Raw genomic sequence first — 72089 nt, 5'->3', positions numbered from 1 at the left:
AATATTTCGAATAATATTATAGGTAAAGTGAAAAAATTAAATTTAAGATCTTTAGCAAACTTTTAATGTCTGAATTTTGATAAAATTAAATTTTGGGATGAAAAAAAAAACATTTTAGTTTTAAAAAATATTAGGGATGTTTTTTTTCATTTTTCTTAAAGTTCTTTATTGACCTTTGGGGTGGAAAATTTACATTCTTTGCAAAGGTTTAGAATATTGTAGGTACTGTCCTATAATTAAAAATTTTAGGGTCTACGATTTTTTTTATAGTTTGACTTTAAAATAAAGAGATTTAGGATTTTAAAATAAAATATTTTCAAAAAATATCAAGGTGTAAAGAATAATTTTTAAATGTATACAATTTGGACTTTGAATGAAATCAAAAAGGAAATATGGTCTGACGAGGTAAATTGGAGCTTCGCTCCAATTTACCTCGCCCCACTTCGCGGGGATTTGTTGCGCTTCGCGCAAATTTTAGATAGAAAAAATATTGATGGAGTATAAGTAAGGGATGGTCACGTTATTTTGGAAACTCGGGGACTTTCAAGAGCGATTTTCAAGTCAATTTTGAAACCAAAAATTCGAAATTTGCTTGCATTCTTGTTAAATGGCCAAATATTGATAAGAATTCAGTATTTTCAATTTAGAAAATAAATTTTTGTGCTCAAAAAAATTATTTGAAATTCTCACATTTTGGCCATTTTGTTCCTGTAGAGTTTCCAAAATAACGTGACCATCCCTTAGATTAGGGGAACTTATCAATCCCAAAAAAATTGCAAAGAGAAGGCGCCAAATTCAAAAAATTCGCTAAAAGTATTACAACCGTTTGAAAAGTAATACAGTCTAAAAAAAAAAGTGATACAGCCTCCAATAAAAGTAATACAGCTAAAGAAAAGCAATACAACCGTTTGGAAAGTAATACAGGTAAAAAAAGAAGTAATACAGCCGTTTTATAAGTAATACAGTCAAAGAAAAAGCGATAGAACCTCAAATAAAAGCAATACAGCTAAAAAAAAAGTAATACAGCCGATAAGAACAGTAATACAGCCGTTTGGTGTCAGTAGTCTCTGTACCAAATTTCATCGCGATCGAACCAACCGTTTAGAAATATATAGCTGAACAGGAGGAACGAAATCCTTTCTTTATTGTATAGATGGAGAGCTCTCATCAATCCCAAAAGAAAGATTTGCAAAGAGAAGAAATCAATTTCATACAACACTTTAGGCGCCAAATTCAAAAATTCGCAAAAACTGCATGAAATCTATATGGGGGCTACCTGAAGGGGAGCTTTGGGGGGGGGGGAATGAATACGGCCATCTGAAACCGCCTAATATAAGGAGCCTCTGTGCCAAATTTCATCGCGATCGGTCAAACGGTCTAGATTTGTATAGCTGTACAGACACGAAGATTACCAACAAACAGACCTTTCTTTATTATATAGATAATAGAAGATAAGGAGACTTTTAGTGTCAGAAAAAAATCTTCAAGGGCTCGACCCGAAATTTAATGTCTTAAAATCATTAAGAAATTTTCAAATGTAGTATAAAGGAAATTAGAAAACAAAAAAAAGTTTATTATTATTTTTTTTAATTTAATTTAAAGCACAAGAGAATTTAAGGGGTCCTAATTTAGTTCTTCGGGGTTTTAACAAAATTTGAAAAGTCTAAATTTGAAAATTTCAAAAAATGACGAAACATTTGTAAAATTCATGTAAAGTAAACATTTATATTTTTTTTTCAGTTTAGGAATCTTTGCAAAAGGTTGATTTTTTTAAAGTCTTTTTAATTGGTTTTATTTGATTAATTCTATTATTGATTTTCTTCGTTTTCTCTCGTCTAATATTCGGCTTTATTCAGCGACCAAGAAACACTTGAAATCTTTCAATTTTGTACTGAAATTTCAAGAAATTTTGGATTCTTGGTTGCTAAAAGAGGCCCATTAGCTGAAATCTTTGAAAATATCCAAATATTGAAAGAAAGAAAGGAAAAACAAATTGAAATATTGCAGAAATGAAATGTTGAAAAAAAATGAAATTTTGAAAAGAAAATGAAAATTACCAGAGAGAAAGCAAAATATTGAAAATGTTTGAAATATTGGTAATTTTGGCAAAGGTATTTGAAACATTTGCAATTATTTTTAATTTGTGAATCTTCCCTCATTATTCTTTATTTCTTTTCTCACATTTTTGTCCTTTTATGTCACATAAGGGTTAATTTTCTTCTCATTTCTCATGATAATTAACATAAAAATGATTTCTGTAGGTCCAAAGCTGTACAAGCAGCCAACAGCCAAATCAAATCGTGGCATAATTCTCAATGCCGTGGAGTATTGTGTATTTCCGGGGACGGTAAATCGGGATGCAAAGCAAAAGTTGCTGGAGAAGATTGCACGTTCCGAGGCGAAGCACTTTCTTATTCTCTTCAGAGATGCCGGATGCCAATTTCGTGCACTCTACAGCTTCTACCCTGAGAGTGATAGCATAATTAAATTGTGCGGTACGGGACCTAGTCAAGTGGATGATGTCATGTTCGATAAGTTTTACAAGTGAGTCGCTTTCTTATTCTTTTTTTTTTTTAAAGAATTTTTTTTTTATTAAATTGAAAAATTCTGAAAATATTTCAGATACAATTCGGGAAGCAAAAGTTTCTCACAAATCCATACGAAACATTTAACTGTAACAATAGACGCTTTCACGATCCACAATGCCCTGTGGATGGGTAAGAAGGTGAATTTGCTGAACAAGAAGGACATGGTTCTTGTTGTCTAGAAGCACAGCTACACTGTGTCCTCATTGAATGCGCACCATGAAGAAGAAGAAGTAAAGAAGGAAAAAAAAAACAGAACTGAGAGTGAAGTTTAAAGCTTTTTTTCTGCAAATTTAAACGTGGTAAGTTTCTCAGAGAAACGGTGTCGTTTCTTCTTTTCTTTTTAACTCGATCACCCAAAATAAAACAAAGAAGGAAGAAGTTAAAATTCTTCTTATTCTAATGTTTTTATTGGATTTAAAAAAATAAAAATAAAAATATTATAACATTAAAATGTTGAATGTGCGAGAGATTGAATGAAAAACATTTTTTTTCTTATTTTTCTTTCAACTCTTCTCTCAATTCTTTTTTAAAATTTCTTTTAAAGACAAAAATAGAAAGAAAAAAAAAATAAATAGAGAGAGAAGAGTAACGTCCTAAAGATTTTATTTTGTAAAGAAAACTTCTTTTCAAAGAGAAAGAAAATCATGAGAAATGGGGAGCATAGAAAGAGATATTTTTTGCAATATTTAGAAGAAAATAATAAAAAAATCTTACATAGAAAAATGAGCCAAGAAATAAATCGTAGAAAGAATAATGTTAAAAACTTTTACAAAAAAAAATTCTCGAGTTAAAAATTATTCAAGAAAAAAAAAAGAAAAATTAAATGAGAAACATTTTTTCTACCTTTTTTTAGCAATTAATTCCAATTTTTATTTTTATTGTTGTACTATTTTCTTCGTCCTTTCCCTCAAATTAATCTCTCTAATAATTTATATTATTGCATTATTTTATTATTCTGCCTTTTTTTTTTTAAATAAATAAAATTAAATAAAAAGAGAAAACATAAAATTAAAAAGAAATCAACACCCCCTTCTAATATTTTTTTTATAAATATTAAAAAAAAAACTATTATATTTTTACTTACAAAGTAAAAGAAAAGAACAAAAAAACGTGTAATTAATTTTACTCTTCTTGACAATGAATATATTATTTTTAAAAATATTTTTTTTTTGTAATTTATAGTCCCCATTATGGTTTAAATTCCCTTCTCTCATCCGCAAAATTTAATACAAAAAAAATTGGATTTGATGAAGAAAGAAAACAAAAATTATTTTTTAAGTGGAGGAATTGCTAATAATTTGAAAAACTAATTTTATGGAGACAGAGAAAAAATTAAAAGTCCTATTAAAAATAATCGATAAAAGCCAAACTTTTGTTCCAACTGCCTTTTTTTCTATAAGAAAAAAATAATTAAAAAGAACTAAAAAAATATGAAATTTTCAATTAAGTGTTGTGAGAGAAAACAACAAATTAAAAAAAATTGAAAAAATACGATAGAAAATCAAAAAAAGACAGAAAATTGTAAAAAAAATCATTCGCAGAGTCGCTTTTCTCGTGATATTTTAATTAATACTTCCCTTTTTTTGGACGTTTTTTTTTATTAATTAATTTTTTGGTTTTTCCAAAATATATTTTTAACGTTTTTTGATAAAAATTCGAGGAATGAAATTAAAGAAAAATTCAAAGCATTTTTTAAGAAATCAATTTTGAAGAAGAATTTTTATTCTTTGCATGGGATAAATTTACCAAAATAGGAAATCTTAAGAAATGTTTTAAGGTTGGAATTAAAAATTTCAGGATCAGACGAGAAAATTTCAAAGTTTCAATTTCAGAAAAGAAATTTTCATGAGTAATTTTGAATTTTAAAACTTTGGAAATATTTAAGATTCTGTAGCTTCTGTCTTAAGGTTTTAAAGATAATTTAGGGATTTTTTGTTGTTGGTTAAGGATAAATCTTTCCGATTGCGTCAGCCAAGGGACGGTAGGTCAACCCAAATGCATCCTTTCAATTTTAGGGCCAAAGCTTTCGACGCTTCTGTGCGTCTTCCTCAGTGGCTGGAATTTTTATTAATTAACATCTCTTGTAAATTTTCTTTCTTATTACAATGGGCCTAATTCAGCTACCAAGAAACCCTTGAAATCTTTAAATTTTGTACTGAAATTTTAAGATTTCAAGCAAATTTCAAGGATTTCTTGGTCGCTGAATAAGGCCCAATATTTCATTTATTTCAATTTTTCCAATTTTTCAAAATTTTCTAACTTTGGTGGGAATTGTCGAACGTCGATAATTTTGGGACTTAAGAAATTTTCTAGGGTCCCTAATTAGACAAATTTAAAACTCAAAAAGGAATTCAGAATTTTCAATTGAATCTTTCAGTGTCTCCAAAGTTTGTTGGGTAGGTATGAAATTTTCAACTTTTAGGCCCCAAAGAAAAATTCTATGGTTTGAGTTTAGAATTTTCCAGAGTTTGATCATTAAATAAATTAAAATCTTACAAACATTAAAAGTCTGAAAAATTCTAAAGTCTGAATTTAAAATTTATGAATTCTTACAATCCGTTAAAGTCTTTAAAAGAATTTAAAATTTTACAGTTCAAACCATTTATAGAAGTTTTGAAACGTTTGAGTTCCTTAATTCAAAATTTAAGAAACTTTCTCTAAATTAAACCAATCCAAGATCTCAAAGGTTTCAATTGGGATAAAATTAATCTTTTGAATTTTTAAATTTCACAAGTTGAAGGTGAATCTTTAGGTCCTAATTTATTTTCTTTCAAGCTCTTCATTAGGACCTTCCCTTCCTTGAAAATGATTTTTTTAAAATCTACAATGAAAAATTTCAAAGAAATCTTCAGAAATGTTTTGAATTTTTCAAAAATTTTAATTCTCGAATATTTTTTTTCTCAGTGTAATGTAGGTAAAATCCAAAATTATTCCTTTTTTTTTGTATGTGCTTCGCATTGTCAAAAGAAAATGCTTTATGAAAAAAAAAGAAAAAATTTGCAAAATTAACTATATAAAGTCGATTAATAAGGAGTTGTTCGCGACATTTTTTTTGCATTAAAAACGTTGAAAAAAAAATTTTTAAAATGTAAATAAGAAAACAAATTAAATGCGGTTAGGAAAATCATTTGGGGTTCTAAGAAGTAACAAGAAAATTGAAGAAAAGTGAAACTGAAGGAAAAAATCCACTTCAAAAGTAATCCATAAAAAAAAACTAATTTACTGTGAATAATAAAATTAATAAAAAGAAAATAAAATTAAAAGTTGTTTTATTTTTTTCTCGCTTAAAAAAAACTCAAAGGAGAGCTTTTCTCTTTATTCAAATGTATATAATTGAAAAGGAGGTTGTTTTGGGGGGTGTTTGGTGGGGCCTCATTCGGGAACTTTCCACGCGAGTTGTTTGCCCATCTCGTACAGGAGCTTGATTGCGGACGCCAGCTTGTCCTCCTCCTTCAGTTTAACGTACTCCTTGTAGAGCTGAAGCGCCGCTCGAGCATCCTCCACACTGTCGTGAGTCTCCGATTGGATTTTAATGCCCAAAAAGTGCCACGCGAGGAAGCGCAGTGACACCATACGCTGATGCGGCAGGTGAAACAGGTGAACTGTGTCGATCACCTGCTCCGGTGGGACGATCATGTTGATTACCCTAATACGGAAAATTTAGAAGTTTAATTAAGAAAAAAAAATATTCAATTTTAAGGAACGTTTAAAGGTCTAAATAACCCTTTTAAACATTCCTTAAAAATCCCTAAAATTGTAGAGTTTAAAGAATTTTTTTCTTTATTTATTTTGTCTTTAAAAAATTAGCTTTGACAGAATTAATAAAAAAAAAATAAATAAAAAAAACTTCTTTGGATATAGAAAATATTTCTGAGTCTGATAGGACCTAAATAGGGGTCTAAACTAAAAATTTTAGGCTCTAAATTAAAAAAAGGATCTGAACGAATTTTTAGGATCTAGAAGAATTTTAAGGCTTCTAGAGTATTTTCTAGAATTCGTCTAAATTAGAAAAGAAAAAACTTGAAAAACTATCAATATCTATCTACTACAACTGCTACTAAAAGATGCTTTCTTCAAATCTCAATATCAAGATCTAAAGAAGAATATTGTTGTCTAATAATATTTCAAGGTCTAAGAACAATTTTTGGGGTCTCAATTTCAAAGTTTTTTGTATTTTGAAAAGTATTTTATAATTTTCCTTTTTTTTAATTTTATAGAAATGAAAAATAATTTAAAAATTCAATTGTAAATTTTCGTAAATATTTAAAGGTCTAAATTCATAAAAGTGTCTAAAGGAAAAAAAATATTCAGGACCTCTTTAGGGTCCGAAAAAAGTATTTAAAAAAATAATTTAGAAAATGAAATTAAAAATTTTCGACAATAATTTACTTTTTTGAGGTCTAAAGGAAAAATATTTAGGATTTTTATTTATCATTAAGGTGTCTAAAAGAAAAAAATAATAAAGGTCTCAATTTGCTATTTTAGGGTTTGATGAGAAAATATGTATTTAAGGTCTCAGTTTGACATTTTAACGTTCGAATATTCCTGGTTCTAATTTTAAATTTTGGAATCTGAAGACGTTTCTGAATTTTTTTTAAATTTTCTAATTTGAAAAGGAAAAATCTAAAATATTATTCATTGTAAAATTTTTTATAAATTAATTTTCAAATATATTTAAGGGTCTCAATTTATCTTTCTGCGGTTTGAAAGAAAAATATTTAAGGGTCTCAATTTATCATTTTGGATTTTTAATTTTTTAAGTTTCATAAAATATCATTATAAAAATATTTTCTGTAGAATCTTTTAATAATTATTTTTAAGAAATATATTTGGGTCTGAATCTAACACTTTAGGGTCCTAAAGAAAGCCATCATCTTTGCAAAGAGCACCAAAAACTCACCTAAAATCATTCCTCAGGCCATGTCCAACGAAGATGACGCCAATGTCAACGAGATAGCGTAGTTTTTGGTAGGAACTCTTGAGCGTTGTGAGATTTTTATTACTGAAATTCGCATCAAGATCCCCGGGTTTGATCCCCGAGAACTTTGTCAGGTAATCCACAACTTGTTCCTGCGTCGAGATGTAGTCATCAATGAAGGGCACCCCCTCGTATTCCCCCTGCCCCCTGATACACGTAATCCGTGCCACACTCATATGACTCGGCTTTATTGTTGCCATCTTCCCGTCGGGACGCATTTCATTCTCCTCCAGATTCAGCGTGACGAATTCCGCATCCATCGCCACGAGATCCCCACGTGTGGGCATCTCCGACGGTGCCAGGGGACGAAAGTCACATGGTTCGAGCATTAGTTGTCGCGCATAGAGATCTGTGGTGAATGGATTGAAGTCCGGCGTTCCTTTGGGCAGCCCCCCATTGTCGTGTTGTGCAGCAGCCTCAGTGGCGGCATCGCGTGTTGTGTAGAACAGTACGCACGGCACTTTCCAGTCAAGCGTAAACCAGACGGCTTCCTGCATTGATACCGGTGTTATGCTGAAGTCATTGAAGACATACCAATTCCCTGAACCATCTTCCGACGGCACAGCATGGCAGGAATCCGGGACTTTGACAATTGAGACGAGATTCTTGCACGTCCCATCGTCTATTTGACACACAACAGCCGATAAATCGTACATTATGGGCTTTTCAGCATCTTCCGGAGTCTTCTGCTCCGGTGAACGTCTTCCCAGATCACCGTCAATGGTCAGATTGGAGTCTGCATCAATTGTCAGGGAGAATTTAAGTGGGAACCACGTATTGCTCTTGGGAGGATTTGTTGATGTTGTTGCCTGAAAAATCATTGTCTTTGCAGTTAAATCCTCTCTTAAGCCCCCAAAAGTATAATGCGGCGAAGTTCTCTTATCTAATCGTCTGATCCTAAGTGATCTGAAGTCCGAAAGTTATTCTATACAGATAAACTTCGGACCGCAAGGCTAGATACTGAAACTTCAATTTGCCACATCGCAGGAGAACCTTCTAGTTCATCCTGTCAAAAAGTTAGATCAGGCGTTGATTAGCCTTATTAGCCAATCAACACTCTTCTTCAAATTATCAACCAATAAGAGAACAACTCCTTCTTCTTCTTATTAATTTAAGCTTCAACAAAGGGAATTACTGCTAGTTGATTGGCTAACTGAACTAAGATGTCTCCATCTTTTTTCAACAAAAAGATGGAGCCTGAGTGCAAACTTCCTTTAAACAGCTTAATATTAAAGAAAACAAACCTGTGATGTTGGAGACTTCCTATCTGGATGTGTGAAATGACAATCAATGCGGGAACAGTTCAAACCATAACGGCACGGCTTCATACTCGCAACAGGAGCATTTTCCGTGTGTCCCGTTTGAGGAGTTCTACTTGTAATCCGCTTGAGGTACTGCAGTTCCTTTTCATTGTCAAGCCCACAGTTTATAGCCAAAATTTTAGGGAGTTTCGTTACACGCACATACTGATTTGTCGGCGTAAACTTCTTACACTGTTCACACCAGACTGGAATGGTCTTCTCACCGCTCAGTGAATTCCTCAGAATTCGAGCAAATGTGATGTTCTCATCGTGATTTTGAGCACCATACAGGAGGCTACAGACAAGCAGAATGTTCGTCTTTGACCGCTCATCGCTGCACTTGAGGCAACGCGATGTACAGGTTTGCTTTGTACCGAACAATCTACTAATCTCCGTCTCTTCATCTTCACGCTTCGGTGTTGATTCGGATAAGTCTTCTGTCTCGTCTTTTGATTCGATAAATTGGAATTTTTCCTCATTAACCGGCGGGGCGATTTCCTGGAGTTTCGGGAAGTTCTCTTCGTAGGAACTTAGTTTCTTCGGAGACGATGTCGTTGAGCAGTCTTCAACAACAATGAAAGATTTTTCGTTTAAACTTTTTACAAAAAAAAAAGAACTAAACTAAATCAAAAACTTAATCTTACCTCCAAAAGGATGGGGTATAGATCTTTTAGAAGTCTCCAGTAGTTCATAGTGTATTTGATGCAGGATGAATCGATTCCAGTTCTATCAAAAACGAAACAGTTAACTTAGTTTCCTGCTAACAGTCTCCTATGTCAAGGATCTAAGGATCCCAAACTTCTCAACATTCCTTACCTGAATTAAGCTAATGAGGTTGGGCTTCGCACTAGTTCTGTCCGACAAAATCAACCCCAAGGCAGCTGCTTCGGGTACAGTTCGGAAAGATCTGAGGAAGTTACTAGCCTGACAGGGAGCACCATTCGACGTAGCTAGCATGTGAAACAGGAAGCCCAGTTCACAGGCAAGGCAGAATTCTTTGGAGCACGTGTGTGCAAAGAGATTCTGTCGTAGTGGCTTTATAAAGTGCAGCACCTGTAGCATGGCATTGCAGTAGGCATTGGGTAGGTTTGCTTCTAACCCAGCAAACTCCGTCTGATTGTACTGATCAAAATCAAAGTCTTGTGTACCGAGTTTTGAGTATTTCACTTCAACCTATCGCAGAAATAATGAAAAAGTAAGATTCTTTCATTAGTTTTCTGGGTTTTTTGACAGGTTAGGTGACAAAAGTGACGCTCTCCTGTCCGCCATTTTGAAAAATTATTTTAACGAACTTCTAACTTATTTTAACCTTAGTTGTGGGAATATGTCGTTCCAGAGAACTTTGTGAGAGAATGATAATAGAAATATGAAATTTTAAGAAAAGATGGAGAATGGAGATTACCAAAACTCGAATTTACGCGGCAAAAACGTCCCATATTTTCAGGCCGCCATATTGAATCTTTTTTTATTGTTTCTGAGTTTTGAGTTTCTGAGTTCAATATCTCAGTTCCTGTGATAGATAGAGACATGCGGTTTTTTGCAAGAGATAGTTCTGTTGAAACCCTAGAACCTTTTCACGCTCCTACTTGCTCTGGGTGTCTGCAAAATGGCGTCCAACCGTAATTTTCACTTTATTCTTTGGTCTATATCTCCGGTTCTACAATAGCTACAGATTTGAAATTTGGGCATGTTATACACAAAGAAGAGAGGTTTTGAAAAATAATGAAACTTTTGAAAGTTTCGGAAAAGTTACCGAAATTTCTGAAAATTTTCCGAATTTCTGAAAAGTTAAAAAATAATGAAACTTAACACGTCGAAATGAAAATAGAGTTGTAGAGAGCAATTTTACCCTCAAATATCTCAGGTTCTGATTATCCGATTTTAGCAAATGTCACAAATTCTGAAAGCTACATTTATGTCCTTTCAAAAGAAAGAAAAAATTTGAAAATCAGTTTGTCCGTTCAATTTTAAAAATGAGTATTATAAACTTTAAGGACTAGAAAGATTTTCAGGAGCCATTTTGATTTTTTTAAAGGATATACGCAACTTTTATTCAAATTCAAAATTCGGGTTGAAAGGGTTAAGGCTTTACGGAATATTTTGAAGGTTTCTAACTTTCTGATCCTCCTCAATCTTCCCCAGAATTGATTAAAAAATAATAATTAGTAAACAGCGAACTTACCTTTCTGTACCTCTTGGGGATTATTTTGAGTCCTGCATCGGGTTTATTGCTTGTCACTGCTGTTGTCACTTGACTACTGGCCTGACTGCCATCCATGTAGTAGGGAATTTGATTTCTGCGCGTGTGCCGTGGGTTCAGGGCATACCCAATGGGGCCCTGCATCTTCATCGTGGCCAAAATTTCCGGATCAATTGGTTTGGGGCGTCTCCAGCGGTACTCCATGAGCTGCGGGGGCCAATCACTCAGCCACCTGTCGCCCGTTGTGAGTTCCGGAAGTGGAATTGAGGACAGGGGGAAGTTCTCATCTGTTATCGGGACCATTGGGAGGGGTTCAATGGGATCAGCAAACTCCGTACTGCGCGAGAAGGCATTGAATTGTGGCTCTGAGACACTCACGGAGCTGAAGAGATTAATGTGTCCACTCTGATCCCCAAATGCCATTGCCTGGCAGGAGGAGCTGATGTCAAAGGTGAGGCATTGACTGCCGGATGTGTTAACTTGGTACACGGAAACACGTGGCTCACTCAGCTCCACCGTGTCTACGAGCTGCAGCTGCCCAAGGGGTGAAACCACAGCGAGGCGTGAGCACTGCGACGGCAGGAAGCGCAGCAGTTGTGGATCAATGTGCACCTTAATGGGTGAGACGAGGCGCAGCATTCGGAGGTCGTAGACCATGAGAAGGCGATCAACGGACAAGGTGCCCGGGGTGCGTTCACTGAATCCACACGAGACGAGGTAGTTCCCTTCCACGTCAAAATCCGACAGGCTTCCGTAGTGCGGCCGGATTGTGTGCTCAACGGTGAGCGATGCAGGATCCCTGAGTGTTATCTGGCCAAAGGCATCACCAGTGCAGAGGAAACGATTGTGGAGGCGCAACACGACGCACCCATTCTCCCCAGCACTCGCCAGATTTGTCTCCTCACGCGCCTCAGCGTCGTACTCAATGAGAACATCCTGATTCCCGCCCAGGAGGAAGCGATTGGGACTCATCTGTACCATACACATCATATCCTGCATATTCTTCGATGTGTGCGTATACTTGGGTATCCCCCGGCGGATTTGGTGCCTCAAGCAGGTGCTGGTCAGGACTAAAATACCCGATTCTGTGGGATGTATCTGTCGCACAATGTCCGTTGCGTGCACCTGGAAGGACGTGTACTTCTGCATTGTACCCCCGTAGTAGGATGTCACGTGGCCCCCCTGATTCCCCATCCACAGGAGCTCTTCGTGGGTATCAAAGCACACCGTTGACACCCCAAAGCGATCCCCTCCGTCTGCCTGAACAAAGCTAATCGGGAGGTATTCTGCATCATTCTGGGGCACTGTGAATGGTTGAAATCCCGGAGGGTAATCTGAGGCGGCAGAGGTGCCCTCAAACACTGCAAAAAAGCAAAGAAAATCAGCAAGGAAATCCAAGAAAATCTCCCTCCAGGGAAATGTTTTGTTTTTTTTCGTGGAATTTATGGAATATTTCACGGAATTTCCTTACTTTGCATCGCTAAAATATCTTCCGGTGGATCTCCCCCATCTCCGGGCACGTACACATAATCCATTTTCTCGATGAATTTTCTATTTTTCCGGGAAATTAATGAACTAACAAAGATATTTTCTGCAGGTGAATTGTTTGTTTCTTCTTCTTTTCTTTTGTTTTGCTGTCAGAACATTCAGAATAAACACGAAGATTGCCGACAGTACGCGAAGTGCGCCCGAGAGCGAGCCGAAGTGGGAATTGTAGATTTGGCGGGAATATATATTTTCAGTACTTTCAATATATTGTAACGAAAAATCAGCATTTTGTGTTGTCAAAACTTAAAATTTGTTAATATCCCTGAAAATTAATTAGAAATTGTGTTAGAACGATAAATGCCCAAGGAAATGACGATAAGACCTTAAAATTATGAAAAATAATATTAAAGTTTATATTAAAATAAAACAATGGAGGAAATGAAGAAGGAAACTCAATACTCACTGCAGATGATTCTCTTTCACAAATCCCCGCATCTATGGTGCCACGAGAAAGACAATGGAAAAGACCATGAAGATGCTTCTTTTGTGTATCATCACGGTGAATATTTTGCAATCTGCCCCAAAAACTCCTCACGCGGGAAGTTCAGCCATTAGAACGATAGAAAAAAATAGATGTTTTACTTTACTGGTTGCTACTGATTTTTTTTTTTGCATTAAATTACACAAATCATGTGTTTTTCCACACTAATTTCCCCAGAAGGGTGAATGGCAAAATTATTTGCTTAACTGCATTTCACATTCAAATTAATTTTGGTATTACAGGCATTTAACCACTCCATCGCTAAAAAAATATGGCCGCCTGAGGCGTCGTTTTTACGCGTTGTGGTTTCATATTGAAAATTCGATGAATTTGAATATTTTATTGGTGATTTGCAAACTTTATGGGTGGTTTGGTAGCCTCTGGGGAAGATTAAATTTAAATTCAATGCAACTTTGATAATTTCGTTCACATCACCGTGAATATTTTTATTTAACCCTTTCGCGTTTTTTGGGTCATACGTAGACCCAAATGTGAAATATTTTATTTTCCCAAATTTTTAAGAATTTAATGAATTTTCCAAGCTAGAAATGCATCTTTACGCGACAGAGGCCAAAGAAGATGCTCTGACTAAGAAATGTCCTCTAAAAGCATCCACAGAATAAATATCCTGATAAAAAGAGCACATGTTTCAATGTTTCTGTTTCACATGGACTCGAAAGGATTAATCCCCTCTTTTAATTACGATATTTATTGTCTAGACGCATTATGAGGATGTTTTTCAGTTAGAACGTTTTCTTTTGCATCTTTTGTGTAAGTTTAATGCATTTATAACATGGAAAACAATAAAATTCATAAATAATTAGAAAAATGCAATGTTTCACGTTTGTATCAGCGTATGACCCAAAAAAACGCGAGAGTTAATAAAAAAAAAGCATTTTAACCCATTAGCTACCACGAAATAGATTTGTAAAAGAAGTTTTGTTCGTTAATTAATCTACTAATTGATCTATCTGTGTATGTTTTGTTAGAAGTAATTAGATTTTAATATTAAAGATTAAAAATAAAAAATGGATGGGTAAGATTCAAATGCTCAAAAAATAAAAGCTTTGTGTAAAAAACCGAAATGATCTTAACCCCTTTATGACGAATTGAGTCTTAAATTAAATTAAAAAATGGAAAATAACATTTTTTTTCGATATTATTCTACTAAATTAATTACTCTTCTTCATTCTCTTACATAAAATGCTGTAAATTTAATTAAATAAAACATATGAAGAAGTCAAAGAACATGATTTTATAGGGATAATGGGGACAAATCTCACCCCAATATTACACAATTTTTAATTAAATTTGTTTATAATTATATTTTACCTGGAATTAGAGGGGAATCCACCATAAAAAATTCCCATAAATTAAAATGAATTATTCATCCCCCAAATGGTGGCTACACATGCATTTTTATCGATACATCCCGTCAATTTTTGAATATTAATTTAATTCACTTTCCAAAACCACCGAATGCAGTGGTTAAAAGGCGAAGTTTGTTTTTGGTAGCATTTTCATGTGAAAATAAATTTATTCACTTTGGCTTTATTTTAGTGTGGGATTTGAATATATTTTGAGTGGCTTTTTTGGGGGATTTTAGCACATTGACAAAAGCTTTTGGGAGGTTTGCAATTTCGAATTTTATAAAAAAAATCAATCAAGTGAAATTGTTAAAAATCCCTTCCAATATTTTCAAGGGATTATCGCGGAATTCCCCTCACAGGGCACCTCCTAAAGTACATTTAAAATAGACATTATTGGAAATAGTTCTTCTCTTAATCAGGAATACTTTCTGGTGCATTTTTTCTTTGAATTAACCCTTTTGTGTCCATTGGATTATATACGCTGACCCAAACGTGAAACATTTTTTTCTCGAATTTAACTCTTTTGCGTCCAACGTGAAACATAAAAACATTGAAACATGCGCTCTTTTATCCCGATATTTATTCTATAAACGATCTCACTCAGAAGATATTTTTTAAGCAAAACGTTGTCTTCGATTTTTTTGCGTGAGTTTCACGTATTTGTTACCAGGAAAAACAGTTGCATTCATAAAAAAATTTGAAAAATAAAATGTTTCATGTTTGGGTCAACGTGTGACCAAAAAAAACGCGAAAGTGTTAAATGAATTTAATTAAGTTTTTTTCATATTGAAAATACGTTAAGATTACGCGGAAGAGGTCAGAGAAAACGTTTTGCCTGAGAAATATTATTTGAAAGCACCAACCACAGAATAAATCTTGCTACAAATAACGAATGTTTCAATGTTTCATTTAAACACAAAAGGCTGAATAAAGTATTTGGCAGATTTAAACGGTGTTTTCATCAATTTAATTTCTGACATAATTCTACATACTTTATGTTTCAGGAGAAAGAATAAAAGTTTTAATCATTTTAATAGCTTTTTATTTCAATTTATTTGGCATTTGCATCGATGTAGAAAAATTGCTTGATGGCCCAGAAGAAATGTGAAAAAATCAGTAAATTGAGCACTTCTTGAATAAATTGAAATTTCCTTTTTCTCCTTATCTGCTGGCCAATTGAATGTACCATTGGGGTGTGGGTATTGCATAAAAAACCATCAAGAGAAAATATTTTCTCATCATTTCTTTAGAAACACTCTTTTCTCTCTCTTCCTCGTGACTTCATCGTGATTTATTACTCTGCAACTTCCTCATCTTCGGATGTCTTCCACTCTACGTATTATTCCTCTTTAGAAAAGCTTTGGGCGGAGGCAACGTAGAAAAGGAGAAGAGAAAATAAAATAAGAATACGAGAATAGGCATCAAAATCTTGGTGAATTTAAATTGAGACGAATTCTCATTTCACCACGTGGTTCCTCCCGTTTTTCCCCTCGGGTTCTTCATGGAGGTTCCTCCCGCCCCCACATCGCGTGAACTTATTTGTATGTCATCTGTGAGTTTGGTGATTTTTTCTCATCTTGAAGAGGGATTTTTTTCATTCATTTCATTTTTCTTTTGAGTGAAATTTACTGTCTCACAGCATCAAGAGAATAATAAATTGATTCCATCTTATGATTAGACAGTTGTCGACATAAACATCATCCTCGGGGAGGTCCTCTCACACTTCATTTTTCACACAGATCCAACACAGGAATGTCTCTTGTGTGTCATGGAGAGAAGAGATGGATTTTCATCAGGAGATGGAAAAAAAGATAGGTACATATGGAAATTATTTTCTATCCCTCCATTGCAATCATTCTATGAACATTTTTATGAGAATTCATGCTGAAGCTCTGATTCGAAGGTATTGATGGAATTTTGTAAAATCATCGCATTGTGTTTTTTTAATAAATTATTTTGAACAAAAGTCCTCGTTTTTATAAACACTTGAGAACTCTTAATTAATTTTTAGATTAACTCTTTCAGGACAAAGAGTTCTTCAATGTAAAATTTTACAAGAAAAAGTGATGATAAAATAGCTCTAGAATGGCTAGAACTTTCTAAAATTTGGAACGTGTTTAACCCTTGGAAGATCCGGTATTTCTAACCTCAAACTTTGATCTTTATTTTCTAGCTCAAAAAGAAAAACGTTTTACCAAATTTTGTTCCGCAAACTTCAAGTAATTAAACTTCCCCAAACATATAGATAAGGAATTAATCACGAGAGGTAAAATAGATTTTCTTTTTTGACAATTTAAAAATCGAATTGGTCAATTGGGTCAGTAAAATTCTCCAAGGGTTAACGCATACTCGAGTAAAAATTATTTCTTCAATTCAATAATAACGAATATTTAAAGCGAATGACTCTTAATAGCCGAATGATCTGAATATTAATGGTAATTCCAAAATTTTCTGAATAATCTGAATATTCGTTTTGAATATTCGGAATATTGGTCCTATTGGGTTGTCCAATATTTATCTGGATTTCTAACCTAACATTTCTTTCTACCAGTACATTCAATGGGAGTGAATGAGACAGAAAATCAAAATTGTACTGAATTTATGTGAATATGTGAGGTTAGAAATCCGTGTAAATATTGGACAAACCAATATTTTGCGAATAAAAGTTTTTTGAAAATTCAATAATTTCTTTTGAAATTTCAACGATTTCAAGGATTTCTTGATCGCAGAATACGACTCATTTATTTAATAACTATTCTTGTATGATTATTCCGAATAATTCTTTCAAAATTCGTCATAAAACTGACCTTTCAATTCCCAAAAAACATTGAAAAAAAATTAACTGCAGCACACGGCGAAAGGCTTCTGCCCTTAAACTTTTTTCTTGCAGAGTCAGAAAGGATTGCAAATGATTAGTTATACAGGTGATAGTGTCATGAACATCTTATCGTGAATCCCCAGGAGAAATCCAGAAAATGCATTTCATTGAAGTCTCATTGATTTTTATCATTCAATTCCATTTGCAGACTTGTGCTAAATTTGAATGAAGAAAAAACTCATGATGAGTGTTTGAATTGCAAATTTTGTTTGCTCTATTTTGCAAAAGAAGGAATAAAATAAATATATAATCCTTAGAACTTCTTGAAATGATTGCATTGCATGCTATTGTACTATTTAGAGGAAATTGTATGTGTTTAGTTGACCTATTCTCATTCTAAAATAAGAAAGAACTTTAAGTGAAGAACAATAAAATCTATATTATATTTGATTATTTATAAACATAAGTAAATTACGTTCTCTCTTCTTCTATTTTCAAAGTAACGATTTTTTATTTAAAAAAAAACTATCGAGTGTGACCTGAAGAAGCTTTTATATTTAACGAAATGTCAAAAACAGATAAAATTCTGTGGTAAAATATGTCTGATGTATTTCTGATTTCTACGAGAAAAACCAAAAATAAACCCAAAAATGTAGAGAACTTATTAATTATTCTGATTTCAACGAAAAATTAACCGTAAACTAGGATCTTGGGAGATATGCGGGGTAAAATAACGTAAGGGGTGGATGAGGATTAAAATTGTGAACATTTTGGGACTCCCCGGAAAATTTTAGTTATAAATTTTTAATTAAAAGTCAATCAATGTTTCTTACAAATTAGCATTACAATTCCTTCTGAAAATAAATCCCAAAACACCCCAATTTACGGTTATAAAAAATAATTCTTTGTGCTTCCTATTTATGTATGTTTTTTTTAAAGTTTCAAATCAACCTTGAAATTGGCTTTTAGAGAAAAAGAAATTAAAAGGAAAATAATTCATTGCCATTTTCTAAATTTCCTGAAGCAAAAGTGCCTTGTTTTCTATAGCATAGGTATGTGAAAAACGTGAAACATATCATGAGGAATATATAATTCGTTTTATATGGAAAACATTGTGGAAGAAGAAAGAAAGTACAATACAAAGCAACAATGAGGATGGAGGGAGAATTCATAAAATGAGCATGAGACAAGATCTCAAGATTTCAAACAATTTTCACACACACCCCGTTGAAATGTTTGCCAGAGTGGCGGAGGGGGGAGGTGGGCGTTGGTTGGGGGTGTCAACGAGAGAATGGGAATATTGAGTGTCAAGTAGAATAATAATGGTCTAACTGACGGTGAATGTACGTACATATAAAATATAAAAAAAGAGAATAGGGATGTGGTGAGTGAAAGAAAAAAATCATATTTAATATTAATGACTTGCCACACTGCAATGTTAACACGTAAAAAATGGAGAGATTCCTCCCTTAACCACACCCCCCCATTTTTCCACCAAAAATAAAAGAAATTTTCACCCACATTTCGTGGTTCGTTGCCTCCCATCCCCTTGAAAAAGAAAACTCAGAGAGAGATTCCTTTTCCCGGCACCAGCTCAAATTACTTGAATGAATTGCGTTAGAAGAATTCTTAGTCATTAATTTTCGGGTGTATGGCGGGTGCTATTTTTTGAGGCTCGAGTTGCAATTATTTGCGGTTTTCCTTTTCATGAAAATCTCTTCTAACAAAGCTTTATTTCTAAATGAAATTTCATACTTCCTTTTTCCCAACTTTTCCCCACATTTTCCCTCAATTGCTATTTTTCTCGTAAAATTTGTTTTTTTTTCTTCATATATTGAACAAAAAAAATATGTATGATTATTTAATACGAAAAGAACCGAATAATTAGTAAAATTGGCCAAAAAAATCAATTTAAAAATATAATTTTCTTACAAAAAAATGTATTTATTGTGATAAAAAATAATTATATTTTTTTATTGCATATTAAAATTTTCCAATTAAAAAATAATTTTAATGAACTTCGAATTACGATATAAAAGAGAAATAATTCCGGAAAAAAGTGGAAAAGTATAATTGGGAAAAACAAATAAATGAGATGATTCAGTGGAAGTAATTTGAGAACAAATAATTCGTTTAAAACTTCCTCTTTTGATGCACAAAGATGAAGAATCAATCATAAATTTGCATTTATTGCGATTACCGCAATGATATCAATTTTAATGCAAAATTTCTGAGAAATCATAAAAAAAATATCTTACGTTGAATTAATTTATCGATGCTGCATGAATTATTGATAAGATTCGGAGAATTATGAGAGATTAATTTGAGAAAATGTTTTTCCATTTCAATGGGAAGATAAATAAAGAATGTATAATCTGGTAGACTTTTTGACTACATTATATAATTCTTGAGCAAGAATTTCTTATTATTGAAGCGGGGGAATGGAGCATTTTCTCTCTTAATTTTCCTAAAGCGCATAAACAAACATATTTGTAGAAAACGATTTTGTCAAAATTTAAATAATTTAAACACAAAAATTGTATTTATCGTCGAAATCAGTTATATACATCGGACTTACGGAAAATTTTTAAATTTTAAATTGCTTTTTCTTCAGTCTTCATTAGAACAAGCAGTAAGATTTGAATTGGCCTCAGTGGCAAGAAAAGTCTCCTGAATCTTAAATATTTCATATTTGAAAAATACAAAACAATGAAACGAAAAAAAAACGAAAACTGTTTTGTTAAGTAGCGAGTAAGAAAAAAGAAATGAATCACCCCCTTTCGCCCTTTTCTTCGTCGTATAAATCACAAAAACTCAAATTATCCTCTCTGCGGAATGGCACCAGTTGGTCGTTAAAAGCTCTCTCTCCCTCTCTGGGAAAATTGTGCGTATGTAATAAAATTATGAAATATCAAAATTTTATATTTCAATTATTAAAAAATGCCCTTTTACCTCCCCAGAGGGGGCCGCAAAGTTTTTATTGCCGTCCTGGTGAGGTGATTTTGCTCGCATTAACTGGTATTAGTAGCAAAGTACCCCCAAACACCTTCAATTTTAGCTTCAACCCACCCCCTGGGCCAAATTTATTGCGCCACTCTCTGTGTCAAACAATATTTCTTGGCAACTTTTAATGAACGACTTAATTTATGACTTTGAGTTTTTAAGGGCTTTGATTAATTTTCCTACCACCACTCGGTGACAAAGCTGAAGTTTACGATGGAAAAAAATCGCATTTAAAGCATTTTAGCCAAAGGGAAATTAATGATTTATTGAAACTCGCTGTAAACAATTTATTTGTGAGATTAGAAAATTATTTGAAACTTCTTTTCCTCGCTAATGACCAAAATTAATTATTTCCGTTATAATTTTTTAAATCTGACGTGAAACTTTTCAATTATGTTTCAATTTACACGACGTTTCGAAGATGTTTAAAGTACCTTCTTCAGGTATGAAATTCAAATTCAAATTTGGGGTTTTCATTGAACAGAATATTTTTAACGATTTTTATGCGACAAAAAAAAACTCTTTTATTACAAAAACAAAGTAGATAAATCCACAGAATAAAATATAACGTGGAAAGTCATAAAAATAATAATTTCAACACTTATCTCTTTGATGGCAGTTTTAATGGAAAATCAGACTTTTACTTATACAAAAGCAGACGTACAACTGATTGCTATTTTCCACCCACTGTCACCACATTGCAATTATTGTAAAAGGACAATATACAAAAGCTTCATTGTATATATGATATAACTTTGATGTCCATTGGTTAGGAAATGCTCCATAAATCCATGAAACTAAAGGACGCGAATAAATGGGCAACAAATGCTACATTTATGTTGATTGTACTGCTACATAAGAGGCGAGTGCAACAGTTTTATGTGACAATTTCATTTCCTCATAGTCCCCCATAGCAATCTCCACAACCATGAGATTGGTGGGATTATACTCCGGGAGACAAACAATACAGTCCAAAATACAAAATCTCATCGTCAATTTCAAAATTCTTAAATCCCCCATCCTATCGCCTTGACTTGTGCCGCATAATCCGGTTGTACAAAATGGAATCCTCCCGAGAGCAATGCTAAATCCCCACTTTGGAATGGCATGGATATTTTAAAATGCCAGAAGCCAAAGGAGATATCTCGACCAGTAATTAAACATCCCAGAATCTCATCACTAATCCACACACAATTTCTCTCTTTTGAGCTTCTTTTCGAGCAATTTTTTGTCCTAACGTTAAACAAAGACAACTTCTTGAGACTTTCAAGGAACTTTTGAGATTCTTCATTGTTTTTCTTTTGTCAATTTTTGTAAAGCCCAGCTTCGAGATATAAAAATACTTTGTCATGAAAAATTGAGATTTATGCTTGGGGATTTATGCTACTTCTCTATATTTTCTCCGGGAGGAAATAGGGGAAAATCAATAAGTTCAAAAGGAAAACAAAGGTGAGAGAAGATGGCTCAAAACGTAAAAGCTTTTTTTTTATTTTTCAATCGAAAGTAAATTCAGAAATAATCGTAAATATTTAAATTATTTGTGAATATTTACATAATCTGGTAAATTATTCGAATATATCGCTAATTTAAAGCTTGAATCGAATAAATATGAATATCAGAAGAATAGCCTAAAAACTATTCAATGGGATCGTTATTTTTAGGAAAAAAAGGATTAAAAAAAACTTTTATCCAAATTTAAATGAAGCTTTATTAAGGTTTATGGATATGGAAGAACAATTCTATAAATCGCATTAACGGATGTTTTTGAATTAGCAGTTATATATCTGAATTTTTAACTTTTGACGTTTATTTTTTAATGTTTGGAATTTTGAAAATAATGTCCAATGCTTATTTGATTTTTTTCTTCTAATTGTAGAGATTCTAAAATAAAGTTATGATTTTGACGTAATTTTATATCATTTGGCGTTTCTTTTCTGACGTTTGAGAGTAGGTACAGTTTGACATATGTCATTCCTGTTCTATCTTTTTTTTTTATTTACTTACAAAAATCATTTTTTAATGCTTTATCTCCTTTTTATTTATTTTTTATTACATTTTGCCTTCAAATATTTTTAACGTTTGTCGTCTTTTATCCTAATATTTGACATTCATAAAAGATTTTCTAACGCTTGTTCTATTTCTCTTTTAGCAATTTAACTATTCTCTTCTAATGTTTATCATTCAGATATTAATGTTTCGAACGTTTGAAGTATTTTTTTCTATTATTTGAGTTTTTTTTCAAACCGTTATCGTTACTTTTCATTACTAAAGTTTGACATTTCTTCTAACGTCATTTGACATTTATTTTAAATGTTTGACATTTTTAATCTTTTGAAAATTCCCCTTTCTACGATTTTCAATGTACTATTTTAGCCTAGAAATAATTTCTTTTCACCTCAAATGATGGAAATTTTATTAAAACATAGCAAAATTGCAAGGATTCGTTTAGATTGATCGATTAATCTTTCATTAGAGCTTCCGCAAGGATATAGTGCCTTACCAATGCCTTCTAAACATACATACTTAATTCATGAAAAAATCGTTTAAATACTTCAATAGAAAACATTTCTTTTTCCTTTATTTAATTAATCCATTAAAAACTTTCAAAGTTTCCCCCAAGATTTCCCAAGAGAGAAAAACTATGTATACTTGGGAAAAATTGAAAAAATGGAGGATAGTCTTTTACGATTTTTTCCTGTGCTCATTTCCGTTTTGAGTTGCAACATAAAGTAACAAACAATCATCAAAATGAAGGGAAGAACAATATTTGAAATTCTAGAGAGGAAATCTTTTGATTTTCAGCATGAAATTGGTAAAACTATAAAACCCATCCAAATTGAGAATAATAAAACTTTTACTGTATGGGTAACATTGTGAATTCTGTAAGGTGGGAGTTTTTCTTCCGGAAAATGGAATTGAATTGAAAAGTGTGCAGAACAAGGAGGGATTTATTGTCCGAGTGCATCTTTCTTATATATAAATATCCGTTTGTCTATATACATACATAATATGGGGAGGATAAAATCAGCCTTGATATTCCGGACAGAGACGTGTCTCTCTGTGAGTGATGTTCCTCCTTTTATGGATTTTTTCTGCGTCATATTCAATATGATCCACAATGCACGTGAAGCATAGAAAAGTATGCTTTGAGAGAGAAAATATAATAAAAAATTGCATGTAGGAAAAGGAGGAAAAGTTAAAAGAGCGACGTGATTCTTTCGCGCGAGTTTATGGAAAAGTGCAGAATGATTTCCTCAATTTCACATGAGATTTTTCCCATAATTGCTCAGGATGCGCAAGATATTGGGTGGGAAAATGTATGTAGCAGTAGGTGAGTGAAAAGGATTGCAGGATATAAAGTTGAAATTGATGGGAGTTCCCCTTAATGATGGTGTGTGCATGAAAAGGTACCCCTCCCCCACTGGAAGAAATCTTCTCTCTGTCTATGCAATCTTCATCTCCTGAGTGCATCCGTGTAGTATGAAGAGGAAATCATTTAAATCCGGAAAACAGCCAATTTAGCCACCCACACACCTTTCCATCCCCCATAATATGATTCCCAGAAAGTATCTACTGCACATCGCTTCCACCCTCCTCTTTATATACACCCCCAAAGCTTCCGGAGAATATCAATTGTGGGTAAAAAGCCTCGGATTTATTGAAGAAATTGCTAATTAATTAGTTTTTGTTCCCCACAAAATGCACACAGAGCTTAAGCTAATTTACCTTTCCAAACTTTGCTAAACATCCCTTCCGGAAACCATGCTGGAAATTATAATATGTGGGGGAGAGCGGGGCTAATTGTGACAATCTGGAATTTTCAAATGGCAATTTCTCCCAAGTTATTAATCGGAAGCACCTGAAAAAAATTATGATACGAAGTCCTATCTACCCTCAATAGTTGACTGTAGTTTGGTGATTATCCGATGAATAGTTTAGGAATAAAAAAAAAAATTTTTAAGGCCTCCAAAAATACGTTTTGCGTGTTGAGAAAAACTCATTTTCCGACACTTTTCTTTTACCGATTTTCCAATTTTACCGTCTTTTCCACAAGCTAGGTTAATGCAGAAAACGTTGCCAAGGTGTATTTTTCATTAACTTTTAATGATTTTTCTGCACATTTATGCAAATCAACACATGTCGAATGGGGCTAATATTGTCACCAATGTAAATCATATGGAACGTCAAAATATTGACATGTTTTCTAACCTTTTTGTTGCAAAATGTGGGGGTTGAGAAAATTCCAAAATTTTGTGTTTTAGTGGATAGAAATGTGAAATTCCTTGCCGTGGATAAACAAGTGAGGAGTTCGGTTAGTAGCTACAACTAATCTCTCAGGTGGAAAATCTTTGGAAATGTCGGAAAATTCCACCTACTTAATTACCCCCGTCGGTGACAATATTCGTCGACGGATTCTTAAAAAGTCAGAAGTGGAAGGGTTCAGGAAAAGCTCGAAAACTCATATTTCCCGTGGAGATAGGGAAAAGTGGTCTGAGACAAAGTTGTAGGCCAGGAAATTTCCTATGAGAATGACCTATCGAGGAAAATTTCTTGCCCCGTGGGAGTCCTGCAGATAGGGATCTATCCAAATTGACACAAATAGCCCCGCTCTCCCCTATGTAATTTTTTAAATATGATAATTTAATGTTTGCCTAGTGGTGATAGTTCTCCAGTGTGGTTAAATGAGTTCAAAATTATATTGTTGTTTGCGATGGCATAAATTAAATGGAAAATTAATATGTTCGTCCCTGCATGGCATGTGAAACGATGTGTGCATCCGGAAAAATGCAAATTATTCCCATGTATTTGCAATAAATCAGCAGATGTTACCCATTTACAAATTCATAAACATGCTACACCCCTTTGTTCATTCCTTTTTTGTCACTTTTATCAATTCAATTTTGTTCATAATATTTTCCATATTATGTAGTAACAATGGTGGAGCAGGGGGTAGTGTGTATAAAATGCAATTTACATGAGATCATAGTTTTTATAAAATGTTATTTTTAAAATTTTAATTTATCAAAACAATTTTGAAATAATAATTTTATGTTGAATTATAGTGAAAACAGCACTAAAGCTTCAAAATAATTATTTTTAGAGTATATCATATCAAAAATAACGATAAAAGTTAGTGGTGTAACGGTTAGAGGTCTTTGCTTGTATCTGAAAGATATTCGGTTCAAGTACAGATTTGCCATATCCAGAAAATTGTTTTTATACTACAGTTTTTTTTTAATTTGTAGGGAAACGTGGCCCAATTTGGTCCTCTAAAAGTCCGTAATGAGTGAATATTCTTAAATTTGATATCCCTTTAAACCCCATTTAATGCTCTTTTTACTTCCAGAACTTTTTATATCCGAGTTGGGCCACGTTTCCCAACTAAAAAATCAGGTAAGCACGCAGAAAAAGATACTATTGATAGAATCCTTACATTTATTATTAATTTCTTGCAACTAGTTTGAAAATGAATATCTATATATTAACTTTTTCCATACATAATACATCATAACATTTTATTTTTCTCTATACAATATTCATAAAGCTCTGTTTTTCTTCCTCAACTTCCCAAATATTGTTCCATCTTTTGAATCTCACAAAAATTTCCGTAAGAATAAAACAATAATATATACTCACATACCTATACATTGTATTTTTTGCTCAAGCGTCACAAAGACGGAAGGAAGGAAGGATTCAAAAAGTTGTTGGAGCATAAAAATTTATATATTAAGAAAATTCTATGACTATATACACAATCCCACTCTCGATGTTTTTCCAAGGGTGTGTGAAAATAATCTTTATGAATTTTTCACGATGGAAAAAGGAAGGCAAGAGCACTCTTCCATCGAATTGCTCCGTGAGGGTATCACCGTGCGAAGGATACAGAAGTCAATGTCTATTTCCCGGAAGTGGTACCACGGGCGGGAGGAGAGAGGAAAATATTTTTGGAGGGGTTAGGGATTGAGGGACCCCTAACTTGGTGGAGATAGGAAACAGAAGGAATGAATTATGTATGAAATTGAGACACGGAGGATTTTGTTTGAACTTCCAACCACTTTAGTCTAACTTTCACACAAACCTCCCGCACTCCATCCTCCCAAACAGCCTCATCACCCTCATCAACCCCCCAGACGAATCATCATCAAATATTTCTCTGGCAACCTGTCGACTTTTGTGACCAACATGCCGAACATCCCTATATCCCCACACTTTTTCCCCATCATCCCCCGCATGGAGGATTACTAACGCAAAGGGAGAATTTCTAAATCACGCGATTCATCTTTCTTCCTGGGGGATCGTTTGGTACACGCATAAAAGAAAATCATTCTTCACTTTTAGACTCATTAGCTGGAAGCTCCTTGTCATTGAACGCAGAAAGATTTATCTTTTTCTCCCTTTTTTTGTTTCCTTAAAATCATTCACGGAAATGGATCTTTGCGTGATTTTATCTCTCTTCAGGAAGGAAGAGGAAATTGTGGGTAAATCTGGCTACATCTGTGAGAAAAAGTCCAGATTATTTGCTGGTGTAAATGAGCACATTAGAATAAACGTTAATAAATGTTTAAAATGGATTTGTTTAAATTCAATATTCTGTCAAAAAAAGCCCATATTGGTTCTGTCAAATACAAGGTTCTGTCAGAAGGAATTCAGTCAAATTAAGGTCGTCATATAGATTATGTCAAAATGAATGTTCTGTCAAAAAAAATCTGTCAAATAATAATTATTGATAGGTTTTTTGTTTATAGACTTAGAGTTCTGTCAAATTGAACACTCCAAGAGGTTGTGTGGATGTCAGAATGACTTCTGCCCACATAATAAAAAGAAGAAATAAACTAATTGAAAAACAATTCTTTTGAAAGTCATTTGAAGACTTTGAAAGCAATGTTTAAAAGAATTATAGTAAGAAAGAACTTTATGATTAAAAAAAAAATACAGAATCTCACAGAAGTTGAGTTTTGACAGTCCTTTTGTCAAAAAAAAAATTTAGTTACATTTTCTGTCAAAGGGATTGTCATATTGGATGTTCTGTCAAATTAAACATTCTGTATGATTCTAAAAATTCATTTTGTAGTTATAAAATTCTATCACATTATCTATTCTCAGGCCGTGTACGCGACTCAATTTTTGTATGGAATTCTTTGGTAAAAAATGAAGTTGGACTGCGCTTTTTTACTGACAGCACCAATCTCAAATCCGTTTGTACCATTAAATTCTACAACTAATAACCTACAAAATGACAGATTCTCAGCGTGCGATCAGTATTCTAAATGTCAAAAAAATAAATTTTAATTACCAAAGGCGAAAAATTTCCATACAAAAAGTGAGCCATTTTTGCTCTTCAACTTCAAAACAAAGTAGACCGTGTACAGGGCCTGTCTATTATTTTAAACGTTGCCTTCAAATGACTTCTTTTACTTATAAAACTAAATATTTTATTAAAAATTCGTGCTCATCCCAAGTTTTAGCCCGATCTGACGAGTTTGCATTTTAGAGTGTACACAGAAGCTGTGCTTCTTTGAAGAAAGAATCACAGCTAAAAAATTATAAATTTTCCGCCAAAAGCTTTATTTTGAAAGTTTTTTTTCTAACGTTAAATTCGGTTCAATTAACGTTCTCTAAAAACAACGTTGTGTCAAATTAAATATACTGTCAAATAGATAATGTCAAAAAAAACTGTCAAATTTAATTTATCCTAAAGCAACGTCAATTTTGCTAAAACTATTACAAAGGAGGAACAATTTTAGCTCATTATACTAATGGATATTTGACATAGCATAAAATGAAAATGTGTAAATTTATCACAGAATTTCCATGCATTCTCGCCATGTCATCAGATTTATCGGGGTGCGACTTTTGCCAGTTTGTGGTGTACAAATAGACAGAAAGCGAGAAAGTCACTTTCGCTTATAATAAAATTAATAATACCTCAAACCTCTTTTAGCAAACCCAAATCTGTCGTTTTTTCTCTCTCTCTTGAAATAATTCTGCTGAAGTGGCAGGAAAAAAAAGTGAAGAAGGGTGAATACGGGGGTAAAAGGCAGTGAAATTTAATTGCGCACCCCCGGCCCCTCTTCAGAAAATGTCAAAGTGGTCGTCATATAAACCATCGTATTCACCCACCCCCTCAACTCCCGCCCTCGCATCAAAGTGAGATGAATGATGGGTGAATGGAATCAAGCGTCCTTTCCTCGTACCAGCTTCCATTTTTGGAGCTACACTACACACTCACGGACTCGAACGTGATCCAGTGAAGGATGTCGGATGTCCTGCATTCATTCACGTATAGCTCTCTAGGAGGGTAGAAAAAAAAGCTCGCTGTGTTGGAGTACCATAGATGGAAAATTTAATTTACTCCACTTCTTTGTTTCTCTTTTGCGCGAAATTTCGACGCCAGATGGAAATACCTTTTTTGTTATTGCCACATAACCATTTTCCCCTCAACTTTACACTCGCACTTCTTGTTTGTTCTCCACAATTTTCCACAGTGCACCCACTGCACCATGACAATTTCCCACTTCTCCATTTTTCTGTATGGATAAAAAAATGCCATTCAATCATGTGAGGGGTTTTTCTGCACTACATCATCTCGGGATTAAGTGCCGGGATAAAACTTTGTATTAGTTTTTCTTTATGCAGTTAATCCGCGTAATCCTTTGGGAAAAATGAGAATATTTTCTCCACGTACATAAATAGAGAATTTTTGAGCAGCTTTCTGCAAAAAAAAAGACTAATTCTCGGTGATAATTTATCACCTGTTAATTTGTTTCTGTTATGTAACATTTAAAATTTAAATTTTCAAGCTTAATGCTTTGCTTAACCCTTAGAGAATCGATATTTCAAACCTCAAAGCTTTGATCTTAATTTTCCCTCAAAAAGAAAATGTTTTTCCAAGTTTTCTCTTGACAATCTTGAAGTATAATGAAACTCTCTACACCACGTATGTATTTAGAAACAGATTTTAATTCTATGGTGATTGACAAAGTCGAATTGGCCACGGTGACCAGAAAAATCTTCTAATGGTTAAAATGATTTCGTTAATCTTCTCAACTTTAGGTGTCATAAGTAGTTGTAGTTGTCAAATTAAATGTTCTGTCAAAAAGGTTCTGTTAAATTTAAAATTAACTTAGAATGGCTTGACAAATAAAATAAAATATACTCAACCCTTGGAGGATTGATGTTTCTAATTTCAATACTTTGACCTTAATTGTCTCTTAAAAAGAAATTTTTTTTTTCAAGATTACCCTACACATAATTGTAGAATTTGTCTCTAAATGTTATTTTGTGACAATTTTAAAAAGTCTAATTGGCCACAGTGGCCAGCAAAGTCCCCAGTGTTATTAAATAAATGAAATTGGATTATTGGGTCGTATTCTGTGACCATAAAATTCTTGAAATCATTGAAATTCCTATTTTTTTTTTATAATTTTAAGGAACTTGGTTGCAGAACACATTTTTTTTGAGAATTTAGGTATTTATTCTACAAAATTTTTATTTCAAGTTAGATTTTATGAAAATTTTTATGAAAAATCCTGAGCACATTAATAAAAAAAAAAATGTTGATACAAACTGAATTTATCCAAACTTGTTTAGAATCTTTAGAACACTGATGCTTCTTTCTGTCCCGAAGGGGTTAAGTTTATAGGTATGCTGGTTGAGAAAGAAGTATTTTCCATTTTATACTGCTTAACCCCTGGTGAGTGAGGTTGCTTATAATGAAATAAATAGCAAAAGTGTCGCCATAGTTTAAGTGTTTCCTCCAGATTCTTCGTCAGCAGCGTGAAAAAAGGCGACCATGTGTAGAGAGGGCAATTTGAATACTCAAATATAACAAACACGAAAAAGAAATATATAAGAGGGGTTGTTTTGATTAAATTCCGTTACGCCACACGAAGGAGGAAATTATAACAATGTAGGAGCGGAAGTAGGACGTTCATCGTCTTTTTTTTACCCACTCTACTTCCATAGCGTCATCCTCCATGCTTAGAGGGACTCTTTCTTAAACAAACAAATCACCAACTCTTTTTGCTCTCTTTCTCAATAAGTCCCATTTATGCATCATGGACAATTGATTTGCAAGCAGCAGATGGTTCTTTCTTAGCGTCATCAGCGTTGTTTGTTCATATACTTATAATTTCTTTGTGATCCTTCATTTGTTTGGGTGGGAAATAGGGGGTGGCACGAGGACGAGTAGGTCGCACTGCTGCTGTTTTGGCGCGCAGAAACCCCTTCTGCGAGGTAGTTTGGGTTTTGCAAGATAAAACGAGAGTTGAAATTATGAATTTATTCAACTTCCTGGAATCGTTTCCGCTCCGGTGGGCCTCATTCCATGTTCATATCATCTCCGCCTCGTTTGTTAGACTCCACACAGTTCGCGCTGTGCGGGAGGTTTGATACAACAAAAGCAGAGCAAAGAGTGGTTTTTATTGTTTACCCAAAACGAAGTGACTTACTGGCCAACAACAATCAAGACCTCTTTCTGCAGTACCTCAGCTGGAACCGAATGTTATATGTATGTAAGTTGAAAAAAAAAAGAAACAACAAGGTGATCTACTTGGAGATTGGAGAACGAAAAGAATTGAGGGCTCGTGAAGAGTACTCTGCAAAAGGAAAATTGAGAAAAATCTCTCTTCATATTATCTATTTCGCATATATAGTTAATATACCTACATATTATATACCAAAATGTACCCAAGGGGCTCCCTTGTTATCTTAATGTAATTTATTTATTTAGCAGAATATTGTTTTAAATTGGAATCCTTGAGCGTAAAGAATGGGGTTTTTTGTCGTCAAATTCTACCTTTATTGTGGTAAGAACGGTAAGAAATTGCCAAGGGAAAGTTTATTTTCATCTCCCATTTTGGTGGGTGTGCGTGCAGCTTTAAAATGTGAAACATATTTTACCATAAAAGGAGTCTATTCATTTTTTTCGCTCATGTATCACTTAAAGCTTCACGGGATAAAAAAATAAGATTGATTATGAAAAAACATCAAAGATTGATAAAAATATTGACTTTCCGTTAAAGTTCTTTGGAGAAAATATAATTTGTTCAAAAACTCAAAAACCACGCCCCCATTGTATTTAAATTTTGCGTCAGCGCTGCAATGTATCCGTTTGATAAAATCACGTGCATAGAAGTTTCATGATAAAAATATTTATTAAAAAAAAATGAAATAAGAAAAAATAGTTATGATAGGGGCGTAGTTTAAGAGTTATTAATGAAAATTCTTGCATTTGGCTAACCTTTTACGGAGTGTCTTAATTATTTCATGACGTCAAAAACAATGAATTAACTCTTTATGAATTATTTTTGGAAACTAAAAATTTCTTTGAAGCTAAAAATTTAATTTTCTCCTATTGTTTTATGATTTATTTTGATAAATTTGAATACCTTGATTTTGTATTGATTTAAAATACAAATAATTTGCTATTTTATTGATTTCGTGACATGGTAAAGTCACTTTTAACAAACTCAAATTGAAAACTGTCAATCAATCTCAATTTGTTCTACTAACATCGTGACATTTGAATTTTAAATGACAGACAGTTGTTAATTTCATGTTCACCAATTATTTTTACTCTATTTATAGATTTTATTTTAATTGATAAACAAAATTCTTTTACTGAATTTAGCAATCATGAAAGGATAAAAAAGGATTTTTTTTATTCAATTGTACTTCATTTTGTAGTTTTATTAGAGCCTTTAAGTTTATGCCTCGAGACGAGATTATCTACAAAAAAATCTTAATAAAGGTTGACGAATATTTTAATGCTTTCTCAAAGAAAATGAAGTGCAATAGGGGCGTGGCTTTCATATTTTAGATACAATTTACTCTAATTTTTTCAAAATAACTCCAGTAAAGAATAGGAAATTTGTTTGGCTTATGTGATAGTTTTATAACCATATCCATGATTTTTTTTCATTTACTTTGTGCATTTAAAAAAAATGAAGAAAACTACAAAATGAATAAACTCCTTTTTCCTCTCTATTTAGCAATAATTAAGGATTAAAATGAATAAGGAATTCTTCTTTACACTTAATTTATCTCACAGAGCTTTTCTATATGTATGTCTCAATTTTACGTATCTACATATGTATGCTTTTAATTTATAGAAAGCAATTAAAATTTCAAAAAAGCTTTGATGGGAAAATGCCAAATGATTGCGTTGTGTGGAAAATTGTGTGATAAATTTTTTACACATAAATGACATTCCAGGAATGCCTAAAAACCTGCGAAAATTAACCTCCATGGAAATTGAGTGATACACGAGGTGGGCGTTAAAAGGAGGAGGAGTGGGTGGGTGGTGGTTTTGGTGGAAAACTTGTTATGTGGAAACGGAGAAAAAATCCGTTCAATTTGCCGAAATCACGCAAGAAAAGCTCCCTCGTGTCGTATTTGGGGGAAAATTACAAAGAGAGCGCGAGAGAAATGTGGAAAAAGGGGTTGTTTGAGGTAAAATGGGCATACCGGGGTGAGTGGGTACTACCCCAATTTATTGGAAATTCCAATGGAAAATTTCCATTGGAATAGCTCTCGCGCTCTCTCTGTCTCTCCGCGAGAAGAGGTTCAACGAGGCGCAAAGTGATGTTCCAAAAGAAGCGAAATACACACGTTAGTTGTTTGTAAGACGTTGAAGCGGCAAGTTCGGGTTTGATGAGTTCACTGTGCGTTTAGTGACCCTCATGCGCGGACTTACTGTACGAAACACATTGGAAAATTTCGCTGTGCAATTTCTCCGTATTTCCCTGTAGATTTCATGGAAATTTTGTGGATTTTCCAAGCAAATAATTGGCATTAAATTTGTATTCATTGTGTGGTACACCGCAGCAACATTGACTCAATTTCATTTCCGCCAATTATCCAATTGCCATTGATGAGTGTCTGCGCCCCTTAATAGTGAATTTTTACACAAAGTGTGGGTACTGGGATGGAATTTTACTGCGATTGATCGCAAGTGGTGGATTTTTTGTGCGGGGGATTTGGCAATATAATCCCTCGTGGTTGGCGTGAGTGAAATTTTTAGTGTTGATTGCGAATGCAAAATTCTTTCCTATTGGAATTTTATTTAACATTCAGACACAAGAATTTTTCGCCTCAAACCTCCGGCTGTATTTGTTCATTCTTTTCGTTTTCGCAATTCTTCCTCACAGAAATCCATGCAAATCCCACCTTCCTTTTCACCTCACACTTGCGATTCATACTATTCCAACTGAAGATTTTCCTTTTATTTTTAAAGCATGAATAGGGGAAGAGATATATATTTTCCGCATTTGATTTCCACAAGGAATTTTTCAGTTTGTTTCAAGGTGAAAAAAAAATACTCAAGTTTACTTTTTGATGGGAAGAAGAAATTCCATTGAAAAGATTTTTATTTTTGCAAATATTTCATCCCCTATTCAATTTATATATTCATAATGCTTAAATTTAAGGAAAATTTCCTTGCAATCAAAGAAAACTCATCAAATCACTTCATGTTAACCCTTAAAGGCAATAGGAAGATGTAACAAAAATAAAGAAACACACATATGAAACATACATAATACATACAAAGCAATGTGGGTGATCTAAGAAGAAAACAACACCGCTTGTTGATTACCAATTAGTGCGGAAAGTTGATTATTTCAGTGGAAGCCACTGTTCTGGAAATTAAAGCTGAAATAAGAAGCAATTGCGTGTGACGATTTATAAATCGTTAGTTTCTTTTTCTTCTCTGAGTTATATTCCTTTCAAGACAGCGTCAATTGAGTTGTCATTCTCCTTTTAAATTATTTATTGGAAATTGGGATTGATTAAAGGAAAATTTTAAAGAAAGATTTTTAGTCATTTTAAATTCTCTATGTTAGTTTGATAGAGTCTGAATTGTGCTTAGTTAATTAGCCAATTAAATGAATTAAATTGCAGTTTAATTTGCTTGTTGACATGTTAATAAATAAGAAGAAGAATTAGAATTTATTCCGATTGATCGATTGAGTCGAAAATAATATTTTATTGGTTGATTTTCGTTTAACTTTTCTTCTAAACAAAACACACTAAAAACATAATTTTATTATTAAAAGCTGTTCAATGCTAAAGTTATGGTCATCAAAGGGTTAAGCTAATATACTTTTCTAAATTTCAAAACTCATTTTTTCTTTCAATTATAAAGACAAAAAAAGATTAGATTTTTGTAAGCACGGTTCAAGTTATAAAAATTCAAGAAAAAAAATTATATTATGTTTTGAACATTTAGTTTCTTCAAGGGTTAAAAGAAGTTTATTCATTTTGAAGTTGTTCTAAAATTATTTAAAAGAAAAATGAGACATGAATGTCATCAAAGTATAGCAAAGAAAATATTAATGAAAATCTAAACTAAATGAGAGATAAGATTTTGTTAATAAATTCCTATTTGATTCAAGGTGAATAAACTCCTTTTCATTATTAGTTTCTTGATAATATTTAGCTTCTATGCGTTGTAGGTATCCCCGTATTTCCAACTCAAATACCTTTAGAAATATTCTACATAGAACATACATAATGTACAATATTATGGAGATTCTTTTTCACTCACAGCTTCGCACGTGTTGTAATGATAAAACTTCGAAGAAGAAAAATAAGACGCAAACTCCAATGAATGAGATAATCCGTTTTCAATGTTTACCAAAGGGATTGGTTGAATTAAAGTGATTCCATTTCATCCTTCATTTCTCCCTGTTTCCTCGCCTTTCTCTTGTCCTTTTTAATCTCCGGCAAGATGCCTTTTTTGTGCTCTGTGCACGGAGTCTCCTTGTGCTCCACTGAGCCGTTTATCAATCGGATTTACGGCCTGTGCGCTGGGGAAGAAAAAAAAATGAGGAAAAGAATTATGTGCTAAAGCGCTTCTTTTTTTCCTCCGTCAATTCACAACCAAGTAACTAATTTTCAACGTGAAATTATCAATTACAGCGATAAGGTCGACAGCACGGTGGGGCTCCAACTCTTTTTGGGGAAAAGCTAACTCGGCTTTTATTGTGGGGAAAAGTGAAAGAGGTGGTGGAAAATTTCAAGTGTGCAAAAGTGATAAAGGGTGTTTGTTGCAAAAAGGATTTGCTGAACTGGAAGGAATTCATTGCCAAAATGATTTTTTCCGCTGGAAGAAATTGAACGAGAACACTACAAGAGATACTTACAGAAAAATAATAAAATACTCAACTGAACACAACATGAATTATTGGATATTGCTTGCAATATTTATTTTTGCAACAGGTAAGAGAGCTTTTTTATAAAGGAGAGAAATATTTTTGCACATATTTTATTTAATTAAATTTCCTCGAAGCCTCGTAGTGATTTTATTGCAAATCCACAAAAAACCGTTGATCAAAGGGAATAAATTGAAAATATTTATGGGGTGGAAATTTTTTTTTTTTAATAATATACTATTTTAATTTTTTTAATGGAATATAGCGAGATATTGCCAACAAAATACCTTCATATTGAAGGGTATCAATGTGAAACCACATGGGGATCGTTTGTGTATGTAATCCTCTGTGGGAAATTTTGAATTATTTATTGAATTATGCAAAAAATGTGTCCCAAAAGAATTCCATTCCATGAAAAATCGCATGGGAATTAATATAGAGAATTTATTCACTGCCCGGTCAATTTTACATAGGTTACATGCACAAAACTTTATTCCATTATTATCCTGAATAAATTTAAATCCCCTCTATTGCCATCAAATTTCAAGAGAAACGTACATTTTGGGTTTTATCTGAAATAAAATCGGCATATAAAAAAAAGGGATTCATGTAAAAAGTAAGGGAAAGGCGTAGGTAGTTAGGCAATGGAAATGTAAGCAATGAATTTTCCTAGAAAAACTCTACCCACTCACAAAACGTAAGAGAATGTGAAAATTGATAAATTAACTTATGGGACTCACTTAGAAACGTAAGAAATGTGTAAATAGTACAAGGATGATTTTTTCTTTTGGGTTTTCCTTTTACAGATTAATATTTAGCGTAAATCAATTTGAGGTTTTCTTTCGTACAAATCGTTAAAGAAACTTCTTATTATCTTATGGGACTCCCTGGAAAAATTCACTCAAAAATGTAAAGAATGACGTGTTGATTACTTTTGAAAAGGAATACATTATGTTTCTTACATTAACCCTTCGTATACTGTGAGGGGTAGGTGACCGAGCCCAGAGCTATATTTCAATTAATTGCGACTTATTTCTTAAAGGTATAGAACCAAGCTTCTGGAAATAAGTTCCTTGGTTATCTGAGAAGATTATGTAAAAATTTCAGGTCAATCCGACCACTAGAAAAAAAAGTTATTAACAAAAATGTAAGAAAAAGGAATTCAAAATTGGTATAACGGTCAAATTTATTCAAGTTTTCTTCCATTGTCACTCTTTGTCTCTTTCTTGACGATTCTAACCTCAAAAAAATTATTGAAAAAATCATCAAAAAATCCATTGAAAAATTTATTTTTGTGTTTTAAAATGGACAAAAGAAAAACACAATAGTGACGTCATTCTTTACATTTTGGGCAAATCTTTGCAGACGTTTCTCAGCTGATCCTGTCGGAAAATGGGAAATCAGGCAATTTCTTTTTCATTTTCTATCCTCATCAAAATTAATCTTGTTTCTCTTGCTCCCTCAAAGAATCGAAACTTTCCAACCACAACAGTGAATAAACTCCTTTTCTCTGACTAGGCTTTACTCTATTTACGCATTCTAGTGAATCACCCACCTATTTTACACACCAATTCCATTTGATTCTCTTTGCACCTTCACAGAAAGTTCTTTTATCCATACATACCCTCCCACATAGGCACTGGGTGAGTGATTTATTGCATTCTGTTGAGGAAAATTCATGGTGAATAGCGATGAAAAGCAAGAAGAGAACTCCGCAAGTCCATTGTTTCAATTTTAAATGTAAATTGACGCAAGAATAACACCCAAGTCGATAAATTAAATTTAATGCTTTATGTCGAAAAATTAAATATAAAGGGGAAAATTTCTTCTCTCTCAAAAGCTGTGCGTGAACTCTTTTACAGCAAAATGCCGTATAGCTCTTTTTATTTGAGCACATCACCCAGGGAAGCGTGACTTTTGAAGAAGTCACTAAACTTTCACTCTTTAACCCAAAAAATGGGTGATGGTGGGGGAGTATTTTCCAGGCTCTCACACCGAAGAAAAATGACTTTCGTGAGATTTTCATTGAGAAAATGTGTACATATAACGGAGGGTTTCATTGAAGGTCTCCGCTGACGCAAAAAGGTTTGCAAATTGAAATGGAAGTTCATCCAAAAATAGATTTTTGCTCAATAACATGCTTCGAATGAGAATAAATTCTTTTTGATTGCTTTTCTTCTAATTTAATCAGTGGATTTTTGGGTTAATCTGAAGCTAACAGAGTAAGATATATAAATGGACTTATTCCAAAAATGGGGAAACTGTCTCTGTAATTTTCCTCAAAAATAAGAGGGAAGAATTTGCGAAGGTCTTATTATCTTGTCAAGAATGAGTTGATTGAATTTTTCAAACGAGAAATATTCTTGTAATTATGTTCGATGCGAGGGGGTTGTTTTGTGCAGAATTCACGAAATTACACAAAATTGATTTCTTTTTAAATCATTACTTAAAGCTTTAATATATATTTTTTTTAATTTTTAGATGATGAATTTTTATTTTAAGAAAAATTCAGAGAATTTTCAAAAGGCACTAACATAAAGTAAGCACTTATGTAAACCTGAAGAAGAAGGTTAAGATCTCGGAAACGTCACAAGATTTAAAGTAATAAAATATTAATCATGACCTTCTAGTCTAATTCTAATTACTTTAAAGAACTAATGAGAAACTTTAAAAAAAACTTCAATCATTGAAGTTTCCATCTTAATAAGATTTTCATCAGGGTATGAAATTCTTTGAAATAAATTAAATTGCAAATTAACGAAAAGCTCCTGGAATTTTTCACACATTGGGCCTAATTCAGCGACCAAGAAACCCTTGAAATCTTTGAATTTTGTACTGAAATTTCAAGATTTCAAGCGAATTTCAAGGTTTTCTTGGTCGCTGAATAAGGCCCATTATCTCTGCTAGTTAGATTGGGAGCTAACAGACCTGCAGAACAACAAATTTGAAAATCAAAATTAAATTAATAACACCAGAACGTCTAAAAGTTTAAATTCTTGCCCAATTTGCTGTCTTTTCAACTGTCTATTTAAAGTAAAAATAAATTGAAAGTATGTATACTGAACCTTCATTCCAGCCATTCTGGTAATAATAGAATTTTATATAGTGGCATGTTCTTCTCCATTAAGTCAGAGTTATATATACACAGTTGAATACTTAATCCTTTTGCAAATCGTGCATTTGGCATTGCTCTTTCTCTGTACCAAAACCAAATGAGCGCGCGGTGTGGAGCTCACAAATTTGCAATCACTTAACTCTTTTTCCCTCATGTCAAGTTAAGCTGGCAGGGTGGTTACTGAGTTGGGGGCGAGGGTGCTGGATGGAGAGAAAAGACTGTGAGAGAGAGAGTGGAAACCACACCGCCATTACCATAATTAATCAGAATATTTACCACATAAATGATGTTTCGGTACGAAGGGATGTATATGAAATTTTCATTAAAGTACAAATATAAATTTAGCAGACCCCATCCACCCATATATGGGTGGAGAAGAGAAAATTTGTTGTATGAAGGTTTCTCTCTGTTGCCCCAAACTCCGGGCTAATATAGGGTACCTCTCGGTATATTTTCCAATGGGGCTCTACCCTATGGGGTGTTTCGATGCATCAATCATCCCCCGAGCGCAGCCCTCGGTGTTCACCAATGCCACTGACAGCGTACACTGGGCGGTAGAATATTATACGACACCCAACAAATGGTGCACATCACAAAAGAGTTATAGGCCCTCCTGCAGCTACGACAGTGGTAGCAGAGTTACCACACACACACACACCCCTTTCGTTTTTGCTATATATGCCACCCAGGAAGAAAAACTTGGCTACGAGAAATAACGTGGGTGGTATACTCAATTGCGTTTTAATAATTGAACTCATACCCAATTAATAAAATTTTTCCTCCAACACCCTTTTTTGGAGCAGTTCTGCGCCCCATTCGCTCCTCACCCTAATTTTTTTGCACGTATGCTGCTCTGAACATCTGTGTCACGAATGGAGGGTGTGTCATCGTTGGAGCCCAAATGATCCCAATGGGAATACAGAAGAGCATGAGAAAATCACTCAAAAACACTCAAATGATTGATGATGAGTGGAAATTCGGGAAATTTCTGGGAAAATTTCAACAATTTAAATATTTTTGGCAAACACAAAGTTGTACTAGAAAATCATTCAGCTGTTAGTAACAACATTTGATGTAGTTTTATGGCAATCCCAATGCCTGGCATGTATCCAAAATCCAAAATTTTTAGTTTGTTTTCTTGTTTGTAAATCAGGGTTAGGCTATACACTAGTCTAACATTTAGAACGCAGTAAATTATTACTTTGCATGTTTGGATAGTTTGGGAACAACTTTCATGCAAACTTAACAACTAAACAATTTTTTTAAACTACTTTTTTTTAAACTGAGAAAGAAGAATTGTCTGTGCGTAGGGGAGAGCGGGACACAAAAGTCACTTAAAGGTTTGCAAAACACTCAAAATATCATATTTCCCAAACAGATGAAGCAAAAGCTCATTTCATTAGGACTTTTTTTGCCCTACATTCTCTTTAGTTTGAGTTCTTTCTATAAACCCTCAAGTGACTTTTTTTCCCTGCTCGCCCCTACACTATAAGCATTTAACCCAGATACGACCAGGATTTTTTTTTAAAAATATATTCACAAAGTATGATTTCAAAAATTTATAGAATAATTACTTCATTTTGAACCAAAACTCTTTAAATTTCACACAAGAAGTTTTCAGACTCTTTCAAAAATTAATCCATTTAGCTTAAAAAAAAATAAAATGATTTTTGTGTACTTAAAGTCAACAAGGAAAATTTTCCGAGTTTTAAATATAGTATCAATGGGAAAATATGGATTAAAATGTTTTTACAATAACATTAAATATAAAAATAAACCAATAACTTGCAAGATAAACTAAAGAGCTGAACCTATAAAAAAAATGAATGATATGGTAAAGATTTGTTTGAAAACACAAACAATGACGTCACCGTTGTTTTTGTCCCTTTCAAGGCGTTAAATATTTATGATAACGCTTCTTTGACATTTTATGCTTTTAAAGAGATTAAAAATGACAATGATGACGTCATTATTCGCATTTTTGTGCTAATCTTTCCAGTAGATAATAGAAGGTATCCCATGATGATTTCTTATTCTTATTACGCGTAGTCCGATCGTTTTTCTCGAATGATGGATTTTCTCGTACATAAACGGGTAAATTCCCTTTTAAAGCCTGGTTGGAATTTTTAAAGTAAAGAAAAAAACATTTAATTGGTTTTTGATTGTATCGCTTTAATCGACTAATAACATATAGTTATTCTATCTATGAATATCGACCCAATTCACCCCCAATGACGGTAATTATTCTCAATCACTCTAAATTAGTCAGTTGAGTTTATTTTTGATTTCATTAAACGTTTAAAATTTTGTCGTCTTTCAATAGAATCAGAGCAATAAAATTCAGCATTGATGTTTTATAGTATTCCACTGAAAGATTGAAATGATTAAAAAATTTATTTCATAGATATTTGGCATGAAATTCCGGGAAATTCGTGAGAAGAATCACAATTCTGCATTGAATTTCCCATTATTGCCAATTATTTCTTTTAAATCTGATATTTTAAAATGTATAAAAAAGAATGATTCACGTAAAATTTTATTATAAAAAAGAGAAAAGTCTTCATGAGCTTTTATGTCTGCAATTCGCCTCGTCGTATAGAAGTTTTTGGGAGTTTTTGGCATTTTCCGTAACAATGTGTTATTTCCATGTGCATGGAGAGCAATTCATGGGGCTTCACAGGGGGTATGGAGGGATGAGTGAGAAGGAGGAGAGATGGGGTAAATGGCAAAGATTGTTTATCACGAAAGCGTGAATTTCTCAAGAGAGGGGACCCTTATACGATGGAGTTTACTTGAAAACTCATAAAATACTCATCAAAAGTGGCGCCAATTTCTCAGCACAAGCACTCAAAGTTACATTCATGACTGTTTGCCGAGACTAAAGACAATGGGGGTTGAATAAATACAACTTTAGATGTCAGAAACCAATGGGTTGAGGGATGAGGGATGAACTCAGTTGAATTGCATTAAGTCAAATTTATATGTAGGTGGATGAATACAGAGTGTATGTGGGTGAAAGAGGGAGAATTGATGCACAATATATGTATATAGAAGAGGTGTTGGCTTTTAGTTACGTAACATGAAAGTCACATTAACTGCTAGCATGGAAATCACCTTCGAAGATGCTGTGTGGGTAATCAATTATTAACGCACTTAATTAGACATCATATTAATTACTCCCAAGTGTGCGTGATTGATGGACTCTTTGAAGTCAATTACCCGTCTCGGAGCTCATTGATCCCAAAAACCAACACCACCCCTTCCCTTGAGCCACCCCCACAGCAGAACCACCCAAAGATTTATTTAACACGTCCACCATAATTTGTTTTTCCCATTCACCCTCCCTTGTGTATGCTCTGTCTCTGTCATGCTTATCATAAGTGAAGAAAATTGAAGCAGAAGGGAGCTATTGGTTCCTGCACATGAGCTTTCCAATACCACCCCCACACCGTTGAGCTTTCTAAAGGCACTCTACTTCCTCGTCCCATTCTACATTGCTCTCAAATAACAACCCTCGTGGAGATTTCTTCATGCCCTATTTTCTCTCTATATCGGTCAAGGAGGGGGTGGGAAGCCTTTCATTTTTCTCAATGGACCGATTTTTCTTACACACACAGTACTAAGGTACAGAATTGCCGGACAATTTCTTCCAATTCTTCGTCATTGTTAAATGAAATAAAAATTTCAATGCAACTCTCTGATATGGGAATATTCCGGAAAATGTTTCTCATGGAATTTCGCAAGGGGATGCAAATCGACGCTCCCGAAGATTATGAACCATATTTCTGTGTTAACCCTTTAAGGTTTTTTGGGTCATACGCTGACCCAAACGTGAAACATTTTATTTTTTCAATTATTTATGAATGTAATTGTTTTTCCATGTTACAAATGCATCAAATTCACGCATAAGGGTTCAAAGAAGACGTTCTGAGTGAGAAAAGTCCTCTAAAAAAATTCATAGAATAAAAATCGCAATAAAAGAGCGCATGTTTCAATGTTTTTATGTTTCACGTTGGACGTTAAAGGGTTAAAAGATAAGAATATGATTCATAATCTTCGGGCACGTCGAAATATAAATATTGTGGTGTACATGGTGCAACCCTCCAGGAGTCAAGGTTTTGGACAATTCTATCGCAATTTTTATGGCAAAGTTGCACATTTAGAAAGGAAAACGTTTCATCTGCAATGTTTCGTGAATGCACTTGAAACATAGATCAAAGAAGAAATCACTGTTCCATGCAATATTAGCCTAACTCGATTAATTTAAATATTCCTGATTTTCCAATCGTTGCATGGGAGGGATATTTCGTCCAATAAAGTACACGCTAACTTCCTCAAACTTTAGAGATTCACACCAGAAAAAAAAACAAACAATTAGGAACATTCCGGAAATCAATTACTTTTGTTTTTAAATTTTGTTTTAGTGATTAAATAAAGTGTGGGCAGAATTCACTACTCAGTCGGGCTTAAAATTTTAAGTCGGTTTTTAAGACGGTCTTAAGGTTTTAAGTCAGTTTTTTTTTTAAATTCTGATTTAAAATAAAATAAAAGAAAAAGAATCAAAAAAGATAAAGTAAAATAAATATAAAATAAATAAAAATATGAAGTCCTATGACTTATCTAACTTATATAAATTTCTTGCTCTTCTCTTCTCTCTTCTTGTCTGACTTAAATATTTTAAGTCAGACTTAAGAACTGATTGAAAATATTATGACCGACTTAAAATTTTAAGCTCCACTGAGTAGTGAATTCCGCCCATAATATCGTCTTCAATGAGTTTTATTCTTATAAAAGTTTCATTTCTAACTTAAGTTAGTTTAGTGCAGACACATCGGTCCTATTTTTCCTGAACTCAAATCTTCAAGTATTGTACATTTATATGGAAAATTCTTTTGCATAACCAACGCAACAAACAAACACAAAATATTTTTCCTTTGATGGATATATTAAAATTGAATTTCCTGATTTTGTCATGCAATTCCTTGCAGTTTGAATCCCATTTTTTGGAGGGAATGAAGAATGATAAATAACATGCACTATTAGAGAGGATTTAGTAGAAAAATTACTTTGAAATGAGATGAAAATTCAATAGGAGATTTAAGAATTTTGCTGGAGAAATTAAACAACTCATGAGAGATTCCTGGAATACCTCTTCAATTTTGCTGTTTATGATTTTACCTGTGAAAATATAAGCTTTCCACAAGCCTGTAATAGTTGTAATTAAGGAGATTTTCAAGTATAAATTCTCAGAAATTTTCCATAAATGCAATAATTAATTTTTCCACATGACCGAACATTCCTGAGCTCGGGTAGATGCAGTGATTTTCCTTGAGATGAAAATATTTGTGGTTTAGTGGCAGGAAGTATGGCAGAGGCAGAAGATGGCAGAGCACATCAACATTTTGTGGAAACTCGATTGTGGTTGGAAGTGAGGGCGGTTGAAAGATAAAAAAGGGACAATTTTCTTCTGCCTTTCCCCATCGATGTCCTTATACCCATCATCATCGAATGGGTTTGTCCCAAGAGATCATTTTTTTTCACCACTTCACTGATTTCACAGCCATTCAATACGTTTTCCGATTTTCCACCCACCCCGGCATTGTAAAAAAAAAACGGTCCGACAAGGATGAGTAAAGAGCTGAAGCAAAAGTGGTCAAGATTGAATCGACAAGAGACGTTGTCATTGGGTTTTGATAATACAAGAAATTATTTCCGACTCTCTCACCCATTTTGAGTGTTGTCTACTGAGAATTTAAAAAAAAAGAAAAGATTTTTCTTCCGTTATTGTTTCGAAGCAATTCCAGAAGATTTCATCTCGGAAAAACCATTCAATTCATAGAATATCCCAGCACTTTCGATAAGTTTTTTTTCTTCTTCCAAATTGGAAAGATAAGCGTTGAAAACTATTTTACTGATCCAAAGAGTTTTTTCTTTACTTTTCTTTTGTAGATAAAACGAACAAATTTATAGGTGGGTCGGTGGAGTGTCTGAATCTGAAAAACTTAAACGAAAATGGAATAATCAAATAGCTTTTGTAGCTTTTTCAGCTTTTTTTCTATCAAATTTTGTTTTGTCTTACTATTTTTTTTAATTCATCGTTTTATGGTGGATGAAGTTTTATTTGGTCTCTTCGCTTTATTATTTTTTAATTCCTTCAAAAGAATCTCAGCTAAAACGACAAATGGGACGAATGAGAAAAAATTAAGTGGATGAAATCCCGGGAGGGATAAAAATTAAAATCCAACAACAAAAATTAAAAATCCCACCCACTCACACAGGGGGTGGTTTAATGGGTGTCCTGGGGCATTCCTGTGACAAACATTTTTCTTCTCAATTCCAGGATTTTTTTGTCGTCTCATATAAAAAAGCCCCAAAAGAGCTTTTTTCAACTGTGAGCTTTTTGTCTGTAAACCAATTACCATCTTATGCTGTAAAATATTTACATTACACCCCCTCACATTGGCCGGAAAATTTTACGGAACAACCCCAAAATGTGAATTGAATTGTTTATCCTTTTTCTTGTAGGAGAAATTATATTATTCTCTGTTGCCATTGATCCCACTCACAATCCCCCTCTGTTATTGTTTCGGTTTCTTTTGTCCTCTCTACGAGACAAATGGTCTTGTTTTTGTTAATTGAAAACCCCTCTTGTACCATAATTTTCATTACAGTGATATCTCGGTGTAGAGTTGTGCTTCACTTTGCGTATTTTTCAATTTTTATTTTGAGTCGTAATAAATTAATTGCAAAGTCTGGCTTAAGTTTATTAAGTCAGGATTAAAGTTTCTAAAGCTAGTTTTCAGGTTTTTCAAACTAGATCTAAAGTTTTTTTTTTAAAACTAGGCCTAAGTTTAACTTTAGTTCTCTTTAGACTGTGCTAAACTTTGCCTAAGCTAAACTTTAGTTCTCTTTAGACTATGGTAAATTTTTTTTAGGGTTAGGCCATACTGAATTAAGGATAAATTCAAAAATACATTCAGCCGCGATTCAGCCTATCCTAACCTAAAAACCTTCATAACTCGAGTTATAACGGTTTTTAGGAATCAATTGATTCTAAGAAACTTAAGTCGAGCTTTAAAAAACGGATTAAGCTAAACTTAGTAGTAAATTTCACCTTATTTTTGACACTTTCTGTGTATCTGACTTTCTAGGAAATTCATTTAAATTAATTTAAAGTAGAAAATGAAAAATTTTTGAACAGAGCACGACTACAAAACGTTTTTTCTTTTATTTTGAGTTTTCAGGTTAAATCTGAATCTTTAATAAATCTACCTAAAACGAATTGATTAGTTTTCATTCCCATTAAATTAAAATTTCATTCATCTCAATGTTAAATGAAATACAAAAGAAATAATACAAGATGTATCACTGCGAAACCCCACTGTAGTTTGCACTCTTCTCTTTGTAATTTGTCGTAATTTTTATTTACGAATCTTTTTTGTTTAATATAAACATTCTTCCTCTATTTTGTAATCTCTCACTGCTCATTATACATAGTATATACTAATTGTTGTATATAGTTAGAGCTACGTTGGTGCTTCAAAAGAGACGGGTTTTGGCTCTTCAGTAAACCACCTCCGTCGTGGATGTGTAAAAATTTATTTCCATGAACTCACATCATCTGAATGCGCGCAAAAAGAGCCGTCCGTTAGCTATGTGAAAGTGCTTTTGTGTGCTTAAGTGGGTAACGGGGTGGGTGGAAAGCTCCTGGAAAATATGTATGTATATCCTTTGCTATGTATGGTATGGAGAAAAGAGATGTGAAAGTTGTTCTACTGAAATTCAACGTGTTAGGCATGGTGGCGGCGGTAAAACCTGTGAGGGGGATGGTGGAGAAAATGAGAGAGAAATCATAAATCATCATTTTTATGCTTCTTTGGTGCGCCTTTTTTTTCCCTCTACACGCTTGTTTTTCCCCACCCGTGACCCCCTTGTTCAGTTCTTCACCCTGTGTGGGTGAAGAACAATAAAATAAATTAAAATGAGATTATCCACCCCCGCTCTCGGCTCCAAAAGCATGAGTTTATCGCACCCTTCGGTGTGTCTGTGGAGGTGGGAGGCTCTCATTTTTCACCCACCAACTGCCTCACAGTAAAACGGACGCTGCAATACTCACCCCCACACAGTGGGTATGCGCTCCCTCTTGGGAACTATGCCAGAGTGCACGCGGAGAGCATATAACCCCACCACTCCTATATATAGGAGCAATATGCGCTGAAAAATGCAAAAGAGACTCAACTTGGCATTTTATGAAGCTCCGGAACTTTTTTCCTACCCACTCCCACTACCACCAGCTCCGCGAAACCACTTCATTAATCATAGAATGGATCAAGTGTGAGTATTCCCCGTGGAAGTTGCTAAGGAGTTGGAATCCCACCCATTTTTGTCCGATTGCAAATCACATAGAAACTTTCCACGTGCACTTAACAATTCCATTTTCACATTTCCATCTCATTTAGACTTGCGTGCAAAAGTATAGGGACATTTTTCTGTAGCTATGTATCTATAACCTTAAGGGGTGAAATAACCAGAATATTTCCAAAGATCGACCGATTAATTTTTTTCAGCTTGAGTTTAACACTTTTGTGCTTAAATTTAGTACGTTTTAGGAATGAATTTTGTACTTTTTAGGCTTGATTCAAGTACTTTTTAGTTTTTGCTTCTCAATTTAAGTATTTTAAGGATAAAGAAAAACGAATAAATTTTCAGCTTGAACTTAATCGGGTTTAGGTTAGAATTAAGTCGTTTTTGGCTGGAATTTAGTAGTTTTTAGGCTAGAATTTAGTTGTTTTTAGGCTAGAATTTAGTCGTTTTTAGGCTTAGTTCGTATAAAATTCAAACATTTGATTACTTTTTTTTAATTCAGTTATAAAAATCCCTCAATTCTACCCCTCCTCAATTAATAATAAAAAAGGTGTTCCTATATTTTTGCACCAGAGTGTACAAATTTAAAAATTATCGTGATGGAAATGGCCTGAACTACTTTAAGAAAAAAAAAATTGCCGCCTCTTCGTGATGCTCTTTCCATCACTCAGAGATTCAATCGCGAGGAAAACCTCCTTTAAATCGAAAGCCTCTATTGAGTTGAAAAAAAAATTAATGACTTCCTCCTTTTCCAAACACTTCGTGGACAAAAGCACTTGCCCATCTTTCCAAGAAATGAAAGCATCTATCAGATTCCGAGGGAGAATTTATGGTACAATTTTCGAGTGCACCCCAACGGGGGGTTGAGCGTTTTGTGAAATCTTTAGCACTATATTCTTGAGGCTATTGGGGGAGGGGGTGTGTGGAGAAAAATGAGGAGTGGATAGTGGAAAAGGGGTAGCAATATAGGAGACCCTTTTTCACATTTAACCCACCCCTGTGTATTGAGTGCTTGAGAAGAGTTAGAAGAAGAAAAAACCAGCAATCACACCCACCCCCACACTGTCCAAATCGACAGATGATTTCCTCGAGGGTGGAATTGCTATCATTAGGGAGTGCTCGGGGGGTCCCCAAGGCGAAAGCAAATACATCCAATGGGTCGAGGTTTTTTTTTGCAAAACTAAGAAAAAAAAAACTCACACAATTTATCGATGGCGGAAGTCTCAATTTTGCTGACTCTTTTTTTTTGGTTGAAAAATTGATCGCTTTTAAATTTATTGCGCTGTGATTGCTCTCAATTTCCCGCCTTTGCTGCGAAAAAGAGCCATTATGGACCCATTCTTTTGCTCTCTGGCGCCCTTTAGGGAATTTTTATGGCTGTTTAGAGGCACAAACTAGGAAACCATGTCACGTTTTTCACATTTCCCATGAAAATATTATTGAAAAATGTCCCCCATCCACCTCACATTGCATAATGGTATCGTGGGAAAATTGCCTAAAAAACTTAATCATTTGAAAGGGGGATGTATATTTATTGTGAGAATATTTGGGGCAATTTTTGCTTGATATGCTATCCTTTCAACAATTCTTTTAAAAAAAATTCTTTTTTTTAAATATCTTTTAGTTTGTTTTCGCACTAGTCGCAATGTATTAAATCTTTTTAGTTTATTTGACAAATTTAGTGCGTTATAAAAATCTCCAATCGTCAATTTATAGCCTACAATTGGGGGGGGGGGGAAATAGGCCTTAAATCGGGGTTTTCCAATTATTTCAGCAGGCAGTGGCAGAAAAAGTATGACATTTATTTATCGTGGTAACTTTTAACAAACTTTTGACATCGATAGCATCGAGAGATTTCCCACAGAGTTTGCAATTTCCTTTCGTCACAGTTGTATATCAAACCAAGTTTCAATTTATTTATTTTTTCGCGACACTGCTTCAACGGAAGACCAAAATACTTCCCAAGAATTTTCCAGTACGTTTTCCCAAATGATCAGTGCTGTTGACATTTTTTTCATTTCAATTTGAGAAGATATGCAATGACAGGGAACATTTTTTTTCTACAACAAGAAAAAGGGAGAAAATGAAATTTTTCGCGGTCAATAAAATCTAACCCACTCATCATAGTTTTTCTTCATAAAATTTTGAATGAGTTCCAAGAATTTTTGCTATAAGACGTGGTATGAAAAAAGAATTCCATACGAAATGTAAAGTATGAGGGAAGACTTGTGAGAAATTTATAGAGCCTTCCTATCTCTTTATTTATACACCGCCAATCTTCTTGAGAATTTTCTCCAGGGGGTATCTCACGTTGTGTGCTCTCTTTCATTTCCACCACCCCCACATTTTGACAGAGTTGTGAGCAGAGAAAATAAAGGAAATACAGTCATACCCCGCATAATCAAGTCTGGGTTAAACTCTTCTTACGCATTGAAATTAATGGGTGAGAAGAGTTTAACCCAGACTTGATTAAGCGGGGTATGACTGTAGGTGTAATTTTAACAAGAACCTAAAAAAATTAATATTAATATTCTTGAAGAGAAAGTAAAATGTAATATAAAGTGCAAAAATGCAATAAAAATGCGAAAATTGCAATAAAAAGTGCAGAAATTAGATTACAAAAAGTTCTAAAATTAAAGTCTCAAATTAAATTATAATGATAACCTTTTATTGTAATTAGTTCTGTCAGATTTAGACAAAAATATTAGTGGGCTGTCGGGGTGCTAAAACGCGGAGACATTTTTTTCTAAACAAATTTATTGGGTAATCTCACTTTTTTCACATTTATAATGTTGAACCTGGTGTGAGAGAATTTTAGTGCTTTTTCTGTCATCGCCAGGGATAGAAAATTTCTTTCTTTTGGACGAAATTTTCTACCCCTGACTACGACGGAAAAGTAGTGAAATTTCTTTTCACATATTTTCTACTTCTTATGCCTTTATTTAAGTTATCACAGTGTTTATGCCTTTAGAAGCCAATATTCCGTCATGCTGTATCTCTAATCTTAAGACTAAATGTATCAACTCTTCTTATGTATTTTTCCACCCATTGCATTTTCACCTGAACCTCGGATGCTTTTGTTGTATGTACTTCTTCCCACCCATTGGGGTTTGAAAATCTTCTTCCTGTTAGAAAGGGAATGAATGAAAGTTTCCGGATTGTATATGCTAAAAGGGAAGACAGTAGAGGTGTAAGTTCTTATGTGGAACATACCAGGAGTTTTTGGTCGAATTATTCTCCATGTGTGGCTAATAAATTTTCTTACAGGAACTAAATGGTTAGTTTGTGGTTCACATTTCTCACTGAGTTTCGTGGCTTAAATTATGAATATAAATTATCTACCCCATACCTACATTAGCACCTCAAATGAATTCTTTCCACCTCGTAGTGTATACAATACATACAGATAGGTATATATTTCAAGGGGTTGAATATTATGAGAATGTACGAGACATCGCCTCCAGTTACCCGGTAGACGTGCAAGAGAAACTTTCAACCTCAATGGCCACTTTCACTGTACTTTCCTGCAATCATTTCCCGTAGAAATACAAAACACTGCTATTTTCTATGCCACAAGTAACGCAAATGGAGATGTTAGAAAACAATGGGGTTTTCCTGGGGGGTGGGGGGAGGAAACAGCAAAACTCCCCAAAAATGTTGAGGGGGTAACGAGGGAAGATCCAACACAAATTCCACTCTCAAACACTCAAATTTCGTCTCTGGGCTCTTTTGGTTTTACTTGACAATTATTCTAATAGAGGAATTGGGTACTTTCTCTTCTTCACGATATGGTCGCCCCGGTGGAGAGGGGGGGGGGTGAGTGGGTGGAATGGTCTGACTGAAACAACAAACACCATTAGAGTGTCATTAGGGATTTTCTTCCGACAGGGTGATTTGTTCAAAGGGAGAACAATTCACCTTTTCTTTATCATTCTACTGCCTTTTACTACCACCCCCTATACTCACCCCCCCCCCATTCTTTGTGTGACAAAAAAAGAAAAGAAAAGAGTCACCCCCCGTGGATATATCGTTGAATTGGACACAATGGGATAGAGAATGAGTAATAAATTTATATCAATTTCACCACCCCGCAATAGACCACAATAATACAACAAACAACCCCCTTCAACTGAATTGCTTTCAGTTTGACTTTTTTTTATTCACACATTTCAACATAAATATCATAGCGGTTGTTTGTATATAATAATTTTTAATTGCTTATTGCCCCCAATAACCATTTCGAACGTACATAATAATAAAAAAACTGCAGCAGCTCCAGGGATTTCAATTTAAATGTATTTACTAATTTTTATTATTAAAATGTTTTTATTGATATCAATATCAGTTTTCATTAATAATATTCCCCCAGTAGCCTCATTTAATTGATCGCTGTCAATGAGAATGGACAATAATATTGTTCCAAAGTTTGTAAAGCATTGATCAATACGTAACCTATATATTTCTGACATTGTTACAGCAAATATTGTTGAGATTGTTGCATTAGCAATTTATTGAGCTTGAACTTAAATTTAGACTTTAAACAATAACAAATTTGAGTTTATTGACAGTTATAAAATGAAATATATAATAATTGACATTATGATTTTATTCTTTGACGTAGGGGAGAGCGGGGTTAAAAAAATCACTTAAGGGTTTAGAAAAAGCTCAAAATATAATATTTCCCAAACAGATAAAGCGAAATGAATAGCTCATTTCTTTAGGGAATTTACTGCCCTACAACTCTTTCTCAGATCATTTTGATCTACCTAGCTAGGAAATATGATATTTTCGGCTTTTCCAAACCCTTAAGTGACTTTATTAGCCCCGCCCTCTCCTAATCTTATTTGACATTTGCTTGTTGACACAATTTATTTGACATTTAATTTTTTTTAGATTATCGATGCTGTTAACCCTTTTGCGTCTAACGTGAAACATAAAAACATTGAAACATGCGCTCTTTTATTACGATAATGTACTTGACATGTGTCATTTGATTTTTCTTTAACTGTCAATTAAGGTATAATTGAGGAGTGAATTGATTTTTTTTTGACATTTCTTATGAGATGGGATTACTTTCTTTACGTTATATTGCGTTATATTATTATCTTTATGAAAATATGGATAACTGATGTACATAGGTAATTTCTATTCCATTTGATGTTATAATATCTCAAACTGTTAATAAAAGGGATTTTTTTCATTCATTTTAAATAATTCTCTTGATGATTTTTATTTCACTTTTCTAGTTGACGTTTATTATTTAACGGTTGACTTTTTGACATTTATTGATTCAGACATATTAGTTCAATTTTGTGTTGAGGAAACAATTATGTCCATCATAATGTTCTTTATGTGAAATGGGAAACTATTTTTTTGACATTTCTTCTTTGACGTTTGAAATTAGCTAATCATTCATTCACGTTTATTGATATCTGACATTTATTAAAACTTCAGACTGTCAATTTAAAAGGGTTTCAGTGATTAATAATGTCTGATGAGCTATTCTGTTGTTGAATAAAACTTTGAGATTTTTTGACACTCATTCTTTGACGTTTGATTTTTGAAACTTGTTACAATTTGACGTGTTGTTTGACATTCCTTTTTGAACTTTATAATTGTTCTAAAGCGACACTTTTAAACTTTCACGTTCGATTCGGAAGATTTAGAGAGTTTAGAAACTTCTTGAAACAGACAAATCTGCAATATCACCACCGCGTGCTAAACGAATTGAACTTTCTTGTCTCTATAACATACAACTTGTCAGTGCAATTGACAAATCCCCTCCATCACGTAAAGTTGAATAAAAGAACGTATTACACAACGATTTAATTTGTCAAACGCAGCAAAATGCATTCTTACACTATGGTATAAGAAAATTCTTTCCCATTGAAGAATTTAATTTTGCAAGAAACTTTATGCAAAAAAAACTTGTCAGACATTTTAAATTTTTTCCCATGAAACTCGAACTGTCTTACCTGGGATTTTCCAATATGTAGATAACTGCAAAATTCCCCGGAAAAAATTCCAAAGTTCAGAGATGGGGGGTGGAAAGTTTAATTTTCAATCCCGAAAAGTTCTTTAAGAGTGTTAAAGGGTTGAAATAAGGAAGTTATGTGTTTGTTCTTGGAACCTTGAGTGAGTAAAAGTAACCCTGAGAGTAAATTACTTGGAAAATACTTTATTTAAAGTATTAAAAAATTCCATAGTCATCTTTTTCTAAGAAAAATTAGTGGGGAAAAGTTTTAAATCATTCAGTAATTTCCATTCCATTTAAATTCTCAAAATTATTTTTTTCTCATTAAAACATTTTTAATTAAAAAAAATTCTCTGTTCCTGCTGTTAATCATCAATTCTTTCGTCAAATTTTACGTAATTTGTATCCCTTGTATTAGTTATAGGTGAGACTGGGGTTTTATGTTAACCAAAAAACAATTATTTTTGTTAGATTAAGAAGCAAAGCGACACACCCAATTATTTTTTTAATACTTTTTTTATAAAACGAGGATAAAATGTTTATTTGGTTTTTAGAATTAAATTTTAGAATAATTTTGTGATGTTTAACTAAACTAATCTTTGTAACAGATTTGAATGCCAAATCTGAATTGTTCCAATTTTAGCGCATCCTCCTTTGTATTTACTAAATAACACAAATATGTTACAAATCACGTAGAATTTCCTTATGGATATTCAGTTACAATTGGTACATATACCAAAGCTGTTACATTTCATTGTGTATTTATGATTAATCTATATAACATTTCTACATTCCCTCTCATGCATCTTTAGTCAATACATATGCCTTCCCAACGAGACCTACTTTCCCAAATGCTGCCCTATGTCGAAATAATTTCCAAAATATGTCGAAAGTAGCTGCCCTATTTTGGAAGGAAATCATCTTTCGAAATATATTCGGCATATTTCCTTATCAAGCAGCCCAATTTCTGCCCTATTTTTAAGGAAAAAAATTGGGCAGACCAAGTGGAAAATATTTCGAAAAAGTTTCGACCCTCTTTCCAATAGGAAATTGGGTGTCGACAGTCTGTCGAAATTTTTCCTTCCTCCATTTCCTTAAATATTGGGAAAAAATAAGGCAACTTGTCGACTAATATTCGACATGCTTTCGACAATCTTCCCAATTTTTGCCCTATTTCTTCCCAATTTCTGCCCTTCTCCAGATTTTTGATTTCATATTTTGTCAACAGATGGACTTTAAGGTTTAGAGGTTAATGAGCTCAATGGCGTACTTATTCGTGCGCGGCAAATCAAAAATTTACTTGCTAAAATTAAATTCGATTTATTAATTATCTGAGACTTTTGCATCCAAAATAAGTTGACCAACATGTTTCAGGATGTGTAAAGAAATTTTAAAAATACTTTCAACAAGGTTTTGGGAAATTTCATTTTTTATGTGCAATTAAAATATAATTAAAAATTTGAATTTGTGAAATGCAATGGCATTTTATCGCCTATGGCAAATATTCATGACGGGAAAAGGGTGTGGCATGGTTTTCCAAAGACCAAGCGTCAGGATAAGTCGCAATATAAAAATATTAATATTTATTAATATCGTGTTCCATTTTGTCTTGGCATTTTATTGTTGTCATGTAAAATAACGCCATGGAGGCCCCAATATAATCATGTGATGTGTGAAAAGAGCAGAAGAATATAAAAATATGTTGTTTGAATTGAATATCATTGGAGAGAAAGAGAAGAATAATGAGGAAATCAAGGCAATACATGTCGACATACTTTCGAAAATTTTCCCTATTTCTGCCCTATTTCGACGGTCCGTCGAAATATGGTCGGCCACGTTTCGACAAAGCTTCCCAATTGGGCAGAAATAGGGAAGATGCTTTCGACGAACTTTCGACAGAAAAATTGGGATTTTTATTCCCCATTTTTCGTCAAGGCGTCGAAATTTTGACCAATTCTCGCCGTATCCCTGCCGACGGATTTTCGAAAATTTTCCCTATTTTCAAGCGATTTCTCTCCTTGGGTTGAAATATATATGGATGAGAACTCTATACATTATATGTACTTAACTCTGACTGCTTAAGGCTCTTTGGTAAAACTTATAGTCCATCTAAATTGATATGGCTTTCGTTCAGCCTAAGTCTCGTATCATATTCAATGTTGGTGTACGTTTGTACTTCTCGGAGTTTGCAATATATTGTTTGCTTTGATAAATTTAATTAAACAATTTCCCCATGAATTTTCTATTTGCCAAACATCTCCTTTTCCTTCACTCATTGCCACCATACCTACCTCGAAGTTGGAAAAGGAGGGGGTGTGCCTTTTCTATTCATCCTGTTGAATGATTCTATGTGAACGAGGGGGTGTGGAGTGGAATGTGGACGATGTTGAGGGGGCCACTTGAAAATTCTGGCACTCTCCACATTGTATACGTTTCGGAGGGAGGTTTGGCTGAATTGCAAATAAATCATCTAATAGCATAAATCATGTTGTCACAAGGAAAATATAATGTCACCAGATAGAGCCAATAAATTCGTGTTTTGCGTTCGTGAATTTATGACTTTGATGGCATGGGGTGTTGAAGTACACAAATAAATTTTTGCCGTTTGCCCCCTAGAAGTGCTTTTTTTTCCATCCACCCTCCACATAACATAGCCACAAGTATCTGACTCGAGAGGTAGTCGCGGGAAAAACAAACGCTCTACGAGGGAGGGAGGTAGCTGTGTGGGTGGGTGAGTGATAGAGGAACAAAAGATCTACATAGGGGAAAATATACACATACATATCGCGTGGGGTAGATTCATTGGAAAAATTTCTCCCGGAAATACCTCCCACAACCAATTTATTCTCTTTCTGTGCAAAATGCTCCCTGCCAAGCTTTTTTCACATCTGATTGCTATGCGGGAAGCTATGCAGAAAAAAAAGCTTTGGCGCTTGTTGGAAAAATCACTTTATCTATTTTGATGTCACCAAAAATTTCGCTCAACTTAATTTGAGAGAGAATTTCAGGAAAAATCATTAGGAGATGAAGGATTAATTCCTAGCCATAGAGGTTTATTTTGAATAATGTTTTAAAAGGAATTTTTGTATGAGTTTATGTATTCAATTAAAAAAAACTTCAAGGTTGGAATTTAAAGTTCAAATTTATGAAAAATATTTCATCGTTTTTTCGTTTTCAATATGAGAAATTTAATTCATTTGCGACTGCTTGAAACACGAAACATTGAAACATTCGGTCTTTGTATCGCGATATTTATACCGAAGATGTTTCTAGAGGACATTTTTCAGACAAAGAAAAAGTTTTTTGGCCTATTTTAGACAAATTTAACGTAGGTACCATTTGAAACTTAGAATAATAAATAAATTTATTTAAATTCTACGTGAAAGGGTTAAAAAAGACTGTGCTGATGTCGGATTGACGTCCGGCTCAAATAAGAAAAGGGGAAGGTTAAAAAAATTAACAATAATTGTATTTATTAAAAAAGTATTAAAATAAAGTAAAAGAGTTCATATTTGAACCACCCTCTCTTATTCTCAGTGTTTGTAAATGATAGTTAATTAAAAAATTTTAAAATAAATTTTTCAAAAATTATTTATAGATTATATTATTAGTATACTTTATGGTGGTTGATTATAATTACATATATTATGTACTTAAAACCACTTAAAACTCAATTTATGCGATTTAATTGAATTTAATGGATATGAAGCAATTAAGCAAATTATATTTCCAAAGAAATATTTCACGTGGAATTTGATAAAAATTAAATAATTTTCCAGAGAAATGTTTATCCATTAGATCGATAGATATCGAACTTTTGCGAGAATTTTGCTTTTGTCAATACATTTTATTCAATTTTCACAATTATTAAAAAAATATAATAAATATACTTGAAAATAACCAGGAATATTCTACAATTTATTATGATAAAGAAACGATTATTTGGATCCATAATTTGGCCTTTAAACAGTTCAAAATTTTGCATTTGGGGGTTTGTTTGATTTTCCCTTCTCATATATTCCTTTATCCTCAAAATGGTTTAATTTTCGGTCAGTTCATTTTCCCTTTGATAAGAGTTTTCGCATGATGTTGAGCGGAAAATGGGGACAATATGCTCAAAATATCATGTAGCCTGTACCAACCTATACATATATGTAATGAGTCTTTTGTCTGCGTGAAATTCAATCACACTAATATTCCTTTTATGTGGTTTGTTGCTGTCATTTCAGGTGGGGGTACAGGTGTAAAAATTAAGGAATTAAGTGTCCCACCAACGTATGTGCTTGACGAGGAACCCAATGCCGTCCGGCAGCCACTAATCCTTGACTGTGAGTACGAAGTGGATCCAGGAGAATCGGGTTTTGTGCTCAAATGGTTGCGAAATGAGCAGCCTGTTTATCAATGGATACCCGGCTCAAAGCCCTTCCCTTTGTCCTTCCTGCGTGGGCGTGTGGACACAAAGTACGAGGCTTCTGTGCAATCTGATTCAAAGCATCGTGCTGTTGCCATCATAAGGCCTCAATGGAATATGTCGGGCGAGTATGCTTGCTCCGTTCAGACGTTTCAGTCTCAAGATAGAAAATCCGCTCATCTTCTTATAGTTGGTACGTTCACCATGAGCCTGGTTTTTTCTTCACCAAAATAATTGCAAATTCAATTTTATTTTTCTCCCTCACTCTCGTAGTACCCGATAAGGACTTTCAATTGAGCTACAATTGCTGTGATGATGAGAATTTTATCGTGGTGGAGTGCTCAACGCTGAAGGTCTTCCCGGAGCCATCGTTAACGCTCACGTAAGTATAACCCACCTTCTCTTCAGTTTGTAACACAATTTGGCAAATCGTTTACGTTGAAATGATCTAATAGAGGGTTTGCAAAAAACGTTTTTATTATACCGAGCTTAGTTTGCTGAATTTCTTCGTGAGGCAACATTTCCGTTTAAAGTTATTTTTAAAAGTTTAAATGTCTCTAAAATCTTGGATTTAACTTAATAAATTTTAGTACCTTTAACAGCCATTTAAATTCGCATTTATTGAAACTTAAAATAATGCTCTTCTTTAACATTTTGCAACATTTTTATCTATGAACCCTAAAATGAATGAGAAAATTTAATTGAAAATCCCGCACAGGTTGTAATTTTTTTTTCATTTCAATAAATGGTTTTTCATTAAAATTTATTGACAATTTTGTACGTACAGTAGATTAACCCTGCACCGTGTCTAATGTATTTTACAGGGTGAACGACATGCTCGTTGATACGGGTACGGAGAAGAAGAGACGCAAGGAGGATGGAATGTACGAATCAATTCTCACTTGGAGAGTACCAAAGTCCCATTTGGATCCACCGGTCACCTTCAACTGTGCCCTAACAATTCCTGGGACAAATTACACTGCACGACGAGAGACCATTTACTACGGTGAGTTACAATTTATGCAGCGAATTTCAAATGGGGATTTTTGGGGATCTCATTATATGTACAATAGGGGTGAAAGGATTAGAAAATCGAAGTGAATTTATGCATTCACAGGGAAATTCTGCTTCATCTTAAGCCCTAAAATTGATTGTATGTTTCCTCGCTTAAGTTCACGTTAAATTGTTAGGGGGGCGTGGCCTAAGTCTGACACTGTTTGATTTTTTTTCAATAAATAAGAAAGATTTATCTTCTCCTCTTATGAATACTTCTCTAGCTTTTAACTAAAAAAAAACATTTCAAAGCCTTTGTTTGTAAAAAAAAAAAGAATTTTAAAGATACAATAGTATACTTATAGATTAACTAGAATGATGGACGTAGTCAGAATTTTTTTCAAGGGAGTGCTTTTAGAAAACAAAAGAGGGTTAAAAAAGTAATGACATAGAATTCGAGGTTTGTGAAGATTAGGATTTATTGAACAAAAATTAATAATTGTAGCATTTATGTTAATTTTTTTTTAATGGTTGACGTACCTTTTCTAACGTTTGATGTTTTCTTTCTGTCAATGATCGAAACTTTGGAAGTGTTTACCGTTTTTTTCAAAACTTTGTTGATTTGATTTTTGTTGGTTTTATTTTTCTAAAGTTTGATTTTTTCAAACTTTTAACATTTGTTCAAACTCTTAACATTTTTTTTAAATTATTAAAATCGATTCTAACTTTTGACGTTTATTCTAAAGTTTGATGTTTCTTTTAAAACTCCTGACACTTATTCTAATTTTGTATGTTTGTTTTAGCTTTTGACATTTCTTTTCAAACCTTGGAGATTAATTCTAATGTGTTGGGTCTTTTCCAACTTTTGACACTTATTTTCTAACTCTTGATTTTTTCTTTAGATGCTGAACGTTTCTTTCCAACCATTTGGCATTTATTTTTTGACGTTTGACATTTATTTTCTAACTCTTGACATTAATTCTAACTTTTCGATGTTTATTTTTACGTTTCACCGATTTTTAATGTTTGACAATATCCTTTTGAAATTTTCAATCTGTGTAGAAACATGCTTAATTTTTAGACTAAAATAATATCTTTTGACCTCTAAAATAAAGAAAAAGGAAAAAACTAACCTACCTTAACTTTCGGAGTGTTAATAGACACTCATGCACCCTCTTTTTCTATGTCACTAGTGAGAATAAAATAAATCAAGTGCCAATAAAGGTCTAATTTTCATCATACTCCCCTATAAAATACATAAATTTGTTATTCACAACGGCAAAAAAAAACATTTGAATCGCAATCCTAATTAAATAATTCAATTAATTTTTTTCTGTACGCAAATAACAAAAAAAAAATGCTCAATATTTATCCATATCATGGGGCAATTCAATTTTTTTTTATAAATACTATAATATTGTCATTGAGCATAAAAAATACAATAAAAATTTTATTGGTTTGACTGTTGTATTGATATTGACGTTGAATTTTTCTATCTGATGTTTTTGGGAAATGCGAAAAATTGCCGGGGATGGATTTAGGTGGAGGAATTTGAGTACATACATATATGGTGAAATTCGTGGCCTCGACATGTTCCAATTTATTCAAATTGCATTGTCTTGATGGGAACTAAATTGAATTCCTTGCAGCGACAATTTAAAGAACAAACACTACTAATTGGCAAGTCACGCAAATCACATTTTGCAAGAACATTGCGCTTATAAGGTGAAATGTTTCGCGTATATGCAGATTGATGGGTGTTGGGGAGGGGGGCGGGAGTACGTTATATGTGTTTTGGGTGTATGAGAAACCTTCTCATCCAACTCGAATTTTCTTTTATTCACCTCACCTAAGCGAGATCATTGAATCCACCCCATGAATCAATTTTCAACAAATGGTGGTATTGCTCGTTTTTTTTCTTTCTCCTTTCCATGGCAAAATGCTTGATGTTTTGGGAATAAATTCAGCGGCATTTTAAGCGTGAAAGGAATAAGCAATATAAAAACCTGCGGCGGCGGGGGTGGAGGTGATATCGATTGCCTCTGGGGAGGGATTTACGTAAAAATCCATTGGGACTTTTTTTTCATCCCCAACATACAGCCATGGGGACAGAAACAGTGAAATTGAGGGATGTGTTTAGATGAAGAGAAGAAAAAAAGAAGAAAAGTTGTTTGCAAGTAAAAGAACACCCAATATGGAGGATTTCTTTTTGAGAATCCACATTTTTTTTTTTCATAGCAAGTAGAGAGAGGATTTTGTGGGTTTTCTTCGAATGCTCAGTGAGGTGGGTTTTATGAGTTTTCTCGGTTGTGTAAATAAATATCTGCGAAGCTCCACTTACATCCGGATCTGCTACACACAAGCGGGGAAATGGGAGAAATTTTGCAACAATTTATTCCTATTATTTCATGCCAAGGATGTTTTTGGCGCACAAGCTTTCCTCTGGATCACATACTCCCAATTTGTAGTCTTTAAATATCATTTATCTCTATCTTTGACTTATTTATTTTTTGGGGTGTTATTGATTCAAACATGTTGAGAATTTCATTAGAAGAAATTACATTTTCCGGATTTTTTTTTAAATTTTGAGTTATGTTAAAGAGGAAGATGGTAAAGAATGGAGTGAAAACAAAATGATGTTAATACAACAAAATATACCTGAATGATTTATTCAAAAGTATCAAATTTGTGAGAAATGTCACAAAATAAATCTTTCAAATAAATATTTTGGTCTTTTGAATGTGACCTTTCAAATGAACAATATTTTCCAAAGAAATTAGACAATTTTTGGAATTGGGAATTTTAGTAGAAAGAAGAACAATTGTAACGAAAATTTATCTGACAAAATAGTAAAAGTAATCAGTTACTTTTTTTTGAAATAATTAAAGTGAATTATTCAAAATAATAGAAGTTATCAATGAAAAAGATAGAAGATAAGAACATTGTTCCAATCACTTAAAGCGACAGAAATTCTCTTAGTTAAGAGAATAAATGTTAATCATTCAAAAGAGCTTTCATTCATCCAATCAAAAGAAAAAAGAACTGAATCTTTCAGTAAAAATAAAAAAAATAGTTAAAGTAAACAATCATTAAAAAATTTAGTTAAAAAGGTCAGTCAGTTGGAACAAGAGAAAACTTTAAAAATTAATTAGTAAAAATAATATAATCTTACCAGTTAAAAATATAGAAGTGATTCAGTTAAAAAAAAACAAAATTAAATTAGTCAAAAGAACAGAAGGGCATCAATCAAAATAATTAAAGTAAATCAGTCATAATAACCGAATTTTATCAGTCGAAACAAATAAAGTTAAAGAAGTGAAAGGATAAAATTTACTCTAGTCAGGAAAACAGAACTCAATTCATTTAATTTAAAATTAAATTAAAACAAGTTAATCAATCAAAATAATACAAGTTAATCCGTCAAAATTAAAAGCAAATCAATCACTTAAAATAATGGAATTATTTTAATTAATTCGAAATACATACATTGGTACAGTAGAATAATCAAAATTAATTTGTCAAAACTGTCAAAAACAAAACAAAGTATGAGATCATCAGGATAGTCAATCACTAACCGCAATTGCTACCGTCTGAAATAAATTACCTAGGTACCTAGGTAGTCTAGGCTAGGTACTATACTCTTAGAATAAAGGTTCTTGTACGATAGTTTCCTAAGACCCCTTTTTCAAGCATCCATCACCCTTGATAGCTACATTTCTTTCAGATACTTCCAAAGAACGCCTAAAAATAGGCATTACCCCAAATTTCGTTTCAAATTACCTCCACTGATATAAAATTAATTTAATAACCGTGCAAAATTGTAAATCAATTAGAGGGAGCTGCCTCAGTAGAAGCTTCTTGTGTTGGCTTTAATGTGATTGGGTGCGAATGTTTCGTACCAAAATCATTTAATTAAGTCTCCACGCAACAATGAGCTCACAGCAAACGAACTTCTCTATGCCAAAGTGATTAGAGAGGCAACAAATTGGTGGTTTTGGTGCGTCTTTTTGGGGCACACACCAAGGCGAAATCATTTATCTCTTAGTGTGTGTGGGGGGGTGAAGATGTGTCAAAAATCTCCTTTCACAGGAGCACCCTTCGAAATTCTATCCATGGCGCGCTCTTGAGAGACTGAAAGTCATGCTTTCCACACAGATTTAAATTAATTGACGCTTTGGATGGGTCGCAGAGGAGGAGTGGAGGATGGGGGATGGGGGTGTAAACCACGAGGCAGCCTTTTTGTGTGAAAGAGATCCCCAAAGCTTTTTTTCTGCCCCTATAAAAGCTGTGAAAATAAATTTGTGTCTCCCTTGTAGCTGGATCACCAACATCATCTGTTGATGCTCTCCTGCCGTTGCTGTGGTGCCTCCTTCTTGGCATCTTAATTAATCATCTCCTCCGGGAGCGTCAACTTGTGTAAGTGACAGCAAGAATGCTCCACTTGGCAGCCACTTTTTTGGGGCGGACAGTGCAACAATATATATATGAGGGATGCCCTTAATGTGGAAAAGTTCATCCATCGCACTTTTCCACCGCCAAAGCTCAAGAGTGGAGTTGACATGTTACCCACCCGAAGGACGACGAGTGAAACTCTATGTGACAGATAAGTTATAGTGAATGTTATTAAAGGATAAAAAATTAAGGATGTTAACTAAATGTAAATAATATTTAAAAAAAAATTAACTGACCAAAAAAATATTGGAGGGAAAAATGAAAAAAATCATCAATGGAAATCTCTGTTTTTGGTGGTTGAGCTTTATTTTTTTCTGCAAAAAAGAAAGCTTTGTTTTTGTTTTTCCACGAAAGAAATAATATTTTAATATTGTATTTATTTTCATTCATATGGAAATTGTTTTTTTTTTATTTTTGGAGATGGTAGCTTAATATTTTTCATTATTAAACTTGCAATGTGACCAATATAAAGTATTTTATGCACAGAAAATGAGAATTTTTTGCGCATTTTACAAATTCATTTTTATTTCTTGGAAGGGTTCATTTTTCACAAAATCATTTGATAAATTCTTTTTTAGGTCCAGAAAAATTTTCTTCATTTCATAATACAAAATAGGAACTTATTTACGTCACAACGTCGCGTAAACATGCGTAATCTTATCATTTTTAGATCGATTTTTCTACCGTCTTGAAGATTTAAAATTTGCATCACCCATATACATAGCAAGAGAAAAAATATTTGAGAATAAATAAAAGAGTCATTAAATGTACTAAATGGAAATAGATGTTGAGTAAACATTTAAAAATAAGATATTCACATTGAACTGAAACATTATAGCGATCTTATAAATTAAAACAAAATATTTTTTTCAAAAATCATATTCTTCAAACAATTTTTTTAAATCTTATTTTTCTCGGGCTAAAGAATCCTTAAAAAATGATTTTGGTTCTAAATAACAGACAGTAATGGGAAAAGCAAAGCATCAACACGTCCGAAAGTGAACGAAAAAAGGAACTAATGAAAAAAATTAGCTATAGTTTTAGTGATAAATTGAAAGAATATGAAAAGTATTTAGCTTTCACACGTCTACGAGTGAAAACTAAAAGAGAAAAAAATCTACAATTATGGCCTTTTTACCTGAAGAAGATTTTGTCGAAAGAAATAATTTTCTCTCCAAAATTAAAACCAAAAATTTGTAAAATAATAGGTTATGTATTAAATTGGAAAAAAAAAAATTGAAAATTGTACATTGGCATATTTCTATATATTGTTGAATTTTATCTAATAAGTGAGAAAAACGTGAAAATAAAGTAAACGAAGGACTAACGAAAAAAAAGTTAAGAAAATTCGCGAAAAATGCTATTTGCATTTTTTTTAATTTTCTTTTTAATTTTTTTTTAAAGAATTCTATCGTTCCTAATTCTTCTGTTAGAAAAAATCGCAAATAAATAATTAAAATATATCTGATTTTAATTATTTATTCGATAAATGTAAACGATTTCATTATAATTAACAAAAAAATAAAACAAATAATTACAATAACTAATTAAACACAATTCATCGATACTTAAAAAATGAATTTATAAATAAAATTTAAATTGCTTTTGGGGAAACACCGTTGGTGTATCATGCTTTAAAAATCACCCATTTAACAATTTCTCTCTGTTTACTCTCAATGGTGTTAATGTAAATTTTATTTTAAATTCATCCAGTGAATGTTATTGAAATTTATGCTACAACTTTTTTTTGTTTAATAATTTGTTTGTGTACAATATATTTCGCCCCAGTGTCAATACCATCGAAAATAAAAACGAGTTGAAAAGTATTGAAAAGCGATTGCGAGATATGCTCGTGCCAGAGATTAGTAATGTGGGTAATTTTATTTTGCATTGTGTGGTTTTGATTGTTAAGAAATCCATCCAAGATCAAGTGATAAAAAAGATATTTTTCATATAAAATCGAATAGTTTTAAATCAATTTTAATAATTTTTTTTTTAATTTAAATTTTTCTCTTTATGCTGAAGTATTTGGGGGCTATCGGGATACACTGCAATGTGAGGGCATTTTAAAAAATTTAAAAATGTCTGTATCAAATTCTCATTAAGGGAGAAGGACTCAAAAATCTATCAATTCCTATACTAGAACATCCATTGTAGGTATCACTTGTGATTAGACTCTGATATGAAATGAAAAACCGTTCTATATAATTTTTCTACAAGTTTCTCTCTGCTTTTGTGTGTAAAAACATTGTTTAATTCAGGAGTTTTTCGGGAATTATTGTCAAACACATATACACAAAAATGTAGAAAAGTTTTAAGGAAATAATGAATAGAAAAATTTCATTTTATATCAGAATTTAACCACTGTATTGCTGACGGCAATAACTATGTGGACTGTATGGGCTATTGTTCTATATATTTCAGTCAATGTAGGTGGGATCTATGCAGGAGGGTGGGCGGTGGTTGAAGATCTATAAAGAATTTTACAAAGGGTTTAAAATTATCTCTAAACTATCCTAACAAATGTCTTCTTACATTTTTCTCGACTGAGCTTCTTCGAACTCCCTTATTTCCACCTTTCCGGACGTATTCTATTTTCTCTTTAATTCCTGTTCAACAAAATATATAAATGAATTTCCCTTCCTGTTTCTACTTAACCTCACTTTTACCTGGGCGATTTTCCTACTCCTTTTCAGCGGGTATTTGTCGTCTTCCGCTATATCCTACCTACAAAATACAATCTATAAGAATTCTTCTTTTGATTTCATATAAATTTAACAACTTACGGCTATTTTTACTCTGATAATTCCTTTTTTTCCTCGCGATAATTTCAACAAGTTTTTCCTCTGGCTATTTCATCACAAAAATGGCTATTTTCGCCCAGGCCTAGTTTGTTCTAAATTCAAATTCAAACTTCTACCGTTAACATTTCTAACACTCTGGCTGCTTCTTCATTATTCTTCAGATATATAAAACTTAGAGTTATTTTAAACGGTCAAAAATCATTTAAAAAAATTCCTTTTAGTTGGCCTTGGATGGATTTTAAACAATTCCAAATAATCAATGATAAATATAGTAAATAGCTCATAAATTTCTAATGAAGAGCTAATAAATTGTGAGAGGATGGAAAATTGACGTGGATCCTCCATTAAAATACAGAGAAAGAAAAAAAGCTACATACCATATTAAATTTGATGGCTAATTTGCATAAAACACACTGTTCTGTGTAGATGAAAAAAAAAACTGAATGAAAATTTTGTCGAGAGGATTATGCGATGCGCGATGGTGATGCGAAAACATAGGAATAATATAGTAATATAAATATAGTGAAAAAAATATTTATGATAAAATTATGGAGATGTGATATTTTGTGTTTCTGCATCATTGAACCACAATTGGAATTTATCGGAGCATTGCAAAAATATGCAGTGTGATAACAATGATGGGGATTTTGCATTGATGCATTATATTTGAAAAAAAAAAAAAAACTGATGGTGAATCGCACACAGTAGAATCATTTGCAGATATTTTCATAAAATCATCCCCCATCGAATTATTACTGAATTAAACAAAAAAAAAAGGTTGAATGGTCTCCCGCATGCAGAACTGATTGGCAAGGAGAGGAGGAGAAAAAAATTGTTTATGTCGCTATAGTGGAAGAGAATTATTTGTAAATAAAATATATTTAAATGAGATGATGTAAAATGAAACATAAATTTTCAATGGAAACCCATTGTGCTTTTCTTTTACAACTCTATAAATTCATTTGTGAGCTTTTTTTTTCAGTGCACCCGTAAAGTCTCTTCGATCTCTTCATTCTTCGAGGATTATTTTACATTCGTTCTATAATTGTGGATTCATTGTGAAGGAAAAAAAATATATAAAAAAAAGAATCACTCAATTATCTGCTATTTTTGCATTAAATTTTAACTAAAGATTGGAGTTAAAAAGAAATTTTTTAAAATGTTAAAAAATTAGAAAATTATATAAAGAAATTATCCACAATGTATTTGCAGGCCTGAGGAAGGAGAAATAAATCTCCGAAACGTCGCAGAAGTAATAAAAGAGTATTTTCTAAAGGTCAGATCCCGCGTTTGACTCTCACAACTTTTTCATTTGATATATTTTTTGGTGATTCTTATGATAGATCATTCTTATATTATGTTTCTTTTATTTTAAAGGAGCTTACCTGTTTCTGTATGACTAAAACTCTCATTCCAAAAGGGAATAGGAATAGCAGTAATCTTGTTAGTGAAAGAAGAAAAAGAAGAAATACCGAAAAAATTTTCAGATTTCCCACTTGGTAAATATGTCAAAAATTTGCTCAAAAATATAAACAATGACGTCACAATTGTAATATAAAAAACCTAACAAAAATCATCAATGATGAATTTGTATGAATGCTCTTTTTATTGAAAGAGTCAATGAAAAACAAAGCACTGACGTCATTATTTACATTTTTGCGAAAATCTTTACAGTTTTATTTCAGGAGATTCCAGTGAAAATCGAGAAGTTTTCTCGTATTCTTTTTTTTTTAAATTCTCTATAAGTTTATGCACGCGTACCTCAATTACTTCCTCGCATTTATTTAGCTCATACATATACGAATAAACTCCTTTTGCAATTAAAAAAATTTATGTGTAAATATTTTATTTATTACGGCAAAAATATTTTTTCTTTATTTTTGTTAAATTAAACGTATAATTCGACAGAGTAAAAAAATCTTTAAAAGGAATTTTTCCTTGAAAATCCTTTATAGGGGGTTTTCAGAGAAAAATATGAGTGCCACTTTTTACCCCAATTTCTGCTAAAGTATTTTTTATCCTTCCTATTGTGCTAGTATACAGTTGTGAAATCTCAAAGGGACCGAACCAAAAGGGATTTAATCTTAAATAGATTGTGTTTTGCTTCATTGCATTGCGCCCCTAAAAGCTTTGGCATCCAAGAAGCTTTTAGGGGGATTTCATCACTTTGCCAAACATTTTCAACGAGAACAGTCTGAGGGGTGATTCGCTCCACCTGTTTATTTAGCTTTTGACCCGCCCCTGGGATATTCTCTTTCAATGCCCTCAATGCACAAATGCTCCTAAATCTAACTTTGTTATTTTTTTTTATTATGTTTTAATCCTGGATTTTTTACATAGGTACCTTTTAAACCTTAGAAGGAGGTTGAGAAAGTTTTCAAGACTCTATCACTATAAAGTGAAAGTTCTTCAGCTTTGAGAATCTTCCATTATTGGAAAGGATTTTATCATAAAGCGGTAAATTGTGACTTTCTCGGGGAAGAGCTTGTTGAACTTTTCGATATCATCAAAGAGCTTTTCATGCATAAAGCTTAGTGTGAGAGTTTTGAAGGGGGCGAGAGAGAAAAAAGTTCAAAGCTTAAAGTAAAGTAAGCGATTGTCAGAGAATGCACAAAGCATGCACAAGAAATGCACAAAAGGAATTCTTACGAGAATAGAATATAGTGTTGCTAATACGAAAAAAAAATCTCGAAGGAATTGTTGGATTTGGCGCCAAATGGACGCAAAAAGAAGGTATGTATGTAATGTTAAAAATGGGCGGGAGAGAAAAGTTATTAAAGAACAAGCCGCAGGAAAGGCAGCAAAGTGGTGCAAACCACGCAAATAAAATAAATTTTCTCACACTATAAATAATAGTTATGCTAGCTATGTTGGGAAGGGGGTGTGGTGAACGGGGGAGTAAGCAATTTGAGTTGAAATTTGTCATCATTAGAGGAAGAAGTTTTCTCATTTTCCCTTTCCAAAAAGTAAAGTAAAAAAAAAACTTGTCCGCCACGATAGTTTAGTGTCATGGAAAAACATTTTCCATCATGGTAGCATTAAATTTCTCTATTAAGTAATTCTTCGTCTTCTCCATGTCGCAAAAAGGATGTGCGCTACAGCAAACAGTTGCAAATACACCTTTCCTTGTGAGAATATCTTCCTGGCACACATGGGAAAAAGTTTTCGTATTTCTTTAAACTATATTTTACTTTTTAATTACTTTCTTTCATTAAATTGGAAAATATTTCATATTGAAATCTTTAATGGTTTCCATGTGTCTTAGTTTTCCACAAGGGGTGTTTATCTGTTGAATATTTTGGAATTTTTGGCGAATAATCCGAATACATGAATATTTTCATTTAAATTATCATCTTTTACTAAAAATCGAATTATTTGAAAACGAAAAATTAATTTAATACCTTTTCGGTTTGAATTTACCACTTTTTTAGGGTTGAATTTAGTTCTTCTTGGGCTCGAATTCAATCCCTTTTGGGTTTAAATTAAATATTTTTTAGGCTTTTGCTCGTAAATCTGTGTCTCTTTGAAACTGAAAGCCAAATAATTAGTTTTCCGGCTTAAATTTAGTCATTTAGCGATTTAAATTTATTCATTTTTAGGCTTAAATTTACAACTTTTTGGCTTAAATTAACACTTTTTTTTGGATATAAATTGAATTATTTTTAAGCTTATGCTTCTCAAAATGAGTCATTTGAGGACTAAAAACCAATATTTTAATTTTTTGGATAATAAACTGAATATTCCCGGAGATCTGAATAATATCACAGATAAACACCCCTTGGTTTTCCTGCTAATTATGAGATTCTCGAGATAAAGTGGGGTGAATAGGGTTGGTTTTTGGGCAGAGGATAGTGAAACTTTTTAAACTTATTAACTCTTTTATGACCACTGCGTCATATGCTGTCTCAAATGTGTTTTTTCTCTAAAAAAAATGATTAAATTTCCTTAGAAAGCTTTTTGTAAGTATTTCTCTATTTTAAAATGGCAGGAGAACCTGGCAGCCGTCTTGAAAGTGCCCTAAAATAATTTTCTGCAATATTTTGGATTTTAAAATGAGCTTAAATTTGTGATGTGAAAAATTGATTTTCTATTTTTTTTTTCTTTTTTATTTCCATAAACGTTTCAACCTAAATAATATTTTCTTACCAGTTCCTCGACAAGAACTTTTAATAGCAGAATTGGACGATCAGGATTGCGTGGAATAATCATTAATTCTGCGTTCGTTTTAATTAAACCTTTATTGTTAAAGTTCAATAATTTTCCCACCCCCTTAGGGATGTATATTTACATTCCGATGATGCTCAAAGGGAAGTACATTGGCTTCGGAATAGATGTCTTACGGCTAACCCTTCTCAGCGCTCCTCTGGTGCGGCATCCAAATGAGCATTTCTGCAGGTGAAATATCTCTGTGTGCTTGAATATAAATTGTTGACAATTGAATTATCGTCCCATTTGCAATGCCAATGTGCAAAATGGTGTCCTTAGTGGTTATGCAATGCTATGTGTACGTACATTTTGAAACCATATCCTCCCAAGAGCTCTAAATAGCTTGCATCCCATGTTGAGACATCCATGTGGTGTACATATACCAAAGTCGGATTAGCTTGTGAAGGATGTGCGGTCATTCCCAAGGCTTTGGATCACTTTATCTTCAAATTAATTTATCTTTAATTCAATCTCAATACTCTCTGCATTTATGGAGTTACATTGGGATGAGACACAATAAGGCCAAATGACAATTCAACATGCCTCACTCTGTGTCCACCATCAATTTGCAAATTACATCTCCAGACTGCTTTTGTGTCAACGTATGTATCATATGGAAAAGTGATAGACATTTAACTGATTTATCATTTCAAAGGAAAATCATTGTTTGTTATAAAAATTTAATTTGCAATATTCTATTCAATGGAATTTCGCCCAAAGGCTCCACCTTTTCAATGCGTGGATTTTTTTGAATCACCTAAAAGTTAAATCTCAATTTAACACTTGCAGGACAAAGCTGGTACTTGCTGCCAATTTGACTTTTTTATATCATCACAGAATAAAAACTATTTTAATTTATTGTGATAAATTCTACATTGATGTGTAGGTGACTTCAAAGACTTCAAGCTCTTCGAAAGAAAGTTTATAAAAATGTTTTCCTTATGATAGAAAATTAAGGTCAAAGTTTGAGGCTAGAAATTCGTGTCCTCCAAGTGTTAAATTTCTTTTTGAAAGTTAAATGAATAAGAAGAAGAATTTGATGTTTTATCTGATTGGTGGAGAGCCTCAGGGAGTGTGCTTATTGGCTCATTCTCCCTCCAATCAACTTCTCCACCTGCTGGAACTTCAATGCAAAGTTACCTTGAATCAGGGGGGCAATAACTATGGCCTAAGGTGAACCATGAACGCAAGATTTGCGATCTTTATATGGAGTGATCACAAGTGAACGCAAGATCGCAAGTGAGCGCAAGTGTGAACGCAGGAAATGTATGGCTAAACGCAAGTGAACGCAAACAACACCATGAACGCAATAGTTATTGCCCCCCTGGATTTGTTCTAAAATCAACAGGAGAGCCAGAAAATGCGAAAAACTGCTTTTAGCCAAAAATATGTCTAAAATTCAAAGTAAAAATTGAAAATTCTTATTTTTTGTATTTGAAACTTCCCTTTGGTACATATCGATCAGGCTCATCGACCAACCTGCGGGTACGGGATGACCCAAAAATCCATTCAGATTTGCTCTAAAATCAACAGGAGAGCCAGAAAATGCGAAAAACTGCTTTTAGCCAAAAATATGTCTAAAATTCAAAGTAAAAATTGAAAATTCTTATTTTTTGTATTTGAAACTTCCCTTTGGTACATATCGATCAGGCTCATCGACGAACCTGCGGGTACGGGATGACCCAAAAATCTATTCAGATTTGCTCAAGGGGGCAATAACTATGGCCTAAGTTAAACGCAAGATCGTAAGCAACTGCACCATGAACGCAATAGTTATTGCCCCACTGTCTTGAATAAATTATACCTTCTGATTAATTCACGTGCAAGCAAAATTGGTTAATATTCAAGAATAAACCATAAGTATTTAAAAGTAAAGTTAAAAACTATCAAGAGTTGTTAGTTTTAACTACATTAGTCATAAAAGAATTTTAAACGAAAAATAAATAAATTATTATTCCGAATCTATTCTAATGCAACAAATAATGCAATAATCTGTGGATTTTTACATGCAAACAGATTCCTGGAAAATTCATTTAACATAAACTGAATGGGAAAATATTTTCCACGAATATCCTGGAAAACAATTAAGTGAGATTTTCGCAAGAGAGACAACCGCATATTGGGACAATTAACATTCAAAGTGAGTTCAAATGTCCGTTGGAAAAGTTTTCTCTTTTTTGCTCAAATGGACAGACGAAAAAATGTGGTCAGCTGAAATTTTCCGTGTGAGAAAAGGAAAATGTGTCATGTTAAGTTAGGAAACAGGAAAAATGTGTCCAACAAACTGAATCATCGTGTTTGGTAGTCCTCCCACCCCGTGCGCATCCC

At 33.2% G+C, this 72089-nt stretch overlaps 3 protein-coding genes across 6 annotated transcripts in view; 2 read left to right on the top strand and 1 right to left on the bottom strand.

The window, feature by feature from the left end:
- Positions 1 to 3444, top strand: part of LOC129795836 (patronin) — a 22734-nt gene extending 19290 nt beyond the window's left edge. For all 4 annotated transcript variants that reach the window (XM_055837338.1, XM_055837337.1, XM_055837336.1 and 1 more), the window contains 2 exons: positions 2262 to 2544; positions 2623 to 3444. In XM_055837338.1, the coding sequence (XP_055693313.1) occupies positions 2262 to 2544; positions 2623 to 2767 (428 nt within the window). In that variant the 3' untranslated portion in view covers positions 2768 to 3444. The remainder of the gene's footprint in view (positions 1 to 2261; positions 2545 to 2622) is intronic.
- A 2396-nt stretch (positions 3445 to 5840) lies between these two features.
- Positions 5841 to 12706, bottom strand: LOC129795839 (PAN2-PAN3 deadenylation complex catalytic subunit PAN2). Its single transcript, XM_055837343.1, has 7 exons — positions 12539 to 12706; positions 11050 to 12428; positions 9684 to 10040; positions 9512 to 9593; positions 8811 to 9430; positions 7489 to 8375; positions 5841 to 6234 (listed from the first exon to the last, which is right to left on the bottom strand). Exons 1-7 carry the CDS (start codon positions 12600 to 12602, stop codon positions 5961 to 5963), a joined length of 3663 nt encoding a protein of 1220 aa, XP_055693318.1. The 5' UTR covers positions 12603 to 12706; the 3' UTR covers positions 5841 to 5960.
- A 20193-nt stretch (positions 12707 to 32899) lies between these two features.
- Positions 32900 to 66484, top strand: LOC129795900 (uncharacterized). The gene is made up of 6 exons (XM_055837447.1): positions 32900 to 33294; positions 35210 to 35509; positions 57125 to 57499; positions 57580 to 57688; positions 58131 to 58312; positions 62616 to 66484. The coding sequence occupies exons 2-6, from the start codon at positions 35467 to 35469 to the stop codon at positions 62717 to 62719; spliced, it is 813 nt and encodes a 270-aa protein (XP_055693422.1). The 5' UTR covers positions 32900 to 33294; positions 35210 to 35466; the 3' UTR covers positions 62720 to 66484.
- Positions 66485 to 72089: the final 5605 nt, after the last annotated feature.

Source organism: Lutzomyia longipalpis, chromosome 4 (assembly GCF_024334085.1).
Source record: "Lutzomyia longipalpis isolate SR_M1_2022 chromosome 4, ASM2433408v1".
In the NCBI taxonomy this organism is placed as follows: domain Eukaryota; kingdom Metazoa; phylum Arthropoda; class Insecta; order Diptera; family Psychodidae; genus Lutzomyia; species Lutzomyia longipalpis.
This window is presented reverse-complemented; position numbering and strand designations above follow the sequence as displayed.

Excerpts from the sequence above, each read along its gene's own strand:
- LOC129795839 (XM_055837343.1), bottom strand. The coding sequence starts at position 12,602 with ATGGATTATGTGTACGTGCCCGGAGATGGGGGAGATCCACCGGAAGAT. Across the intron at positions 12,429-12,538 it reads AGATATTTTAGCGATGCAAA|TGTTTGAGGGCACCTCTGCC; the intron begins GTAAGGAAATTC and ends GCTTTTTTGCAG. Across the intron at positions 8,376-8,810 it reads GGAAGTCTCCAACATCACAG|GCAACAACATCAACAAATCC; the intron begins GTTTGTTTTCTT and ends ATGATTTTTCAG.
- LOC129795900 (XM_055837447.1), top strand. The coding sequence starts at position 35,467 with ATGAATTATTGGATATTGCTTGCAATATTTATTTTTGCAACAG. Across the intron at positions 35,510-57,124 it reads AATATTTATTTTTGCAACAG|GTGGGGGTACAGGTGTAAAA; the intron begins GTAAGAGAGCTT and ends CTGTCATTTCAG. Across the intron at positions 57,500-57,579 it reads CGCTCATCTTCTTATAGTTG|TACCCGATAAGGACTTTCAA; the intron begins GTACGTTCACCA and ends TCACTCTCGTAG.